General features: G+C 42.0%; 3 protein-coding genes across 3 annotated transcripts in view; 2 read left to right on the top strand and 1 right to left on the bottom strand.

The window, feature by feature from the left end:
• The window catches only part of ggctb (gamma-glutamylcyclotransferase b), a 5,305-nt gene extending 4,669 nt beyond the window's left edge, over window positions 1-636 (top strand). Inside the window, exon 5 of the mRNA XM_070834922.1 lies at window positions 472-636. Coding sequence (XP_070691023.1) covers window positions 472-636 — 165 coding nt within the window. The remainder of the gene's footprint in view (window positions 1-471) is intronic.
• Window positions 637-22,567: 21,931 nt separating this feature from the next.
• On the top strand, window positions 22,568-48,482 carry LOC139205069 (sodium- and chloride-dependent transporter XTRP3-like). Its single transcript, XM_070835159.1, has 11 exons — window positions 22,568-22,697; window positions 27,060-27,200; window positions 27,483-27,574; window positions 27,685-27,912; window positions 28,568-28,678; window positions 29,867-30,108; window positions 36,017-36,173; window positions 37,154-37,355; window positions 38,092-38,251; window positions 38,353-38,518; window positions 46,866-48,482. The coding sequence occupies exons 1-11, from the start codon at window positions 22,574-22,576 to the stop codon at window positions 47,034-47,036; spliced, it is 1,794 nt and encodes a 597-aa protein (XP_070691260.1). The 5' UTR covers window positions 22,568-22,573; the 3' UTR covers window positions 47,037-48,482.
• Window positions 48,483-54,556: 6,074 nt separating this feature from the next.
• On the bottom strand, window positions 54,557-70,160 carry sacm1lb (SAC1 like phosphatidylinositide phosphatase b). Its single transcript, XM_070835890.1, has 20 exons — window positions 70,129-70,160; window positions 69,146-69,243; window positions 68,378-68,452; window positions 68,139-68,266; window positions 66,797-66,946; window positions 66,567-66,626; window positions 65,097-65,130; window positions 64,562-64,663; window positions 64,056-64,141; window positions 62,770-62,856; window positions 62,255-62,323; window positions 61,960-62,039; window positions 61,729-61,827; window positions 60,779-60,917; window positions 59,219-59,288; window positions 58,998-59,070; window positions 57,614-57,707; window positions 56,867-56,959; window positions 56,726-56,783; window positions 54,557-56,367 (listed from the first exon to the last, which is right to left on the bottom strand). Exons 1-20 carry the CDS (start codon window positions 70,155-70,157, stop codon window positions 56,231-56,233), a joined length of 1,761 nt encoding a protein of 586 aa, XP_070691991.1. The 5' UTR covers window positions 70,158-70,160; the 3' UTR covers window positions 54,557-56,230.
• Window positions 70,161-72,089: the final 1,929 nt, after the last annotated feature.

The following is a 72,089-nucleotide window of genomic DNA, read 5'->3' as shown; positions in this document are numbered from 1 at the left end:
GTTAGGGTAAAGTTAAGGGTAGGATAGGGGTTAGGTTTATGGCGGTGGAAGTGGAATATTAGTCAGTGTGTATACATTTTTCTATTAATTTTTCTGTCCTTATTGGGACCATTTCCAGTATAAACACCAACCTTGTCCGGACCATTAGTACTAATGGGGACCAACAGCCAGTCCTAATAAGGCAAATTGTCATTTCTGAGGTCCTGGTTAAGGTGAGTGGTAAGGTGTGATTTGAGGTTAGGTTTAGGTTAGGGTTGGGTTAGGGTTAAGGTTAGGCATGAATTGGGTTAGACTGTCTGAATTTAGGCAATAAATCAAATTCTATGCAAGGACCTTACAAGGACAGCTCTACAAATCATCAACAGTGAGCGAGGGAGAGATTTTTGGAATTTGTGACTGCTACTGTTTATTAGGAAATCAGGACCTTAGTTTAACGACAGTCAATACATTTAGCTTTATCAACCACTGCAGGTGATTGTGATGGGAGCAGAGCAGAACGGCTTGCCAAAGGGGTACCAGGAAAAGCTGAAAGCAATCAAGACCAACATGTATGAGGGCCCTCTACCCATGATGGCTGAACTCGAGCAAGCCAGAAGAAGAGCCAAAGAGAGGGACAACATCCATTCTGATGCCTGATAACCCAGCAGAGTCCAGGTCCACTTTGTCTACAGGAGAGTCTTTGTAACAGTGTCTTCCACCCAATACAAGTCCAGCTTAACCAGCTGCTTCATGCCTAACTTGGCTAATTGTAATTCCAGCAGCCTGGTCTATGAGTCTGAGTGACTTACAGAACCGAAAGAACACAGCTTTGATGGGTCTTCAGTCTAAATTCCATACCTTATGGAAATAAACGAAATGAAGGTGACTATAATTTGTCATGAAGGAAACATGCAAGACACAAATATGTTTCACTATTGCTCTATGAAATGTAATATTTACGATGCTACTTGTTATTCCCACATAGCCAACTGTAACATGATTTGAAATATACATTAATTAAACTCAGTCAACTCAGACACAACTTCTACTTTGTCATTTCACCTAACTTAACAAAACCCTAAACAGAAATTGAAATGTCTGCATATTAGCAGCAAACTTATAGTGAACATCTTTAACAGATGATCTTTGGGCAGTTTCTGCCCTTATTAGATAGTGATAGTGGAGAGAATTAATATTTCTTTAAATATTTCATTTTGACAGGAGAGGTGGATGGAAGCTATTTTTTGACCTTATCAGTGAAATTGTTTTCTCTCTGGTGAAAAAAATCCAACAAACCACCTTAAACTCTTAAACTTTTTTTATTCGATGCAACCAAGTATAACGTATTGTGTTAAGTGTGAGAGTTGTAGGAAGTGTTAAGTGTTCAGATTCTGCCAATTTGGTGTATTTTCACTCATCTCCTCACTGTACCCTGTACCCATTCAGGCAATTACCACTTTTCTGTGTGCAAAAAAAAAGGTGGACAAACAAAGGTACAATATATAAATATAAAAAAATAAAGTGAGTAGTGAGAAGTCAGCATCCATTATGATCAGTCTACAACCTTGCCCCTGAGTGGGTGGACGTCCTAGGTCCAAAGGTCCAGCTCATACCAGGGAAGATGCTGATCATTCTCCTCCTCTTGAGGTCAGCAGGCACATGTTACAGACCAACTGTCAGTCACAGGCAGTTTGATGTAAGATCTTTTAAGTCTTCTGTAAAGCCCATGCTAATTTGATCCATGAAGACTCAATCTGTTCCATATACAGTAACAAGTCTTTGATCCCCCCCCCGTTTCCCTTTTTATGATTCTATTAGACCATTGTTGGAGGGAGCCTAACATTCCAAATTTCCATTGCCAATGACTGCTTCAGTTTAATTATTGGGACTTGAAAACTTGGAAACATGAACAGTACCAGTCAAAAGTTGGGACACCCTTTTTCTTTATTTTTATTATTTCCTATGTTTGTTATGACTCAGGTCATAATGTGCATTTGGATGTGACTGTGTTTCTGCTGCGTTTCCTCCCTACCTGAGGATGGTGCTGCTCACCCTATTCCATGGTTTTTCCAGTGTGCTGAGTTTCAGGTGTACTGATGGTGCCTTCTTTAACTCTAACTTTATTAACCTCTGTTGTGAACATTGTGTATGTAGACTAAAAGACTGGTTAATGTAGGGGTGAGAAGGCTTTTCTTTAGGTTCCCTTTTCCCCTGTGTTTTGTTAGGGAGACAGGTAAGAGCCCTGCATTTTCTTTTCTGAAGTTCAGATAGTGATGTTTTCACAGATTGTTTTGTTGTTTGTTTATTGTTTTGGCAATTTCTTTGCTGACTTTTGTCTCTTGAATGGAGAAGCAGCTTAAGGAATATTAATGAGGCTCTATTCACAATGAATGGAATTGAAAAGTTGAGTAATAACCAGAAAATATGACACATGGGATATTTCAATGTTTGAATGGATTACAAAAAAATAGGAGTTGAAAAATTATTGTGACACTTGAAGAAAGTTGAATAGTTTGAATAGTCTTAAAATCATCCAAAAGTTGTAAAACTGCTGTAAACTGCTTGAAGAAAGTTTGCATGAAGAAATAGCTGAAGGCCTATGAAGAGTTGGAAACATGATAAAGTAATATGAATCGTATTTAACAGTGTGTGTGTGTGTGTGTGTGTGTGTGTGTGTGTGTGTGTGTGTGTGTGTGTGTGTGTGTGTGAATTTGTACATACGTGTGTGCTTGTGTCAAACTACGAGTCTTCGTAGTTCATGGTTTAAGGGTCTATGATTTGAATAGAAAAATAAATAGATAGATAGAAAAATAAATAGAATATTGAAATAGATAAATCAAAGCCTGAAACAGAATATGGATGTATATACAAGCATGACAGAGTATTGCAGGTTGTGTCCATAAAGTCTATTGTTTCAGGTTTAGCAGGCGGACGGCCTGAGGAAAGAAGCTCCTCCTCATCCTCTCTGTGTGAGCCTTCAGGCAGCGGTAACGCCGACCTGACGGCAGCAGAGAGAACAGTCTGTGGCTGGGGAGGGTGGGCTCCCTTGCAATCTGACCTGCAGCGCTGCTGGTAATTGTCCTGCAGGTTGGGGAGGGTGGTTCTGCTCAGCCGAGCGGACCACCCTCCTCAGGGCCAAGAAGTTCTGCTTGGTGCTGCTGCCCATCCAGGCGGTGATGCTCCCAGCCAGAACACTCTCAATGGTGCAGGTGTAAAAGTTCCTGAGCACATTGAGAAGTCCCTCAGGTGTCTGAGGTGGTGGAGACGCTGTCGAGCCTTCTTCACCAAGGTGTCGATGTGACAGGACCACGTCAGATCCTGCGTGATGTTGACACCCAGGTACTTGAAGCTGTCCACTCTCTCCACCTCAGTCCCACGGATCCTAAGTGGTTGGTAGCTCCTCTGCTGCTTCCTGCTGTAGTCCACAATCAGCTCCTTGGTCTTGCTGACGTTCAGTAGGAGGCTGTTGTCTCTGCACCAGTCCTCCAGGTGGCTGATCTCCGTCAAATAGTCCTCCTCATTATTGTTGGAGATCAGACCCACCACAGCTGTGTCGTCAGCAAACTTCAAAAAAGAAAAAAGAAGAGATGGGATAGCAGATGGTCCATTGCTACCTCTCCTCGTGCCTCCCCCACCGGGATCTCTGGGTGTGCAGCTAATGGTTGGCTGAGTGGTAAGCCAGTCACTTGCCTCTCCAGTGCCCTGGTCTGGTTCCAGTCCTCATCCCTGTAATTATCATTTAATATAATCATCATATTCATATTACATCATGTGGTATTGGATATGGCAGTGATAGTGAAAACATTTTTAGATTTATCATCATCGTTATTTATTAGGGCCCGAGCACCACACAGTTTTGAGGAGCCTCTTGAAACTCAAGGAATTATTATTCTTTTCACAATTTAGGGCCTAAGCATGCTCAAAAACCCATAAAACTTGGGCGTGGGCGTGGGCGTGGGCGTGGGCGTGGGCGTGGGCATGGGCATGGGCGTGGCAAAAAGGCTCCATAGCACCCCCTACATTCATTCATTCATTATCTTATCCACTTATCCGGGGTCGGATCGCGGTGGCAATAGGTCAAGCAGGGCACTCCAGACACCCTCTCCAGCAACACTTTCCAGCTCCTCCTGGATCACTGTATATTTCATGTCCTCCTCTTTATCATAATACCCTCAGTTATTTCAGCTAAAACCATGTGTTTGCTGATTTGAGGTATGTGTAAAGTCATTCACATTCTTCTTTTCTAAATACCAATTAATGTTTAAACCTGTGTCCACTGCTGAGGACAGGATCAGACGCCTGCGACATTTATTAACTGCTGTTGTTCATTCATTGTGAAGAAAAATTGTTAATTTTTGAATTTTTGATTGACAACTTTCCAATTAGTAAACATTTTATCCAGTTTGGATCAATATTAGTTCTATCTGGTCATGTCATTCAGTATGTGGATCAAAAATGATATTTTCCGTCCTTACTGGCGCCATTTTCTCATATAAACTCCGGACAATTCCCAGAGAATCAGGAGTCTGGAGTTGCTCTTACACACATTTAGTAAACAACCAGTCTATGTACACAACAGGAGACTGTCTGTCACACTGTTATCACCTACTGAAATACTCCTGTAGCGTTTCGGGGAATGCCACGGCAGAAACTTTCCTGCATGCCCTCCTGACTTCATGTTTAGGATTGTTTATGGAAGGGGAATGATTATTAGATGTGTGTCATGTAGTTAAATGTTGCCTGTTGTTCCTCTTATTGTTCGTTGTTCATGTTTATGGTGTTTATAATGTTTATAGTAATTTATAGTGGTGGGACCATTTTGGCACCATGGGCTGCTTACGTCTGTCATCACTTTTCCTTTGAGTGTATTGGGACAGTTAAATGTTGCTGTTTGTAAAATTGAAGGAGAAGCAAATGTGGTCAAGAGGTTGCCTCTCCCTGCCTCTTCCTTAACTGAGAAATAACTTTAACTGAGGCCATGGTTCTCAGACGGAAAACGGTGGATTGTCCCAAGTGGGGTAGTTTAAGTATTTCAGGGTCTTGTGCATGAGTGAGGGTAAAATGGAGCACGAGATGGACTGATGCACTGGGCGCTGTACCGGTCCATTGTGGTGAAGAGGGTGAAGCTCTTGCTTTACCAGTCGATCTACATTCCAACCCTCACCTATGGTCATGAGCTCTGGTTGATGACCGAAAGAATGAGATTTCCGACACAAGCAAACGGAAAACATTGCTTAGCAGAACGGCATCTGGAGTGCCCTGCTTGATCTGTTGCCACCGCAACCCAACCCTGGATAAGCAGAAGATGGATGGATGAACGGATGGATGGATTACATCACTCTGGGACAACATTTAATGAGTCGCTCACTGCTGAAACTAGTACAGAACAATCAGTAAAATCAATTAATCTTAATCTATATAGCGTCAATTCATAACACGGTTATCTCAAGACATTTTCCATAAAGAGCAGGTCTAGACCAAACTCTTTAATTAAGAAGCTCAACGATTCAAGAATTAAAAAAATCACCATATGAGCAAGCATTTGCCGACAGTGGCGGGAAAACTTCCCTGGAACAGAACCAGGCTCAGAGGTGGGGGGGCTTTCTGTTGGGGTCCGTGTTGGGTGGAGGTTGGACAGAGAGAGAGAGAGAGGGAGGGGGGTGCACAATAATACTAACAGCAACTATAGTACTGACAATAGGAAGATGACTAATAATGATCAATATGGTAACAGTGACAATAGTTAATATCTGAATTATAATAACAGGACTAATATCAGTGAAAAGTGTCGGTGGCTGACGATCTGCAGCAGTGATTCATGAAGCCAGAGAACCACAGCAGGAGAACCAGGACCAGGATCCACAGGAACCAGAGAACCACAGCAGGAGAACCAGGACCAGGATCCACAGGAACCAGAGAGATGAGAAAAGCACAAAAAGGCTCCGGGGAAGATACCAAGTTAGTAACAGATGATGATTATGATGAGGTAACTATACTGTATTGCTCTTGCCTCATGTTGAAGCTGCAGTTGGTGGTTTAATGTAACAGACAACATGGACTACATGGACACGGACTTCACACATAGCTGTTCAGCAGAGCTACAAGCTTTCTCTGAATAAATTTGTATTATATCATGTTTGTCTTGTACTAATAATCAAAAGTAAACTCTCTACTCATTTGAGCATGCACTACTTTTGCAGCTCATATAGAATAATCAAACGTATTTGGTGCATACAAGAAATCACAGGTAGCACACCTAACAGGACCCATCAGCATCCCTGTCACACTGAATTTGGTGATGAACCAGGTGGTTATGTGAGGATTATGTTCTTTGACTTTGAGTGCTTTCAACACCCTCCAACCTTCAAGGCTTAGAAACAAGCTGAAAAAGATGGGCTGGATCCTTCCTTCACTTCCTGGATCAATGATGACCTGACAGGATGCCTACAGTTCGTCAGGCTGGTCGGACTGCGTCTCTGGGACAGTGGTGAACAGCACAGGGGCTCCACAGGGGACTGTTCTTTCTCTTGTTCACCCTGTACACATCAGACTTTAAAGTCCTGCAACATCCAGAATTATTCTGATGACATGGCTATTTTGGCGTGCATGAGGAAGGGACAGGAAGGAGAGTGACCTTTAGTGACTGGAGGGAGAAGAATGGCCTCCTACTGAACACCCCGAAGACTAAGGAGGTGGTCATGGACTGGTCTATTGGTCTAAGCTCTCGCTTCACCCACTGAAAGGCACCTTCAAATACTTAGGTGTGCACCTGGACAACAAACTGGACTAATCCCAGATGCCCTCTACAAGAACAAGGCGACTGGAGAATGTCCAAGCCCCTACCTCACCCATTCAACATTAGGAGGCTCAGGTGCTTTGATGTCTGCAGTGAAATGTTGCACGTGTTCAACCAGTCAGCAGGGGCTAGTGTGCTGTTTTATGCTGCAGTCTGCTGGGGAGGTAACATGACAGCTGAGAACACCAGGTGGCTGCAGCCACAGTAGACAGCTCCTCTCACTCAAGCTGAGGACTGAGGATACAGAGGATCCTTTGTCCCCACAGCCATCAGACTCTCTCTCTCTCTCTCCCCCACTGACTTTTATTATTCATTATTTGTCCATTTTATTGTTTGCCAATTGACTGTGCGAGCTACTAGATACCTGATTTCCCCTTGGGAATGAATGAAGTGTCTATGTATATATGTAAAACCTGTGGAAAGAAAAAAAACTACATATGAAGGAACAGTTATAGAACAATGACATTGCTGAACAGCCAGTCAACATCACAGGATCAAAGAAAGATCATTAGGTCACTTCTAGAGTGTGCTGTGTTGTCTGTCTCATTTCCAGCCTCACTGACCTCATGTTCTTGCGTAGGGATGACCCAACAACCGTCCAGCTCTTACACTATCTGCTGGTCAGCCTCCACCAGTCTTTACTTACACAGAATCAAACAGAGCAAAGCACAATCAGTCACAAAAACATACACTATACATATGGAACCAAAGCAGCGTAGCAGGTTGGTTTTAGTTTGTGAGGCAAACAAATCGGCGTGGAAGTTGTTGAAGTCCTTTCATACAGGACAGTGAGTGCAGCATCTTCTCAGGTATGGTAAGGACACCTTGACTGAAGGAAGAAGAAACATTGATATAGAGATGGGTGACAATTGTAAGTAGAAACCAGCCTGAACTGTTTTGATATGGAGCCAGGTCACCATGAGCTTCCAGAACAGCTTCAGTGTTCCTTGCCAACTCTGCGGAACTGTTTTGGAGGGGTGTACACCATTCCTCCACAAGGTATTCCTTGATTTTATATATATATACAACATTTACTTAATCTCTTTTGCAAGAGAGGCCTGGGGACAGCAGATAGAAAGAAAAACAAACATAGCCAGACATATCAAAAGGACATGCAGCATCAAACGATAGGAGACATCATTTCATAGATAGAAGACAGATTCATAGATTTTCATAGATTTCATTTCATACTTCATAGATTTGAAGATATATTATATCATTTGGTTTTACAGCGGTGGTGGTGGAGAGAATGAAAATCTATCAGTATGCATGTGTCCTTCACAGGAACCTTCTTCCAGATGTAGTGATCGTAATCAAAACCTCAGTGATCAATCAACACAGAAACAACTCCGTTATATCATCATAGCCAGTATTAGACTCCAACACTGTAAATACAAAAGCAAGAAATGGTGCCATATACTACACATTTGGTGCAGGAAGACTGAACATATACCATTTATAGACAGTTTAAGTTTATGTCAAGTGTATAATACAGTTGGAAAAAGTTTCAATTGTTCATTTTCCTTCTCTTTATGGAAGAGGAGCATTTTCACACCAACTATAATCAATCAATACTTTTATTTTAACAATCACATTTTTTTTTTTAATACAAACTGAATCTGAATTAAAATCTTTTACAATTTTATTCACCGCATGTATACACAACCAGGAAATCCATGGTTAAAGTTCTATGTGATATTAAGTGATGTTAAATCAGGGTACGAATAGTGTTGTTTTAAGTTTAAGAGCAATTTCAGTCTTCTGCATTCAGAGTTTTCTGATTTTGAATAAAACAGACATTTACCTAGAGCTGACATTTGGGCTCCTCTGTCACATGTGGTGCCTTAGTCTGTGCTGCCAGGAGATGTGCATTGGAGCACATTGAATACCTGTTATACCGATTGATGATGTTTAACTTATGCCACTGTTTGCCAATATCCACATGTTTGCACAGCTCAAGAAACTTAAGACAGTATTAAATGAAAAGGAAAAAGTCAGCCAAATATTGCTGTAACTGCTGCAAAACTCTAGACATGATATCAGCTTTCTGGTTCACAATATTAGACACGTATCATAAGTTTCAAAGTTTAAACACGTGATCTCCCCTATGTCAGTCATTAACATTAACTAAGGTTAACTGTGTAGGTTTTTCATTAACAAGAAACAAAACCTGATGATAAAATTGCTTTGATAGTAAGCTATGTGGGCCATATGATTGAAACAACAACATTTGCATAGCTCTTTTGATTCTTGAAGTTCAAAGTGCTCTCCAATACAAGCTAACATCATGAATACATTTGAGAATACACAATCCAACAGGTGAATGAAATTAATTTAATCAACTAAGATTTAATAGAAAGGTATGTTCTAACCAATTTGGAAAAGGAAGATTTCCAAGATTCAAACCACCAAGACATTCCGTCTCTCAAAGTTATAGGAAACTTGATGTTCGTCTGTCCTACTGTCTGTTCATCAAAGAACAGGAGAATGGTACAGACAAGCTGAAATAATGGCTGTCACCAGCGCAGAGGCATAACATGTTTTCAATATTTAGCATGCAGAAATTCATTCAACATAGTTTCCATAGTTCTTTGCCCTCATGGGTTCATGCGACTGATTTATGACTTGCTGACTTCTCAACTTTGTTGTGAAACATGCACACTACATTGGTTACTAGAAATGTTGCAGTGAGGTGTAATCACTCATTTGGGTGGAGCTTAGAGAACAACTTGGAGTGAATGTAATATATATTTGGGAGAACAATATGGGTAGAGTTTTAATGACACTCATAAAGGCCGATAGTGGCTGGAAAGGGTTGGAATGATTTGCATAAAAGGTCAAAGTTTAAGGATAGGTTGACACCTGGATAAAGTTCTAATCAAAAAAAGATTGTATCTGAAGTTTATAACTTGTTGATGGATAGGTCACTTGAATTCACTTAATCACCATTCAAAGCATGGAAGGACAATGTATAAGAAGAAATAGTAACTGAAGAATGGAATAAGGCATGCAATGAAGCTCATATTCACACCACTAACATAAACAATATAACTGTTTAATAAGACTATACATTAGTCCAGAAAAGCTCAATGAATTTAGTACAAACATTCCACATTTATGTAACAGGTGTCAGGAGGACAAACGTAAAACACATGTCCAACAATCAGGGGATTTTGGAAGGAAGTATCTGCAGTAGTGCAGGGGATTTGATCAATTCGAATAGCCATAGAATCTTTTGGTCATGGCATTTATCCAGAGGGCAAAAGATTATTATTGAAAAGTATCAGACACATTCAAAGACATACAAGTGAGGTTTCATAGTATTTTGGGAACATTCAGAAAATATCTCAAGGACGTTTGTTGGGAGAGTGATTATAGAACCTGCAATAGAAGCCATTAAATAATTGTTGCTGCTGTTCATATAAATGCTTTGCTGTATAAGTGATGAATATTTGGATACTTTCGGTGTGCCCCCTTTATAGTTTATAGTATACTTTTTTTAAGAATAGTATTTCATCTATATGTTATTCTTTATTGTTTCATGTTGCTAGTTCATCAATATCTATGTATGTATCCATTGTATGTATGCATGTGTGTATCCAATTATATACAATATATATAAATAAGTTTATATTATTGCAACAATGGATATTTGTAAGTATCTTTAAATGCTATTTTTGTACTTTTTGTACAGTCAATTTTCATAGTGCTTCATAGAAAATGACATGTTTTAAATGTTTAATTTGGAGAAATGCACTGCTTATTACCCAGTCCTCCTCCTCTTCTTTTGCATTTTGTTTCCAAAATGCTATTCCTAAAGAAATTATATATATTTGGTTTCCAAGAGACTGATTAATTCAGTGATGTGACTATACAGAATCTCTGCTTGGTTTCTCTACCAGTACAACAATCTTGCTACATCTCTCAGTCCATCATTTCCCAAAATATATCACTGTTATGTGTTGATTCTTATTCTTATGATATTTTTCTCATAAAAAAATTTTGTTTTCAATTGTTAGATGAATGTCAGGGGCTGTCAGTCCAAGCCTGTTAACTTGAGTTTTTACCTTTACCCCAACTTATCCCTGCATCAGTGCTGAGATGATGTCTGCATATTTCCCAGATGAACTGAACACCTATGAAAATCCGGCTGAGGAGGTACAAGAGGCCCAGGAGACCTTTAAATGTCCTGGTAATATCAAGGGCAGTGTCTTTCAAAAGAACAAATCCAAGGAAGGCATCTGGATCTGATGGCATCCCTGGCAGAGCTCTCAAGTGCCTGTGTGCTGGGTGTGTACAGATCAACTGATCATTGACCATGGTGTCCTCCAAGTTTGTTATCAAGCTCAGGGATCTGGGGCTCAACCACGACCCCCTGTAACTGGATCCTGGACTTCCGGATGAGCAGACTCCAGGCTGTGCAGATAGGCACGACCACATTCTTCCCTGACTGGCAACACAAGCCCCGTCTGAACTAAGTTTCTCAGCACCAGTAGGTATGACCCAAAGTCTGCCAGCTGACCATCAGAGCAACAGGAGCACAGCAGTAAGTTAGCACCGAGCTGCTAACTAGCAAGGAACAAAGGAGTGACCGGATTCCTCCAACCTGCAACCAGGACAGCAAGGACAAAGAAGCACAACCTACTTCCAGCCTGGTTCATCAACAGGCTGAGAAAGCAGCACACTGAAGGACCTTCTTCTTCCCTTTTGAGGACTGGGAACAAACTCTAACTGGGCATATATAGCAGAGCATTACTGTATCCATGGCTAAACAATGGTTTAACCTTGTTGATGTATTGGTTCTGATTTGCTTTAATGTTCACAGAGTTTGATTATTGTGATGTGTTGTAGTTTACTGTGCTGCCATAAAGTTAAGTTGATGTTAGTTTGCTCACATAGACACAGAGTCCTGCATGAAACTAACCATCCTCTCCTAACCTGCACCTTTATCCTACACACTCACACATACAGTGTGTTATAATAGACCTCGACTGAGAGACAAAGCTAAGCTAACAACTGCAGAACTCAGCTTTCCTTCGTCTGCCTCTGACCCACACACCAGGTGGTCTGGTGGCCATTTTGTAGGGAGTCACCATGTGGGTCCCTCACCTTTTGTTCTCCACCGTCACCACACACACACACACACTCCCACAGCTAGTTTGTTAGTATGTATGACTTAGTTATGTTTTAATAAATGTTTTAATCCACATGCTGTCTTCTTTAATGTTGTACAAGAGTGAACACTGCCAACCTCTACTCTGTCAAGACCTCTGAAATCCTTCAACTAGCTGTCAGTGTGGTAATTTTGGTTTTAATTGTTAAGTTAATTGTTAATCATAATACCAAATTGATAGTTTATTATTTTATGAGACTGAATCAGTTAAATTGTAAATGATCTTTTTCCTCGTTTATTGAGGTGGTGCCCCATTCGAGGTGGACTTTACACTTAGTCCCACTAATCAATATAATTATTAATTATCTTTAATTATTCATTAATTCCGATTACTCCAGAAATGTTGCAAACCCTAACATTTACTGAGCACAACAGTAGTATTTCTGAGTTGAATTATTTAGTAAACTAAAGATTTAGTCCTTAGTGTAGACAAAGTAATTACTGCACTGAGGGGTTAGCTGAGGTATCCACCAATATCATCAATCGATCCCTATCATAGTGCACTGTTCCCACCTGCCTGAAGACATCCACCGTAATACCAGTTCCAAAACAGACAGCAATGACCTGCCTCAACGATTACAGGCCAGTGGCTCTCACACCAGTTATCATGAAGTGCCTGGAAAGACTGGTCCTCAAGCACATCAAAGCTGCTCTTCCACCTACTCTTGACCTTCACAAATATGCATACAGAACCAACAGGTCAACTGATGATGCCATTTTCACTGCCCTTCTTAAGCCACGTTTCCACCGGCTCGACTTGGCCCTACTCGACTCGACTCGGTACGCTTTAGGTAGCGTTTCCACCGGCCCTAGTACCTGGTACCTGGTACTATTTTAGTACCTCCTCGGCCGGGGTTCCAAGCGAGCTGAGTCGAGCTGACAATGCGACATCACCAGACTGCAGACCACTGATTGGCCAGGGAGCGGCATCACTTGATGAGTCATGAGAGCGACTATCAAACCCGCCGTTTTTAAAACCCCGGAAACAGAGACGGAGCGTTTTTATTATTTCTGTGAACGAGGTAAATGGACAGTCTTTGTAGACCCCTGCTGTACACATTCTGACCTGTACAAATCCTAAACTGCACAATATCTTTACTCCCCACATTTTTTCTAGCTCCTCTGGTAGGATTTCTTGGTATCAGCAACTTCTTCTGTCTCTCGTGGTACATGCCATTTAGGTTCATCCTCATCTTCTGCATCCATAGGTCGCTGAGGTATTCAATCACTCAATCCATCAATCAATCACTCAATCAATCAATCTTTATTTATACAGCTCCAATTCATAACAGCGTTATCTCAAGACGCTTTCCATAAAGAGCAGGTCTAGACCAAACTCTTTAATTAGAGAGAGACCCAACGATTCAGGAATTCAACATTAAGGATTCAAGAATCCCCACATGTGCAGCATCAGGTATTAGATTAGGACACAGTGGCAGGAAGAACTCACCTTTAACAGGAAGAAACCTCGAACAGAACCAAGCTCAGAGGAGGGTGGCTTTCTCTTGGGTGGAGGTTGGACAGGTGGTGGGGGGGCTGTTAGGGTTAAAATAATAACAGCAGCTATATTACTGACAATATAACACACAACAATATACACACCAAAAAATGATTTGATTTTGATTTTTCTTCTGTTCGCTCACTTTGTATTTTGTAAATCGATAAAAATAAACAATCAAATTGTGTATTTTTGCTTTACAGCATTTCTTAATATATATATATGTGTGTGTGTGTGTGTGTGTGTATGTATGTATGTATGTATGTATATGTGTGTGTGTATATACACTGTTGCCCATAAATAGTTGGAATCAAATGTTTTTTACCTCTTCTCATGAAATGATTGTGACAGTGTGATTTATTCTTGATAAATAAAGTTTATATCTTCTCAACTTTATTGATCAAACTCTTCCAAACATATCACAGTGAAACTTAAACCACAATGAACCTTTGCAAACTGTGTATTCAGGCTTTAACTAAATTGGGGGTATTGAACAATTATTCCAACTTTATGGGCAACACTGTATAAATGTGTATATGTCTGTGTGTGTGTGTGTGTGTGTGTGTGTGTGTGTGTGTGTGTGTGTGTGTGTGTAAGCAGGTGAGACATAGACTCCCAATAAGCAGCAGCTGAGCTGCGTTTGAGCCACACTAATAATATCTATCACTCACACACAGACTTTTGAATAGGGAGCCCCTGGGGACGACTTGGTGGCTCACCTGTTAAAGTGGATGCCTCACTACGACTCAGATCTTACCACAGTGGCTTGAGTTTTATTCTGGTTCTCACCTATTTCCTCTCTCAATCAAAGAAAGTCTAAATACCAAAACAATTCTCTTATATAAATGTTTCCACAAATTATGTACATGTTTATTTGCATACAGAGCAGGAAAGTGAGATGTGACAGTGGATGTCAGGTGTAAACAGATGTACTTGGAGCTGTCCACTTGTGATCAGATCACCAAGACACATGTTAATACCAGGTATGAACAGGGCCACTGTGGGTTTTGTCTATGCACCATACAGCAGTTCAGAGCATTGGGCCCTCTTTGATTGTCTGGGTGGTGTTCCTGTCTTATGACCCTGCTAGACAATCACAAATTTATTCAAATGGATGTTTCACTCTCAGTGAGATCTTTGTCAGCTCAGAAAGCCACAAGATAAGTTAAGAAAGTGAGACAGGGCCTTGACCTGCCTGACGTGCAACTATGGTTGGTATATTGTTGGGTTTTGGAAGAAACATTCAGGCAGACAGTAGAGAAGGTAGAACAGCATGTCAGAGCAGGTGGGTGGCAGAACCTGTCGCTATATGATGCCTATTCACTGGAAAAGTGAGGATGTTCCATAATGTTTTGGAATTTGACTGGCCCCAGTTATCTCTCTCTTTGGGGTTGAGTGTATTATGGGATCAGGGCACAGTATTGGCCTCCTTGAGAGTCAGGCCTTGTAAAATTCCATTTCTGTTGACAAAACATGTCCCCTCAGCCCCCCTCTGCCAGCCAGGCTGCTCTTCAGCATCCATCTCTAGAAATGCTCTCCTCACTTTTCACACATTTAGTTCTGCAGGCTTCTTAACCACCCAAGCAGAGCCGTGACAAAATCCCAAATAAACATAGCATCTGAAACAGAGGAATGTATCTAGGACAGAAAAGTGTCCTGTCTGTGGGGAACAAGGCAAACAGAATCTTCTCTGCTGTGCAGCTGCAGCTCGCGTTCATACCATCACATGGCCTCCAGCAGGGAAGAGCAGCAGGCTAAACACTGGAGACTTCCATGAAGTTTTTGCCACACAGATCAAGGCTTACAGTGCAGTCAAATAGTCATTTAAGGTTAGAAGTGCCCGACTTGTCATTTGATTCTAATTATTTCAAATGCAGGCATATGTCTACAAGATACCATTAATCAAATGAGGAGTGGGGGAAGTATGTCTGGATGAGAAATAAAGTCAGCAACTGATGTGATAGAAAGTAATGAGGAACAACTAATAGAGCCTGTCACCACTGCTGCTTTTTTGTGTATGTTAGCTTGAAAATATAGAAACCCACCAAGTATCCATGCGTACTCATGTTTATACTGTAAAAAAACAGAGCATAACTAAGCAAAACATTCTGATGTCAACCCTTATGTGTCATCTAGTAGATAATTAACTCTCAAAGTGCACAAACAGTCTCCGAGTGACCTAAGGGAAACTCAGTAGAGCTGGCTGTTGGAACCAACTATAGTCTTCAAATCACAAGGAGTAAGCACTTACCACAAACAATTCAACACACTAAGAACTCTGCACCCTAATATATTTAGTGCCTTGGAAACTTGTCTTGTATCTGTCTTCTGATTGGCTCTTTTCAATCACCCCGTCATAGATTTGTTTGCAATGTTCCTTTCTCCTCTTGGTAGTTTTTGCCAGGAAATTGATGACCCAGCTGTTGGACCTTCCTGGTCCAGGTGTGTCTAACTCTCTTTAGATGTAATAAAGGATATACTTATCTACTTATTTTCCCAGACCTCCTATCGGCAGGGCAACATAATATGTCTGTGCCTTCAGTAAATACAAATCCTTAACTCTATGGTTAAGGTTTATGCACAAAAGTGATATTTAGATATGCCCTCTGTTATACAGTGTAGAGAGAGACTCAAAAACCAACCAGTTTTCTGTGCTTGAAAATCTATCCTGCACCAGGTTTTCTGTGTGTTTCAGTGCAAAGTGGCCAACTGGGCAGAGTTTAGTATAGTATACTTAGTATTTAGTACTTCCTTAGCCCAGTTGGCAATACAGTCTTTTACACATGCGGTAGGTGATGCAATTTACACATCATATTTTTACACTAATTTTTGTTACATTATGAAACTCATTGGACAGGCAAAGCTAAAGTATCAAAAATGTAAATGTAAAAGTCTGAGGTAATACTTTATAATAAGGGTACAAATCTTAACTGATGGATGGCTCACAACAGTGTAGTGCATGAATTAATGCAGGATGTGTCATGACTTCCTTTTGCTCTCCATTAACTAATGAGCAAGTCACTATATCTTCATGTGATTAGTTCACATTTCAGTTACAGAAAGTTTATTTCAGGATCATGCCTTTACTCGGCCACTCCAAGAGCATCTACATGTTGTTCCACGACCAAATGGTATTTTTGATACATTTATGTTTTCGAAAGAAGTCGAGTATAGCATGGTAGGGGGTTAAAGCCAAAATCATTATTTGTCAATTACTAGATGATTGTGGTTTTAGTGCATCTTTCTGTACCGTGCTACACTTTGCTCTCCACACAAATATAATCTGTAAAGAGGCTGAGCAAACGTGTGGTCAGACGTAAACTTTTATGTGGGAGGAATCCATCTGATTTGGTCGCATATCCATTAATGAATGAGCTAACTGTAAATTAACATTCTTTAACTAATGTTTTATTAAGTGTGAACTTATCACCTAAAGTTGTGGAGACTTGATCGTTAGTTAATGGTGAGCCGCAGACATTCATAACACATTCTGGATTATCATGCATGGATGTGAGTCATGCATTGGTTAAACATTACTCGAGTATATGATTTTAAAGTGTTGCCGATGATAACAAAGGTTTTAAGCCTGTGATTTTATGATGTCAAATGAACACATAATCAAATGACTCTGTCTAATGTGAAACTGTTGCTAATAGAGAGAGAGATAACATCACCCAACTGCAGCTCTACATAGATTGTATGCTCCACAGCCCTGCTCGGGTCTTCCTGTAAAAGATTCTGTTGAATTTCTGCTTAGGGTTCTTATAACACCTCCTCCACCCAGTAACAATTTGACAGTATTTAACTGTCAAGATGTGTTTGTCCTAACTGGAATCAAACGGAGTCTTTATTCTGCATGAAGAGTCTGTCAAGAGAGATTAATGAATCCAGACTAATTGAATTCTTTTGAGGGCTCCCTCTGTGCTTATTCAATGGAAGAGACTCTGGGCTATAGTGCTGTCATTAACCTGCTGAACCCTGATGTTCCTCTCATATTTAAAGTTATGAAAAGTTGTGGTAAAGTTTGAGCAGTACTTTTGACACTGTTTATTAATATCCCATATTGGACATGTTAATTCAGTTTGGCCCATCATTTCATGAAACAAGAAACAGGTCCAGTCATACACCCCGCAGTCCTAAACGCTGAGCCTATTGGCCCCACACAGACCCTGAAAAACATGGTCTCTTAAGTAGGGTGGACTCAACAACAGTTAAGTGGGACACAGCAAGAAACCACACGTGGGCCATTACACAACCAGCTCCATCTGAGACTCATGGTGACCTGTACAGCAGTGAATCACAGTTTTCTTTGGGACAATTTATTCAGCAGAGATTAGTTTCAATGAAAACAGTTCAAAGCAGAGTAAATATATATGTGTATATATATATATATATATATATATGTGTGTATGTGTGTGTGTGTGTGTGTGTGTGTGTGTGTGTATAAATTGTAACAATTGTCAGTTTAAATGGGGCTGAAATAGGTTGCACACAGAAAATCCAGAGCATTAATACAAATAACATAATCACAAACAATGTGTGTGCACTAAAAGTGACCTACTAAATCTAATGTCCACAAGGAGCTAACATGCTGATGCTTACCATGTTCATCATCTTAATGTGGTGTGTTAGCATGCAACATTTGCTCGTTATAACTAAACACAAAGTCCAGCTCAGGCTGATGAGGAGGTCATCAGTTCTGCAGGTTATTTTGTCATAAACCAAAGTATTAAAAAACCAAGTATTAAACAAATGACATCACCATATTGCTATTATCACTGACTGACTGATTGATTGATATCAATTGTAAAATCTATTTAATTTCATTTTATTTTCTGCATTTTATTGTATTTAAATGACCCTTTAACACTTTGAAAGTTTTCATGTAAAGCACTTTCAATTGCGTTGTTGGTGAAATGTACTTTACAAATAAACTTGTCTTACCTTGATTTGCCTTGCTTTGTATACCTTCTTTTGTGCTGTTTCCTCCAACAGCCATGGTAGTGAGTCTGTTCTGTTTCCAGGTACGTGTGCCAGTCTGAAGTTACATGGCTGCTGTCTGAGGACACATCGCATGCACATGGTTTGCATCAGTTACTGATGCATATAACACCCAGTGGCTTATGGTGGTGTCTAGATCAAACTTCCTACCGTACACATATGGACATAAACTCTCACAAGCAGACACCAGAGCCAAGGCTTCACTGAGACTACCTCTGTTCACAGAGGTACTGTCTTATGCTACATATTTTGTTTTTAGTGAAAACAGAAACAGTAGAGCTCTTCTTGTTCATTTAGTCTAGTTAAAGACTGACAAAGAATCCCAAAACAAACATTTCATAGTAAGATACAAAAACCCAACCCACAGATAATCAGTTCACTGAAAACTGTGTGTGACATGACGTCACTGTAGAGGTGCGCTTGTTTTAAGCACCTCCATCAGTTGTTTTACAGTTGGACTTAAAATTATTCAACCCTCATTGCAAATTAGGTTTATTGGCAAAATGTACAAACTTTCAGCTGTGTTCAATGAACAACTCAAACAAGGTGGTGTCCAAATTCAGCACAATACGCCACATTTAATCACCACTGCAGTCTCAGATTATTCAACCCCTTCTTGACAAGCATCTTTAGTACTTAGTAGAGCACCCTTTTGCTGTTATGACCTGGGTTGAATAATTTGGAGTGCAAATGTATTGTTGTTGTCTCCCGGAGGTTGTTTGGTATGCGTTTGAGTAGCTGGGCTGCAGGTTTCAACTTTGGGTCAATGCATAGGCTAATCTGCTTAGTGTTCAACTTTCCCACTCCCTTGAACACATTTTAGTATCGTTGCTGGAGTGTGTATTTAATGTCTGTAACTGCTTAAACATTTTCAGCTACAGTCAGGTCCATAAATATTTGGACATTGACACAATTTTCAGCATTTCGGCTCTGTACACCACCACAATGGATTTGAAATGAAAACAAGGGTATTTACATCCAAATCAGGTGAACGGTGTAGGAATTACAACACACAAGGGACCAAAAGTAATTGGACAATTGGCTGCTCAGCTGTTCCATGGCCAGGTGTGTGTTATTCTCTGATGTCAACTCTCAATATTAAGTCCAAAGAGCTGTCACTATCAGTGAAGCAAGCCATCATTAGGATGAAAAACCAAAACAAACCCATCAGAGAGAGAGCAAAAACATTAGGTGTGGCCAAATCAACTGTTTGGTACATTCTTAAAAAGAAAGAATGCACTGGTGAGCTCAGCAACACCAAAAGACCCAGAAGACCACGGAAAACAAGTGTGGTGGTGAGGAAACAACATCTGGAACATCCTATGGACAGATGAGACAAAGATCAACTAGTATCAGAATGATGGGAAGAGAAGAGTATGGAGAAGGGAAGGAACTGCTCAAGATCCAAAGCATACCACCTCATCAGTGAAGCATGGTGGTGGTAGTGTGATGGCGTGGGCATGTATGGCTGCCAATGGAACTGGTTCTCATATATCTATTGATGATGTGACTGCTGACAAAAGCAGCAGGATGAATTCTGAAGTTTCGGGCAATATTATCTGCTCATATTCAGCCGAATGCTTCAGAAGTCATTGGACGGCGCTTCACGGTGCGGATGGACAATGACTGTCCCTTACAAAGGTGGAGGGCACATATAAAATGTGTTGTAATTCCTACACCGTTCACCTGATGTGGATGTGAATACCCTCAAATTAAAGCAGAAAGTGTGCACTTAAAGCACATCTTGATTGTTTCATTTCAAATCCATTGTGGTGTATAGAGCCGAAATGCTGAAAATTGTGTCGTATGTCCAAATATTTATGGACCTGACTGTATTTTCAGCACTCCTAGTTTCTTGGCCATTTTTTCCCAAGGAGCAGTTCACCTGTTACCAATTGTAATTTCACAGTTGAATGCCCCTTCGACTGACTGGATGACTATGGGTACAAATTCTTCTGTTCTTTTGGCACTCATAAATACCACCTTATCTTTACTGTTTTCAGTCTACCCTATACATTTTTGCTCTTCCACAATAATTGCAAACTCTTTCTGTTCTACCCATTTTCTTTCTGTGATCCTTATGTGTGGCACATTTTTGAGAATGTTCTCCATTTCCATTGTATTTATAACATGTCTGTCCTTGTCTGTCCTGTTTTTGTCTTGTACAAAAAGTACTTCTTTTGTGAACTAAATAAATGCAGAGGTCCCTCATGGCTCTCTCTCTTTCTCCTGGAAGTCTTCACATCTTCTCCTGGCATCTCCTCCTTGGATACAGCTGGGGGGGCCCTCGCCTGCTGTCTCTCTGCCTTACTGTGGTCTGTGCAAAGCAGATAACACAAAGTCTTGCCTGAAAGTTTATTTAATGCCAGCTGGTATGACACAAAGTCTGTCAGCTGACTTTACAAGGAAACAGGAGCCCAAGCTAGTTAGCACCGAGTTGCTAACTAGCAGGGAACAAAGGAGCGACCACTTTCCTCTGACCTGCATTCACACCACAGTAAATGGTGAATGGTCTGTATTTGTATAGCGCCTTTCTAGTCATTTCAACTACTCACCCATTCACACATCATTCCTTCAGCAGGAATCTAAGTTGGCTTTCACACACATTCACTCACTGAAGCTATGTTAGTTGGGGTTCAGTGTCTTGCCCAAGGACACTTCGACACCCTTCCAATTGATGGACGACCCACTCTAGCTCTGAGCCACAGCCGGCCCACAGTGAGGACAAGGACCGTGTTTTTCCCTCTCCATCGTGGTTCATCAACGGAATTGCCAGCTTACACCAAGCAATTTCAGTGATGCAGACAAATTTCCAATGCTGGAATAAAATCATGAGAGTTTTAATAGCGCTCCCATCATCTCAATTGTTTGGTGTGATGTGGTCATAAAACTCAGTCCAAGCTGTCTGAAGACAGTCCTTCTCTTGTCTCGTCAGAATGCAAACATGTTTAATATTGTACGTTTTTAGTCTTGGCTTTTGCAAATAGTGAATGTCGATGACGTGATCATTGTCAACAACCAAAAGGTGCGGAGTGGTGAAGAATAGTGCTTCTCTCACGTGTCCTCCCATTTGTACCACGACAGAGATGGAATAAAGTGGACAGAAATTGCTGCACACCTTGAAATCCCCAGTGAATTTGTCATAACATTATTGTATGTAGCAAGCTAACTAACTACTGTCCCTTGCTGGATGTTACTTGCAAGCAAACATTACCCACAAGTTGCCCCCCAGCACTCCCTCACCCCCCGCCCTCACACACACACACACTCCCTCTATTGTTCTTTAGTTAGGTACAGTTAGATTCTTTTGTATGTTTTGACTCTACACATGCTGTCCACTTTAATGTTGTACAAGAATGAATGAATGAACTGATGCTGTTAATTTTTATTCTTAATTACCTGTTCTTTGTGTAGCACGAAAGAGCTACAGCCGCAGTCTTATTGCACAGCCCTGCACAGTATACTGACACTCCTCAGGCTCCACAGTGAGGGTGTTACATAACCACTAGACTTATTCTGAACCAAATAAAAACAAACCATTAACTGTAGCCTGTGGATGGGGCTCACACAAAGGGTGTCTAGTCAGGAGGTAAAATCTAAAAGTCAGCACGGGTCAGTTAATGAAAATAGGATGTTTTGTCAGGTCAGGGTCAGCTGTATACAGGGGCAGGCATGGACTTTCCACAGAAGACAGAGTATTGTTGGGTGTTGAGTGTGTACAATTAAATATTCACCTGAGTTATCTTCCACGCCCCACCCACCTCACAATTAGTTTGAGTGACAGCAGCTTCCGTCTCACAGTGTGGCTGATGTTTGACTACTGCTGCAGACATGAATGTGAACTGTGATCAGTGAAAGTCTCCATCCAGGCTGAATCCTGCTACTACTCTCGCCCTACATACTAGGATGTGTCCCTACTATCATTTGAACAGATGTATCTGATGTCATCAAGGACTGCTAGTCTCATGTGAAAGGCTCGTGGGAGGAGCAGTCACCTAATAACACTAGAACAAGCCCGCTGCTATCAGAGGACCCTCCTCCTCGCACTGACCACGCTTCGGTCCCTGGCAGCATATAAGAGCCGCCCGGCCTCCTCCGCCGCGCTGCTGACGCTCCGACCCGAGACATGGACGCAGAGAAGAGACCCAGCTGGGAGAACCCCACGCAGTTTGTGCTGGCCTGTGTTTCTTACGCGGTGGGACTGGGGAACGTGTGGAGGTTTCCGTACCTCTGCCAGCAGCACGGTGGAGGTAAGAGACTTACATAATACTGAATAATGACAAGTGAACAAACACCTGCCTTCTTTAGAGCACATCATGATTCATTTATTTATTATTTATTTTAAAAAGTGAGGTCACAGCTGAGTAACCACAGTTTTCCATCCACTTCTGAAGTCCACACATTGACTGTTTCTCATCATGCATGTGGTGTCACTGTAGATAATGTACAGTACTGTCATTTAGCCTTTACAGGTCTTTAGAAATTAGATAAAGAAATAGGAAGAAGGAGTCATTCTGATAGTGTCACATACTGCCCACTGGTTTATTGGCTATATGTGATGTGACTAAGCAGGTGGGCTGTTTCTGGCGGTATACGTTTCCAAGGGAATCCTTATCAGACTGAAGGAGTTATTGTTGAAAGCAGCAATAAACCAACTGCAGGTCATAAACCAGGGTAGAACCAGGACGTAACACCGCAAATGAGTTAGCAGAGATTTGTACAGTATAGACTTTACACTGCGACTGCTGCACCATAGTGAGGTAATAAGGCACAATACACAGGAAATAACAGTAACATGATAAACACGACAAGGCAAACTGAGTAGAGCGTACATTTATTTTCAATATACAAGATTAGAATGTCATGGGTTTCTTCTTTTAAAGATGTTGGCAGTACATTTTATTTCATGTTGTCTGAGATCCCAGCTGTATATTACTAACAATAATAGTAGTAATACTATTACTGTACTCTAATAATAGTACTGTGGTACAGTAAGTATTGCAATGCAATAAAACCGTATACTCTTCACTAACAACAAACCAGTTTATTAGAGCTCATTGTATTAAATGCAGATTCCTCTGATATGGAATGGACATTTGAAACATAGGTGAGCTGTGAAGTGGCAGAAGGAGCAAAGAGAGGGAATGTAATAATCTAATATCTGATGCTGCTCATGTGGGGATTCTTGAATCCTTAATGTTGAATTCCTGAATCGTTGGGTCTCTCTCTAATGAAAGAGTTTGGTCTAGACCTGCTCTTTATGGAAAGAGTCTTGAGATAACGCTGTTGTGAATTGGCGCTCTATAAATAAAGATTGATTGATTGATTGATTACTTGAATAGATTTAAATACAGACATTACAGTACAGGACTGTATTATAAGTTCTTGTTTTTTATTGCAAGACAGCAATCAAAGTGTTACATACTTATATTCCTACTTGACATCCACCTATGAATGGTGTATTTGTGTTACATTTCAATCAATCAATCAATCAATCTTTATTTATAGAGCACTAATTCACAACAGCGTTATCTCAAGACTCTTTCCATAAAGAGCAGGTCTGGACCAAACTCTTTCATTAGAGAGAGACCCAACGATTCAGGAATTCAACATTAAGGATTCAAGAACCCCCACATGGGTCCACTCCTGTAGTTAAAAGTTAGTTTTGTCTTTGCAAGAAGGACTACATAAAACCTGCTGCACAACTGTCCACCACAAAGACATCCATTGCTGTTTACAGATGATGATATTATTGTCCCATGCTCTACCCAGTTCTTTTAAAATGTGGCATTGTGTCTTTAAAGCTATTTTGTTCCAAGTCACACTTCTAATACCTGTGTTTTATTTTCTACCCAACAAAAGTGCAAACTATGTCAAAGTAATAATTTGCTAGTTTTAGCTGTTACACCATGAAGGATAACACAAAGGATATGTGTAGCTAATAAAGGGTAACTGGTCACAAAGTACTTTGTTACCGTGTATAAAGATTTCTCTGTAAATGAGAATGAAGAGCTTATACTGCGTTTGTATTCCTCCTGTGTGGATCTGGAAGGACAAAACAGTAGTATTTTGTGAAAACAAACTGGGGCTCTACTAGATATTCCTGTGAAAATAGTCTTAAAAGTGGTTCAATGGGGGATTTGTTTTGTCTTCTTTTTGGTCCATTGCAAGGATCACTGAACAATGAGCACACATCTGCTGTAATTACTGTTATAGATGTGTAACTTCCAAGCAGGAAACCAGCAAAGACATGTGACAGCCTGCTCTCATGGTTGGATGGGGACAACTAAATTAACATTACCTTGGTTAACTAACTCCAAGAAATATAGTTAAATCATGTTCTTGCTCAAAAAATGTGTTTGCACCATTAAAGTTTGTGAATGAATCAGTGTGCCCCAGTCCCTTCAAGCATCAGGCTGTTATAGTTTGCCATTAGTTGACATTTATGGAGACAGTGAGCCCGTTTACATGACCATAAAAATCGTAATAATTGGATCTGACATGCACTTCAGGAATGTGATAATTGAAAGACGATTTCTTTCGGAGTACGTACACATGCATCCCCATATCACATCATGCTGTTTACACGATCACTTGAATAATCTGATAACTCCAGAAATCGGATAATGCTCGGATTTTTATGGTCATGTAAACGGGCTCACTGTATGATGGCACCAAAATAATTATTACTTTATAATGTTGAGGTTTTTACATTTTACTAACAAATGATAAAATGTGTCTACAATTCTGTAGGACTTCATATTAAAAGCTTTTTATTGTCAAGCATGCATGAACAACGTTTACCCCTCGAAGTTGAGGGGAAACGTTCAAAACTGAGGTTGGGTAGATGTTAAATAAAAAAAGGAAACTCAACCCTCTACAGTGGCCAAATGTCATAATTTTCCTATTAAAGATCTTTGTAATTTGGTACTACAGTTAAATAGGAAATAGTAAGTTGAATTGTATCCTGGCTATAGGCCAGACCTGCTGTGTACTGAATAAAACGGAAGCATTTAATTGGAAGAATTGGAACTGATTGAATTGACGTATACCAACGTAACATGATGTCTTTTTTCCATAGTGAGTGCCAAATTAGATTTTTCTTTTTTTCAGGAACTATTTTGATTTTTTTGGTTTTTGCTGAAACTCAGAAATGATATCAGGAGAGGTGCTACAAGCACTGGTCATAGCACATGCCAAGTACCAAAACTGCTCTGCAATGCCTGATCAGCATAAACACTATCTCAGCAGCATGCCTCCATTCACCAGGAGCAAAGAAATCACCTAATAGCTCCAAATGCAAAAAGCTTTGTACTACCCAATTAGCTAAAGCGGCCATTATGTTTTTGTCTACTGTTAATTATTTCTTCTAAAACAAGTCAACGATATTGATTAAATATTACATTTTATCGGTTTCAATTTTACAATTTCTACACACAAAGTTATCTTTGTACTGTGAACATACAGTACAGTATTTATAGGTCATACAGTCTGAGCGGTCCTTGTAAATCAATTCACTTGACCAGCAGTGTAGTATTTTGATTACATGTGTCACTTGCAAGTGATTCAATGTGCCACATGTATGTATCTGGTGTTTCACACACAAATGTATGCAGAGTTACTGGTTTATCAGGCATCTGTAACCAAAACAGCTGCCTTTCAGTCAGGTTACAAGGACGCATTCAACATAGTCAGAGCGAGACTGACAGCTAGCATCAGGGAAGTGCCTCTATAAGAGAATAATAAGAGAATCTATTTCAGTTGCTGTTTTATTGTATTTCCTCACAAACAGACTGGATTGATGGTCACATCTCCTCCACTCTGATGTTGGACAGCAGAATGGATGAGATGTGTGCTAAGCCCCTTCTCGTTCATCCTTCACATCCATTACTGCAACCCCAACATGGAGAGAACTCATGTCATGAAGTTTGTAGACAATACTTCTATCATCAGAAGGATCACAAACAGTAATAAGAATTTATATCAGGAGGAAACAAGCCTGCAGAGTCGTGCACAGAGAACAACCTACTGCTCAATGCTCAGTACAACCAGGGAGCTGATCATTGGTTTTAGAAAAAAGGAGGCGAAGACGCACACACCTGCCTACATCAGCTGAGAAGGTGCACAGTTTTTGGTTAGCAATAAAAAGCATCCTGACTGGAAGCAGACATGGGATGTCAAAGAGTCCAGGGCAGGAGGGCTTTGCAGCGGGTGATTAAAACCTCCCATCACTGTCATCAGTGAGGAAAGTTGACTGTGCGAAGCCTAAAAGATATTAAAAGACCACTCAACCCAGCAACAGCCTGTTCACCTTCTTGTTGTCTGGCAAGAGATACAGAAGTGTCTGGTGTCATACACCTAGACTACAGAGCGGCTTCTCTCCTCAGGCTGCAAGACTTCTTACTTCATAGTCCACACTTTATGATGTTGGATTTAATTAGATAATACACTTTTGGTAGCTTGTTGTGTAAAATCTGTGCTATGCTCACCACTTGAGATAACGTGTAACATAAATTCTTTCCTCCCCGTCTCCTGTTCGAAAAATGAATGTGTAGACTAGAAGCAACAGTATTTTCTGAGCTGCCTAAGTACTATTATATTTCCACCTCCAGGGGGGTTCTTGATTCCATACTTCCTCATGCTGTTTTTGGAGGGTGTTCCTTTATTCTACTTGGAGCTTGCCATTGGTCAGAAGATGAGACTTGGCAGCATTGGGGCATGGACTGCCATCAGCCCTTATTTGGGAGGAGTGGGTAAGTTCTGAGTGAACTAAAGGACTGTACTTGTGGTACTGCACATCGATGTAGCTTTAGGACTCCTCACTACACACTTGATTCGCATGGATAAACTGACTTGAAAGTAATACATGCAATGTGCAATATGTAAAAAGTGAAATATATTCCACCCATCCATTGTCTACACCGCTTGTCTTTAAGTGTCGTGGGGGACCTGGAGCCAATGGGAAATATGTTCTCCTTTGTATGATTTTTGATGATTTTATTTTTAATTTTGTTTGTATAATTCTCTCGTTTTAGGTCTTGCTAGTGTTGTGACATCCCTGTACCTGTGTCTCTATTACAACATTATTAATGCATGGAGTTTCTGGTACCTCTTTCATTCATTTCAAGTGAGCTGCTCATTAACAAACTACTACTATACATATATATATATATATATGATTAAACACAAAATATTCACTAAACAATAATTCAATAAACACTCTCACTCTCATCCTAGTCAGTCCTGCCCTGGGCAGAATGCCCCATCAATTCCAACCGAACAGGACCTATAGAGGAGTGCGAAAAGGCTACACCTACCCAGTACTTCTTCTACAGGGAAACACTGGGCATCTCTTCTTCAATTGAAGAGAATGGAGGCATTCATACAGGCCAGGCACTGTGCCTCCTGCTTGCCTGGATGATTACCTACATGTTCATTGTCCAAGGAGTAAAATCAACTGGAAAGGTAAGAGAGCTACAAGTCCCCCAAATTGCAACTATTGGGAGGTTGCACTCTCACAGGTATTACTCATTCTACATGGTCAGATCTAGTCTGTCAATTGCAAGTGACAACCTACAAGACATACTTGAAAAATCAAGGATTGGGAATATACTGTGTATAATGTAAAAAATTATACATCAGAACAATGATATAAATTATGATCAATATTCTTTTTTTTGAGCCGGCCAAGATGGCGCCTCAGATGGCAGCCTCGGTACTGCGCTTTTGTCTGATTATGTGCAAGTACGCGAGAGCAGAGGAAAAAACAATGTCAAATTTGTTGTATGTGTTCACATACAAAAAGTTAATTCTCATTCTAATTTATTTTTTAATGAAAACAGTGTATAAGTTATATATATATATATGTGTGTGTGTATATATATAATATGTATATATGTATGTATGTATGTATGTACATGCATACATAGATACATATATAACTTATACATTTATATATATATTTATTTATATTCTGTTTAATCTATCAAATGGAAGATAAGGCATGGCTATGTTGTAGATGCACTGTCTAAAAATATCGTACGTGTACCTCAGCTAACCACTGTCAACACTCCCATATTTGTACTTTGACCCTACTTTTGCTGTTTGGCTCCATCTGTAGGTGGTGTACTTCACAGCCACATTTCCATATGTGGTCCTCTTTATTTACCTGATCCGGGGCTTCACTCTTCATGGTGCCATTAATGGTATCAAATACATGTTCACACCCAAGGTAAGGTGGTATTGGAGACATACACTACTCACAAAAAGTTAGGGATATTCGACTTTCAGGTGAAATTTATGGAAAATGTAAAAAGTGAATGCTACAGTGATATTATATCACGAAAGTAGGGCATTTAAGTAGAAGCATGCAATGGTAATTTCTTCATCTTAAACAATGTATTTGAAGAAAATCTAACAACAGTGGTGGGTATACCACAACAAAAAATTGGGTCTCAATAAATTGGGATGTGGCCAAAGGACGTCCACTCCTCTCCTTTCTGTGACTCTTCCAGTCTCTGTATCACTGTTCCAACCTCCTGATGACACTCTGTGACCCTCTAAGCTCAGTGAACACCTCCGTCTGAGGACTTCCTGTTTGAAGCCTCCAGTGTTGAGGTGCTGCTGATCAACTGTTAGGTGTCGTCTTGGTCTCATGATGTCAGAATGTGAACAGCATGATGAGGAGGACTGTTTAAATACCAATTCTAACTGAAGCAGGAAATGTATTGGTGGATTCATGGATCAAACCTGTTGTGAATGTTGCTGTTAAGATGAAACACTGAACAGTTGGACATGTGCATTCAAAAGTTTAGAGAAGGTCACATTAAGTTCACCTGGAAAGTTTAGAATGCATTTTAGGTTCATCCTGAAATTTCACCCGAAAGCCGAATATCCCTAACTTTTTGTGAGTAGTGTATATGGGTGTTAAGCACTGCAGTCTAGAGGTTACCTAACAAACTGCTAGCACATTGTATTGTGTATCAGTTGTAGAAGTGTAAGGTATGTGTGCATCATGTAGTTCTATACAAAGGCTGTTATACCAAGAACAGCACTCTGGCCATTTATTACTTTTTAAGTAACCCCTTAAGTTATATGGGGTTACAGTGGGGTTTGTTGACATTTTCCAGCATAAAGTTTGTATTTAAAGAGTTTATCGCCCCAATATATGAGGGGCCAGTAAATTCTATTTCAAAAAGTACCCATGGAGCAAGTTAGATAATCCACTGAGCCAGTGTGGTTTCTATCTTAAATAAAATACATTGGGACATGCGGGCAATAAGTTTACAAAGCTCATGAATTACTCCTGCCTGTCCCCTGCAGAACTGTAAAATAAAAAAATGTATCATAAATTCTTAAAACTAAATGTTTTGTGTGCCTTGTGTGTGTGTTTGTGTGTGTGTGTGTGTCTGCACTGTAGATGGAACAACTTGCCAACCCTACTACATGGATCAATGCGGCCACTCAGATCTTTTTCTCTCTGGGTTTGGGTTTTGGGTCGCTCATAGCTTTTGCCAGCTACAACCAGTACAACAACAACTTTGAGCGCCAGGCCATAATTGTTTCCCTCATCAACAGTGGAACTTCCATCTTTGCCTGCACTGTTACCTTTGCCATCTATGGGTTCAAGGCCACCTTCAACTACGAGACCTGTCTGGAGAGGTGCGTGTTTCGTGCTAATGTGTGTGTGATTGCACCTTACACCCGTGCGCATGTGTGCATGCCTGTGCTCCATCACTGAAGCCGATGGGATTCGCTTCTTGATGCATTACCAACAATTTTTTTGTTGGTGATGCAGTGCAATTCAACACAATTTGATTCAACATAATGTGTTTCATCACCATAGGATGCCATTCATTGTGATGGAACAGAATATGCTGCTATGAAACTCAATATTGTACAGAAAGTTTCTTTTTTTTCTTTGGATTTACTTATGTAAACAGCAAATCATAAACTAAAAAAAATAACATTTTTACTTCATATAAGTGCTTCTCTTGTACTACAACTCAGAATGCATCTCACTCGTGCTGTTGTTATTGAACTCTACAAAACAATTGACCCGTCCCAAACAGGCCTTTTCACAAGTTCTTTGTAGGGCAAAAACAGGAAGTAAATTCTGCCAAAAAATATTGACAGTTGCCTGATGGGACACAAATGCACAGCATGACTTAAATCACCTAATTTTAATATTATTATTATTATTATATTTGTTTATTGTTGAGACAAACAAATGTTCATGTATGTGTGTGTGTTTTGTGCTTGCTCTTGTGTTAAAACACTTGATTGGGCCAGAGATCTGAGAGCACCCACAGTATTTTGTGTTTTGTGGGGCATTTGGATGGACCCTGCAGGGAAATTACCATTTTTGTCAACTATGTTGTTGTTATTGACAAAATTGAAATTTGTTTGGTGATTTTAAAGGTCAGGGTCAGAGATAAGTTAGTGTTTTTAAGTTACAGTGTACACCGTGTGTGTGTGTGCGTGTGTGACTATGCAAAGGGAAGGCTCAGCTAGCCTTCCTTGCAGTGCCTGGTGAGAGGGAAAAGAGGGAGTATAGGATAAGAGAATATAAGACACATTCAGGAGTTTCACTAAGCTTTAGTATTAATTTAAAATTTCAGGACATTTAACTTTCCAAAATCCAAAAAAAAGATCGCAATTTCTGTTTTACCAAATGTTCATTCAAACTTCTCCAAAGTATTTCACATGACACCCAAAACCAGCAGAATGGTGTGTGACTTTTTTTTTTCAGAATTTAATCACCAACATTTTGATTGTTGTAAATGTTTTGGCTTTATATAGGCAAAAATACCCCAGTTTAGTACACGTGGTGTTATTGCCTCAACTTGTGAGTGAAAACCATATCTCCCCAGTGTCACCTTCTCTGGAGCCAAATCCTACTTACCAACAAGGCTGAGGGAGATTCACAGCAAGCATAGTAATAACAAGCATAATAATAATAATATGACTAATATTGAGCAATACTCAACAATGAATAACATCCATTCATCCATCCATCTTCCACTTATCCGGGGTCGGGTCATGGTGGCAACAAGTCAAGCAGGGCACTCCAGATGTCCATCTCCCGAGCAGCGCTTTCCAGCTCTTCCAGGGGGATCCCGAGGTGTTCCCAGACCAGATGAGATATGTAATCCCTCCAGCGAGCTCTGGGTCTGCCCCAGGGTCTCCTCCCGGAGGGACATGCCTGGACATAGCATCCTTTTCAGCACCTTGGAATATACTTTGCAGTGTGATACCCCATTAATTGGAGCACACCCTCCAGTCCCCTTTTTGCGAAAATGGGGACCACCACCCCAGTCTGACAATCCACATGTACAGTCCCAGACTTCCATGCGACACCAAAGAGGTGAGTCAACCACAACAGCCCGAGAATGTCCAGAGCCTTCAGCATCTCAGGGTAAATCTCATCCACCCCTGGCACCTTGCCACCAAGGAGCGTCTTTACTACCTCTGCCAGGGATATGGATGAGGTTTCCCCCAAGTCTTCAGCTTGCAGAACTTCCTTGAGCCCAACTATATCTAGCTGGTACCACTCAGCCTCCCACACCAGTTCCGACTCCTCCCCCGCCAGAGAGGTGATGTTCCATGTCCCTGGAGCCAGTCTACAATACTGGGGGTCTGCACGCCCAGGAACCCGCCCGCCCGTCGCCTGGCTTGCCATGCACCCAACCCCTGTAACAGCCCCTGCAGGTAGTGAGCCCACAGTGCGGCGGTTCCACATTATTCCTTTGGGCTTGGTCCGGCTGGACCCCCTGAATCCAGGCCTGGCCACCAGACGCCTGCCAGCGAGCTCCCCTCCCAGGTCTGGCTCCAGAAGGGGGCCCGGGTTTCCCTAACCCAGTCGAGGGAACACAGAATTTCTGGCTCAGTTTCATACAGGGTTTTTTTAATTGCTCTCCCCTGGAACCACTTAGCCTTGGGAGACCCTACCAGGGGCTATAGCCCCCAACAACACAGCTCCCAGGTTCACATGGGCGCACAAACTCCCCCACCACGATAAAGTGGCGATTCATTGGAGGAGCTGAGTAACATGACAATAATTAATATATAAATGATAATAACATGACTATTAATAGTAAAAAGTGCAGCAGACGATCAGCAGCAGTGATCGATGGAAAGCAGAAAACCACTGCCACAGGAACCTAATAGATAAGAAAAGTACAAAAAGGCTCCGGGAAAGATACCAAGTTTGTAGCAGACATTAAAGAACATGAAGCATAAGGATGGAGAGTAAAAAGAGGAGAGAGGAGCCCAGCCCCTGGCAGTCTAAGCCTATAGCAGCATAACTAAGAGCTGGTCCAAGCCCTGAGATAGTATGGAAGAAGTATGATCTCTTCTCCTTGTTCTCATCAGTACACGTGCAGCAGCGTTCTGGACCAGCTGGAGAGTCTTTACAGACATATTGGGGCAACCAGATAAGAAGAAATTGCAATAATCCAATCTGGAAGTGACAAATGTGTTAAATATTTTTTCTGCATCATTCATAGACAGGATGGGCCTGATTTTAGCAATGTTACATAGATGGAAAAAGGCAGTCCTGGAAATGTTTTAAAGTTAAAGTACAAATCCTGATCAAAGATAACTCCCAGATTCCTTACAGTGTTTCCTGATGATATTATCCCAAAGGAACCATATATAAATATATGCTAAATGTATGTAAATAATAACTGTCCAAGCACTGAACTTTGTGGAACTCCATGTCTAACTTCAGTGTGGATGGAGGACTGATTAACATGTACATACTCAAAAAATCGATCTGTTAAATAGGACATAAAACATTAATGTGGTTCCTTTTATGCCAATGAAGTGTTCCAGTCTCTGTAAGAAGATGTGATGGTCAATGGTGTCAAATGCAGCACTCAGGTCTAACAGGACAAGTACAGAGAGAAGTCCTCTGTCTGATGCCATAAGGAGGTCGTTTGTAACCTTCACCAGTGCTGTCTCTGTGCTATGGTTTGCTCTAAAACCTGACAGAAAATTTTCAAATAGACTATTGGAATTTAGAAAATGACACATTTCTTGAGGATCTTGGAGAGAAAGGGCAGATTGGATATAAGTCTATAGTTGGCTAATACACCTGAATCAAGAGTAGGCTTTTTCAGGAGAGGTTTAATTACCACTACTTTTAAAGGACTGAGGTACGTATTCAATTCAATTCAATTCAATTTTATTTGTATAGCCCAATATCACAACAGAGTGTCTCATAGTGCTTTACAAAGTTCACTGAAATAAACAAGTGTAAGCGAACAAACAATCTAATAAAGAGTCCAGCAGTCGAAGAGGCCAATGGATCAGTCCTAGGCATCACCTGCCCTTTATGACCCTCCTTCTTCGGGAAGGAAAAACTCAAAAAACCCAGTGGGAAAAGAGAAACCTCCGGGAGCACCACAGTGAAGGAGAGATCCAGCTCCCAAGGACGGACAGGCTGTAGCCTTGGACAGACGCACATCCATTGGCTGGTGGAGAACCACATCAGCGGGGCCAGGACCAGGATCCATAGGAACCAGGGAACCACATCAGCAGAACCAGGACCAGGATCCACAGGAACCAGAGAACCACATTAGCGGGACCGGGACCAGGACCCACAGGAACCAGAGAACCACATCAGCAGGGCCAGGACCAGGATCCACAGGATCCACAGGAACCAGAGAGATGAGAAAGCACAGAAACGCTCCGGGGAAGATAGCAAGTTAGAGGCAGACATTTGGCTGACATGAGACATAACGATGGAGAGGAAGAGGAGGATAGAGAATAGAGGAGCTCAGTGCACCATAGGAGTCCCCCGGCAGTCTGAGCCTATAGCAGCGTAACTAGGGGCTGGTCTAAGGCCTGATCCAGCCCTTAAATATATGCTTTGTCAAAAAGGAAGGTTTTTAGTCTACTCTTAAATGTAGAGAGGGTGTCTGCCCCCCGAACCCAAACTGGAAGGAGATTCCACAGGAGAGGAGCCTGATAGCTGAAAGCTCTGCCTCCTGAACTACTTTTGGAGACTTTAGGAACCACCAGTAGGCCTGCATTCTGGGAGCGCAGTGCTCTAGTGGGGTAGTACGGTACTATAAGCTCTTTAAGATATGATGGGGCCTGGCCCTTAAGAGCCTTGTAGGTGAGGAGAAGGATTTTAAACTCTATTCTAGATTTTACTGGAAGCCAATGAAGAGAAGCCAGTACAGGAGAAATGTGGTCTCTTCTCTTAGTTCTTGTCAGAACACGAGCAGCAGCATTCTGGACCAGCTGGAGAGTCTTTAACGACTTATTGGGGCAGCCTGATAATAATGAGTTACAATAGTCCAACCTAGAAGTGACAAATGCATGGACCAATTTTTCTGCATCATCTATGGATATGATTGGCCTGATTTTAGCAATATTACGTAGATGGAAAAAGGCAGTTCTAGAAATCTGTTTAATGTGGGAGTTAAAGGACAAATCCTGATCAAATAAGACTCCCAGATTCCTCACAGTGGAGCTGGAGGCCAGATTAATGTAGTGGAAAAGCTGTCTCTGAGGTGTCTGGGGCCAAGCAAAATAACTTCAGTTTTATCTGAATTTAGCAGCAGAAAGTTGCTGCTCATCCAGGACTTTATGTCCTTAAGGCAGATTTGAAGTTTAACCAACTGATTGGGTTCATCTGGCTTTATTGATAAATATAATTGTGTATCATCTGCATAACAGTGGAAATGAATGGAGTGCTTCCTGATAATATTACCAAGAGGAAGCATATATAAGATAAAGAGTATTGGTCCAAGCACTGAGCCTTGTGGAACTCCATGTCTAACCTTAGTGTGGACAGAGGATTCGTTATTAATATGTACAAACTGAAATCAATCTAATAAATAGGACTAACCAGCTTAATGCAGTTCCTTTTATACCAATGAACTGTTCCAGTCTCTGTAACAGGATGTGATGGTAGATGGTGTCGAAAGCAGCACTCAGGTCTAACAAGACCAGGACAGAGAGAAGTCCTCTGTCTGATGCCATAAGGAGGTCGTTTGTAACCTTCACCAGTGCTGTCTCTGTGCTATGGTTCGCTCTAAAACCTGACTGAAAATCCTCAAATAGACTATTCCAGTTTAAAAAATTACACAGCTGATTAGCTACAACTTTCTCCAGGATCTTGGAGAGAAAGGGCCTGTTAGTAAAGACTGGTTGATCATATCCAGTAACTGCATGTTAATTAAGGGCAGGGCTTCCTTAAGTAGCCCAGTAGGAATGAGGTCTTGGAGATAAGTTGGTGGTTTGGATGAGGAAATCATTGAAGCCAATCCAGGAAGATCAATTGGAGAAAAGCAGTCCAAATGCACATCAGGACGAATGAAGGACACTCTTAACATTAGCACATTTCTTGGCATATTGTTCACTTACTTGTACAGTACAGTTAAAGCTTGCATATAAGCAGAATTTTTGGACACAGGGTTGATATCACATAGTGGTGTGATGCCTAACTATACTCATTAAGTAGTGAAGGGCAGTGCAAGTGGTTGATATTCTGGGTGATGGTCTGAGTTAAGGTATTTTACTGTTTACGTAACAGTCATTTTTTCCTCTTTTTCAGGATACGCTTAGTGCTGCTGAATGCCTTTAATCTAGCAGAGGACAGTATCACCATGGACAATGTCAGTGAATGGATTGAGAAGCTGAACACATCACATCCAGAGCAGTTTGCTGAGCTCAACTTGGAAAAATGTAACCTGACGGCTGAACTAGACACTGTACGTTCCTCATCATTATGCTCATCTTACAGTTGTACTCTCTTAACACATTAATATGTACAGTTATTAACAAGAATGAGAATACGTTTGCTTCAGTGAAAAAGAGATAATGCCTGCACACTCACTCCAAGCCACAAAAAAGCTTTTATTAATGATTCTCAATCATGGATCTTCATCTGGTCAATGTGTTTAAAAAATGGTGACCACACCCATATTTATACATCACGCCCTGCAATGGACTGGCACGCTACATGATCACAGGTGTGTTTAACCATTGTAAACACCCAGATCTTCCCATCTTCCAAATCATCACTAACTATTCATTCATTCATAAAATCAAATACATGAATGGAAACAACAACTTGTTTAGGATTTATCTAGTTAATTCAAAATGTTAGTTCATTGTCTAATTGATAGTATGTTTTATTTTACCAATAACATATTGCATGGGCTGAGTTTAGGGATTTTAATCCAGTTGAGTGGACTTAATACAAATGATTGAGAAAAGATAGTTTGTTTATTTTGTGTAGACTTAAAATTCTATACACTTCTCCTTTTCTTCTACTCTGCCAGTTATAATAACAGGTAAATTCATCAAGCAGTTCAGGTCATCTCAGTTTTATGGAACAAAGTTTAGATTATATAGCTATAGCTATAGAGGAATATGAGAACACCAATTAGTCTACTTGGGGGCAGTGGAAAGAAGTTGTGTACATATCATTGGCATATCACCATCACCTTTTAAGCTGATGTGTTGAACTTGTTAGCAAACAGTTGCTTATTTACACATCCAGCGGTTGTGGAGCAGTATTTGCTTCCGTTTGGAGAGATGATCAAAGATACCACCAACTTTCCAAGCCGTGTGAATGCACCACATTCATGCCGGTTTTATAAGGATTTTTAAGAGGGTGAATCAAAATCTGTTTAGCCCAATTCAATTCCAATCTAAACTGTTTTTCTCCCCTTTTTATCTGTTTCAGGCAGTAGAGGGGACTGGTCTGGCCTTTATAGTGTACAGTGAGGCCATTAAAAATATGCCATTGCCTCAGCTGTGGTCAGTGTTGTACTTCTTCATGCTCCTGCTGTTGGGAATGGGCAGCATGCTGGGCAATGTCACTGCCATCATCACCCCGCTTCGAGATTTCAAGCTTGTGTCCCACATGAGCAACGAGTTATTAAATGGTAAAATTCAGGCTGATGTTGATTGAAAATGTTTCCATAATTATCCTTGTGGCCAATATCTGTATTAGTGGCTTCTATAGCCCCAGTAAACGATGACCATATGGATGATATTCATACTGGTTATTGTTACAAACAAAATCAGTTAAGGTAAGGTAAGAGCAGCACCATCAGATTTCATCTGAGCTGTACTATAATGCCAGTTTCATCAAAATGTAACAATCATAGAGTGGAAATATGGATATAATGGAATATTCACATTACAGACCTTTACAACCTTTAAACTTTCAGACTGAGAAGTAACAGACACTTTACTCTAATCTAGCTCATGTTCAGATAGTTTGCATACTGCATTCAAAGTTAGAACTTGGGATTCCCTACTTCCAACAGTGGAGATTTAATGAAACTGTCCTTTTAGCAGTAATATCATAATGGCATATTGCTTTGCCCTCTTGAGTTATGACTCGAGACAGACCCAACCAACTAAACTCTAAACAAACAAAACAGGACAGTTAGACTGTACAGTACAACTACAAAATAAGCAAAACAAATGAACCAAGCATAGTCCATAGTCCAAAGAAATACACAAAATCTGTACAATGGACCAGTCTGAAACAATCTGATCACCTGATATATGTTGGCTGCTACACAGACTTATAGTATTGTTGCCATGGAGTGTTTGTTAAGCATACCAATTATGAATGACTATTTGCAAATGAGTCCTCTGTTTTGCTTACAGGTTTAGTGTGTTTGTTGTGTATGCTGGTCGGCCTGGGCTTCACCACCACATCAGGGAATTACTGGTTTACCATGTTCAATGACTATGGAGCCACTTTCTCCCTGCTGTTCATCGTCCTCATTGAGGTCATAACTGTCAGTTACATCTATGGGATTAAAAGGTTTGTGTATTAGTATGTGGTGCCACATGTGATGTGTATAAAATAACAAACAAGGTCCTTGCAAATTATCAAGAATACTGGATTGTATGTACTCATTTTAGATTTGAAAAAGACATAGAAGACATGCTCGGTCATCGTCCTAACTGGTACTGGAAGATCATGTGGGGATTTGTCAGTCCCCTTCTCCTTATGGCCCTCTTCATCTTCTACATCGTCAACTATATCCAAGGAGGGACACCCACCTACCAAGCATGGAACAAAGAGACGGTGAGCATTGGCTTTTTTCTTCTCCACTACAGATGTCCTGTACTTGATGCTTTCCAAGCTGGTGAAAATGTGTGCATGCATAGGTGCTTAATTGGACCTTAGCCAGCCAGATGTCCAAATCACAATTGCACAGCTTCATCTCCCTCAGTATCATATTGTTTCCAGAGTTACCAACTCTTTTAGCAACCTTTAGCAATGCTCTCAGACGTCTTTGCCTACCCACCTCATTGCCAATTTGCACCCTGTAATTTAATATTTATTCCCATTTGCACTATGGTCTTACTTTGTCAACATTTTAGCATTTAGAGCGATAGCCACAATTTCGTACGTTAACCTTTATTTTATTTAAGTTTTGATTTCGCCTTATTTCAATTTTATATATTTTTTCACTTTACCTTTATTTTATTCATTACCTTTATTTTTCATTTATATTCTTTTGTGCTACAGACGCACTGTCTGTTGTCTTGTCTGCTGCTATAGTTTTTTGTCATTGTTGCACTGCCTGCTCCATGTGCCTTTTAATTGCCCCCTGGGGACAAATAAAGTTTTTTGAATTGAATTAAAAAAAAACAAATGTTATACCAAAATAAGAAGAGGCCACCAAACCCCACTTGAAAAAAGATATTTTAATGGTTATAAAAGCAAGCAACTATGTAAAATATTTTGTGATAGTGTCTGGCTGGACTATAATTAAAAACAGAGTGGATGAAGAAGAACTCTGTTGTGCCTTCACCACGTGGGGGAACAAAGAAAGGCCTACATGTAAATTCCAAAGCCTGAAACAAAGGAACAGGCCCTGAAACAAAGAAACTGGCACCAAAACCCCCTTGGACGTTACAAACTTAAACGAAATCATGGTGTCTCATTGGAAGAGCTCCCAGAAGAGCCCCACGATGCAGCCATGACATCAGCAAAGTTACTAAACCAGCGCACACCTGAGCCACACCACCTTTCAACTGCGACGCAAGTTGCTACAGGAGGTGTTTGCTGCTCAGGTGTTAACCCCTTTAAACCTAGGTAACAGCCTCCCCCACACTCGCTGCATGAGCAACTGGCTGTTCTTGTTCGTATTTTTGTTTTCCTACTTTTTGTTTCATGTTTGTGTCCCTCACCGGACATGTTGGGATCCCGAGGAGAACGCCAAGCAAACCATGGCTTTTCCCCTCATTTTTACCTGCAGAAGGGAGAGACGGTTCGCTCTTCTCTCCAGAAAGAGAAGGATAACTTCTGCGTCCCGTTCTCTTTCACTTCAAGCCGACTTAGTACTTACTTAGTACGTTAGTACTAACTGTCTGATAGTAGTCTAATAACAAATCATTAAAATCTCCAACCTAATTGTTTGTTTCTTTTGACTAAAACCAAAACAAAGAAAATTAAAGCTGCAAGCAGCGTTGGAGGGCCCTCGCACCTCCGTGCACGTCGTGGCGTTCGGCGGCTCCGTCCTGTTGCTGGACTCCGACCCTTCCACGCGATAAAACAGGGATTTTACCGAACAGAACATCAGTGCTTCTCTTCTACAGCTGACTCAGTCAGTGAGTTTGTTTGTCATTGTGTTACTTCGATGCTTTTGTTATGTTTAGTTTGGATCCAAAGAAATATTTATATAGCACACAACAACACAAACATACTAACCGAATGAGGCAGCAGCAGAGCAGCAGCTTCCTGTGTTCTGTGTGGTAAAATCCCTGTTTTAGTGAATGTAGTCTGGTGTGTGTGCAGAGAGCGATATAACGGCTGTTTGTGGTTAAACCAAAAGGATCCTCCAGGTCTCTCTCTGTAGGGATCCTTTCCATGATGCTGTCACACACTTAGAGTAACACTCTGAGCCTGTCAGTGGATCAAACAAGCACTTTTAGTGGACGTACTGTGATCAGGTGCAGTTGGCAGTCGACTGAGGCAAACTGGACCAATTTTTTTTTTTTTTTTAAAGTTCCACTTTAATGTCTGACTGAGCTGCAGTGAAACGAGGAAAGCTTCAGTGTGACTGCAGGATTAGTTGGTTCTGTCATGAGGAAACCAGCTGGAGGTTCCTGCAGGGAGACTCTGACCCATGTGACGACGTGACACCTCATCGCCTGAACACAACACAAGCTGATTTGTAACGCTGCAGTAGGAAATATTACATTATAATTCTGGTTGAAATAACCCATTTTGTCACAACAATATTTATTTGAAGGTTTCCTTTAAAAACAAATGTGTCTGAGTGCTGTTCCCTTTGTGTTTAGATTTTTTTTGGCCTGTAAATGCACCAGTGATAATATCTAATTATATGAAAACACACTTTGTCCATGACTCCTCAATTTAAAAGAACAGCTGGAGCTGGAGGCAGGACGTGGTTAGCCTAGCTTAGCATAAAGAGTGGAAGCAGGGGGAAACAGCCAGCCTGGATCTGTCCAGAGTTCAAAAACACACCTGTGAACACCTCTAAAACTCATAGACGAAAACACGTTGTGTCTGGGTTGAGTGTGAACACAAACAGAAATGTAAAAATAACACAGTGGTTTCAGTGGTTTTTTTAATAACACTTCATTAATATCCTGACAGAGTAACTTGCATTTTTCCTCGTAAGCCACGGGTTGAAGCCTCTTACCTGTGCATCCACAGCAGCAAGTTAACCCTCATCACACCAGTAGTCAGAGCCACTGGGCGTTTACCTAATTTAGTAATCTTCATTCAATGAACAACCCCAGTGAGCCAAAAGCTGATGCTTCACGTGAGTCAGATGGCCCAGCCCTGCAGGATACGGTCGCTGTTCTCCTTAATCTCTCTTTAGCATACAGAGCAGGGGTGCCCACACTTTTTCGGTTCTATTAGCTTTTAAAATGACCAGGTCAAAATGATCACGGACATATATTCATTTCTATATATACTGACTATACTTTATGTATACAATATATGTTGGCGTACACTGCATAACTGAGACTAATGTAACCCTTGGTATTACACATACAAACTGACAGCAGTAATGCACACAGGTGACAAACAGTGATTGAACCATCAATATTGCACACAAGTGACAAGAGTAATTGGAACATTCAATACATTTATGATCACTACCTTACTCTGATGACTTGCACTGAATGGAGTCAAATATCCCTTCTTATCATGTTCCCTGTCCCAGAGTATCCCTTCTTTAGTAGATATAAATTGGAAGGCTAACTAGGTCACTTCGCTCACTGGAGTTTTGCAGTAGCTAGCGCGTTTGACCGCGTGCATGTCCCTGCCTGCGACCCATAGCAGAGAAGAGATCTGAGACTGGCCGCCCTGTACGTCAATCAAGTCGCAAACGCAACTTTTTTTTTTTTAATGTCACCCGATCTACTGGTCAATGGCGGAGGTAGTGCGATCGACGTATTGGGCACCCCTAATATAGAGAGTATCTTAATATCTACAACATTAGCACCGTGTGACGAGAAGCTGAAAGAATTAGTGACATATATTAACCACCCAACCGGGAAGCCTCAGCGCACCATCCCAGATATGATTGGCCAAATAGCCCTCTTTCACCAGCACAATGCCCAGCTATTAACTGAGCAATATCAAGAGCAGATAGCTCAGCTGCAGAACAGCTACCAAGCTTTGTAGCAAACAAATGACAGCAAGAAATCCTGGCTGCCAAGTCTGAGGTCTGTCAAACACAATAAGATTGGGCCAAGTTGCAGTTAGATGCAAGAAATCTGTGCTCACAACTCCAAACTGCTCAGTCCTGGGGATCCAGGCCTCTGAGAACGAACGAACGAGTGCTTGAAGTGCCTACCAACAGGGTAGATGACAAAGCCAAAGGGGTGATAACATGACACACCCCCAGAATCAGATTTGACTAAAACAACAAAAAACTTTCCAGCCAAAAAGGAAAGTTCAGTTTGAACGGAACTCCAGGCAAGAAGGTAAGTATGCGGGGAGAGGTTCAAACTACCCCAAATCGAGTTTTATTAGGAGATGCGTGACAGAGGCGGTGAAACAGCAGATGCCTCATAGTGAGTCGGCGCTGCCAGACCCTGCAAAAGGGCCCGACGCCAAGCCTCTGTCCACATGACAAGGCCAAGTCCCTTCCTTCCACCGCCAAAGTCTACGTAGTAGGATGGGATAGGGAACCCAGAGCTCTTGAAACTGCCACTCCACATCTCCCAGACTCCCTCTTCTTGACCTTCTTGAAATTAGCCTAATGGGTTCCAACACTGCAGAGCTTGCTAAGACAATGCTCTCCCTCGGCAAACCATTGCAAACAGCAACATGCAATGTGAGCATCATCAGCTACTCTCAGGATCAGTCAACCATTACCAAATGTGTGTGGGTTGACATTCCATTCCAGGGAATGGCTCTCGTGCATCCCATCTACCTTCGTCTCCTTGATACAGAACCACAGGCCCCACTGATTGACTGTCACCACCACATTGTCCTGCAGGCAGCCTACCAGCTCCAGACAGCCTGGTAGCAGCCATACAAGAGTCCAGAGGAACCTTACCAATGCTCATGCTTCTTGCAGAACCTGAACCTGGCTCTTACCTTCCTAGGCCGCTTGTGAGCCCATAGGCTGGCGTCCGCTTGTGAGTCACAGGCTGGCGACTCGGACTCCTTCCATAACCACAGGCCTTTTCTTTGCCCGCTGAAAAACACAAATTCAGCACGTTACAGCCCCTGTGTGGTTGGAGACATTCGCCTCAATGGCTGCATTACCCCAGATGTGCTTCTAGCACTGGTCTGAGAAGTCTGCTATCAGTCAATGTCTGTACAATGACCTGTGTCAGCATATTCACCACAGACTCTTCTTAAAGTAAGTGGGGTATGTGCCCTTTCTATACAGATTGGGAGAAAACAGGTCATGCAGGTGGTCAGTTGGTGGCCAGGTTCACAAGTGTTCTTCCAGCCCTTACCCCATTTCTGGGAACTCAACTTGACAGTCTGTGGCATGCCCCTGCTTGACTTGAATAACTGCTCAACCTACTTGCTTGTCCAAAATGCTCATCCTCTGACCATGGAAGTTTCAGCATCTGCCCTCCAATGATGAAGCCCTTTCTAATTACTCCATCAATCAATAACTGTATTACTGAGCAATGCAATATTTTTGTGGCTGCTAATAAGGAACCCCATGTCAGCGAATCTCTGCAATGGGAAACAGATCAATCTTATGTACATTCTAGAACTAAAAAAACTGGAGGCAGTCTGGTTGACTGGCTCACTCTTAGTGAGGCTAGCAAGAGGTAGAATGGAGCATATGATGCTGGTATTGCTGGACAACAATCAAGTCAGGCACCACAAAGCCAAGGCCATCAACAAGACTCAATCAATTAATGCTTGCCGGCAGCCTGTTGCAGCTCATGGACAACCCTGACCACTCTCTCTACCACCAGCTGGACAAACAGCAGAGCACCTTCTACAAATGAACTGGTGCAGCTCCACTGTCACAAGTACAGATACAGGAAATCATTCCTGCCCCAAGCAATAACCCTTTACAACAGCTCACCTCTGTCGAGCAGAGACCTCTCTTCACGATGTCTCTGTCTATTTCAAATTGTACTGCACCCTGCTAATTATTCTCCCTCACAAATGTGAGAAACATGATATTACACTTAAGTCAAACAAATTACAGGGCAATTGCTGTATCTATAGATGCAGAAAAGGTGTTGGACAGGGTACAATGAGAACTGTTATTTGAGTTGTTAAATGGGTTAGGACAATTTACAATTCCCCAGAGGCTTGTGTCCAAACTAGTAGCACACAGTCAGTATCTTTCCTATTGTATAGGGAAGTCAAGGTTGCCTGGTATCCCCGCAAAGGAATGGGCACAATGGTCTCTGATAACCTGTTGCAGAACTAGCCTGAGTTTTATTTCAGCCATTTTATTTTCCCATGACTGGACATTAGCAATGAGTAGGCTGGGTAGTACAGCTTGTTAAAGCTGGGTTAGCTGAGCATTTATGGCTGGTTACATTGCTTGTAGTGGTATTAATCCAGCTGGTCTGGTCACAACCGCTGCATGTCAGCAGCAGTTGTCCCAGGGACCAGTCGTGGCTTTTCATGTGTGGTTTTCTGTCATAGACGAGACACGATTCAGTAATAAAGGGTAACAAATAACATACATCTAGAGAAGTTAGAGGAAGCTACTGGCCATCATCCTAACTGATCATGTGACCATGACTTGAGATTTAAATGATTAATCATTAAAAATATTGCTGCTGTGTCATCTCTATACATGATGCACAGCTCGTCTCATATTGGAGACGAATCATTCCTGCAGTGTGATGGGAAACTAACTCTACAAACTGAACATCAGTAATGATGTATCTCTAGGTCACAGGCTCATCATGGATCATGCCATCATATCATCCCCGACAGCACTCTATCATTCCAGTCCCATATAAATAATGTCACTCGCTCAGCCTACTTCCATCCACGTAACATCTCATGTCTGCACCTGTCTCTCCCAATCAATCAATCAATCAATCTTTATTTATATAGCGCCTATTCATAACAGCGTTATCTCAAGACTCTTTCCATAAAGAATCAGGTCTGGACCAAACTCTTTAATTAGAGAGAGACCCAACGATTCAGGAATTCAAAATAAAGGATTCAAGAATCCCCACATGAGCAGCATCAGATATTATATTGAGCAACAGTGGCAGGAAGAACTCCCCTTTAACAGGAAGAAACCTTGAACAGACCCAGGCTCAATGTGGGCAGCTTCTGTCAGGATCCGTGTTGGGTGGCAGTTGGACAGAGAGAGAGAGAGAGAGAGAGAGAGAGACAGAGAGAGAGAGAGAGACAACACAAACAGCAACCAACGTACTAACAGCGACTATAGCACTAACAATAGGAGTGTGACTAAAAAATTTGCATTAGCAATATGGTAATGTTGAAAAACATGACTAGTCGCCGACGATCCGCAGCAGTGATTCATGAAGCCAGAGAACCACAGCAGGAGAACCAGGACCAGGATCCACAGGAACCAGAGAGATGAGAAAAGCACAGAAAGGCTCTGGGGAAGATACCAAGTTAGTGGCAGACGTTAAGCAGACATGGGACATAATGATGGAGAGGAAGAGAAGGATAGAGAATAGAGGAGCCCAGTGCATCATGGGAGTCCCCCGGCAGTCTAAGCCTATAGCAGCATAACTAGGGGCTGGTCCAAGGCCTGAGCCAGCCCTAAACTATAGGCTTTATCACAAAGGAAGGTTTTTAGTCTACTCTTAAATGTAGAGAGGGTGTCTGACCCCCGAACCCAAACTGGAAGGAGGTTCCACAGGAGAGGAGCCTGATAGCTGAAAGCTCTGGCTCCTGCACTACTTTTGGAGACTTTGGGAACCACCAGTAGGCCTGCATTCTGGGAGCACAGTGCTCTAGTGGGGTAGTACGGTACTATGAGTTCTTTAAGATATGATGGAGCCTGACCATTAAGAGCCTTGTAGGTGAGGAGAAGGATTTTAAACTCTATTCTAGATTTTACTGGAAGCCAGTGAAGAGAAGCCAGTACAGGAGAAATATGGTCTCTTCTCTTAGTTCTCATCAGAACACGAGCAGCAGTGTAAACTATAAACATAAACTGCAACTGGTTCAAAACTCTGCTGCCCGAATTATTTCTAGAACCCCTTCCTTCAGTCATATAACTCCTGTCCTACAGCAACTCCATTCGCTTCCTATCAAATTTCATATCACTTATAAAATCCTGCTTCTCACCTTCAAGGCCATCAATAACCTTGCCCCTCTGTATCGTACTGAGCTCCTTCACACTAACACACCCAGCCGTACTCTCAGGTCCTCCTCCCCCATCCAACTCACCCTCCCACCTGCTCGCTTGTCCACCATGGGGTCGAGAGCCTTCAGCCACTCGGGCCCCCGCCACACGACATAAAACACTCAGAATCTCTCATCTCCTTCAAAACACACTGCTGCACTTTACTGCTGTTTTATTATGCTTTGTATTATTTATTTGTACATGTTTTACACTTTATTGATTACTTTGTCTTATGCACGGTGACCTTGAGTGTCCTGAAAGGCGCCTACAAATAAAATGTATTATTATCATTATTATTATTTGCTATTGATGTCTTCCTCTGTGACATTACATTTTGTATGTTGATGCCCCTATCAATCAAAAGTAAATTAAAGAATGTGTAGCAGACTAAAAGGCAAAACTTAATGTCAATGTGAGGTGAGCTGAAATTGTCCTGCATCTGTGTTTGTGATAAGAGCAACTTTAACACAAAAACAATTTTATGTCAGAATGAGCAACAAAATTGCACTACAGCAGCTACACAGATGATTGTCTCATGTTCCTCTCAAATGTCTGAGCAATTTACTATCACGTGAAGACAAGTGTTAACTATACCTTGTTCATTTGTTTCCTCAGGGAAAGTCAGAGGTGACGGAGTATCCTGTTTTTGGTCAACTCTTTATTGGACTGCTACTGGTGTCATCAGTCAGCTGTGTTCCCCTCACAGCTCTGTATGTGTACTGTAGGAGAAGGACACATGGAAGCCATCATAACAGGCAGCGCACTGTCAGCACAGTATCTGCTTAGTGACCAGACAATAAAACGGACTAACTTCCCACCATCACCAGCCTACTTCCACCCGTCCACATCTCTGTGCTCCATCATACACAGCAGCAGTACATCATTTATCATCTATTACATGGAGAGACATATAATCAGTGGTCATTTGTTTTTTATTCTATTTTTCTTTTCAGTCTTTCCAAATTTCACATTGAAAGCATTTTTGAGTTGAGTTTCTCTCAATACTAAGGCCAGACTTCACCCAGATTTCAATCAATACTCTGTTCACTAAAAGAGAATTAAGTTCAGCATATTCCACATAGATCCCAAAGAATTCCACTGTGGTACATTATCAGTGTAGGTATAGTTTAATTACATTTACAACAAATATAGTTGTTATTCAGTTGTTCATATGATGCTAGTTTACTAAATGGTCTCTATATGATGAATGTATGTAGATATGTATGAAATTTAGTGTTGAAATGTTGTTGTTGAATTGTTTTCATATTCTGTTCACTGCAGAAATGTCTTAAGTCATGTTGTTTGATATTCAGCCTTGAATATTCATTTATCTAATCCGTAGAGTGACCTAATTCAGGGTTGAGTCTTGTTTATTTGTAGAGATCCAAAGTCCCACAATGGGATTATAGCCCACCAAAAGGATTATAAAAGGTGCAGCACTATGTTACTTGTAGCAGTTCCCCTTGTTTCAGGAATTTTATAGAAGTGTCAGTTTTGAAATATTAGAAAAGTGACAGTTTACCAAAACATGACACTTGACTCAAGAAAACAAAACAAAAAAAGTTGCAACTGTTTTAATGTAGCTAATGTAACTGCTGGCAAAAATATCACACAACATTGGCTGACTGTTCACTGGATTTAAGACAGTAAGATGTTGGACTCAATAACAGAATAATTACGGTGTAGATCTTGTAATAGTATAGTCATCTAGTAATAGCTTGCATTGCGCTTTCTGGTAGTGTGTGCTCTTTGTAAGACAATTGTACAAATTATCTGTTTTTCTTACATGAACCATTTTTTACTAAACAAAATTCAAACTACTTTTATATCTGTTTCAACAGGGCTGGAATCTACTGTCATACCCTCTCTATGAGATGTATGTTCAACAGACAGCACAGAAGGTCCTAGTATGAATCAGTTACAGATCAACTGTGCCAAATATAATTTTTATACTGAAATATTTGCTTTGTACACCCTCACATATGTAAAATGTGTACATACTGTAGATATCTATGTCTTCTAGTGATCCATTGATTGGCGTAATTCAGTTTTTGCGCCATTGGCTAAATGAGATGTTAGTAACCATCATCTGTGTTTGTACCATAGATAATGAGCTAGTATTAAGAACTAGTTTGATAATCATAGTTTGATAATCATATCATATCATACTCATATCTTATTATCTTTGTATTTCCATGGTAAATAATGGATGGTAATACATTTTTTTTATTAAAGAATGTTGGGTCCATCAAATTGGTGACAAATTTCCTTGTCTTTTGAACAAAGGGCTCCTTCTCTCTTCTTTCCCAGAGTCCTTTATTTTCACACATACAGTGCATCCGGAAAGTATTCACACCCCTTCACTTTTTCCACAATTTGTTATGTTACAGCTTTATTATTAAGTGAAAAAAGTTTTTTAGAAATTTTTGCAAATGTATTAAAAATAAAAAACTGAAATATCACATGTACATAAGCATTCACACCCCTTGCTATGACACTCAAAACTGAGCTCAGGTCGAGTGAAGGGGTGTGAATACTTTCCGGATGCACTGTATGTGCTAAAATGCACCCCTGGAGCCACCATTGGTCAATGTGTAACACATGACCCTACAACCTCAGGTCGACAAAACCAGAGCTCCCCCACTGCCCTCTCTCTCACATTTCTCCTTTGGATCTCTGTGCTCATCTCACCAATTGTTTCACCTTGGGCTCTGCTGGAGACCAGTTCAGTGCTGCAACTCATCTCACTGGAACCCCTGAGGGTCCAGTTCCAGGCCTGCAGCTGTCTCCTCCAGCTCCAGCCTCAGTGTGGCCTGTACCAGAGCAGACCATCTTTTGCATGGCAGCGACACAAAGTCCTGCCTGAACTAAGTTTCTCAGCACCAGCAGGTATGACCCAAAGTCTACCAGCTGATCTTCAGATCAACAGGAGTACACCAGCGAGTTAACACTGAGCTGGTAACTATCAAGGAACAAAGGAGCGACCAGATTCCTCCAACCTGCAACCAGGACAGCAAGGACAAAGAACCATAACCTTCTTCCAGCCTGGTTCATCAACAGGCTGAGAAAGCAGCACACTGAAGGACCTTCTTCTTCCCTTCTGAGGACTGGGAACAAACTGTGACTGGGCACATACAGCATAGCATTACTGTATCCATGGCTAAACAATGGTTCAACCTTGTTGATGTGTTGGTTCTGATTTGCTTTAATGTTCACAGAGTTTGATTATTGTGATGTGTTGTAGTTTACTGTGCAGCCATACAGTTAAGTTGATGTTAGTTTGTCTTCATCAGTTTTACATGCAACTAACCATCCTCTCCTAACCTGCACCTTTATCCTACACACTCACACATACAGTTTTACAACAGGCCTCGACTGAGAGACAAAGCTAAGCTAACAGCTACAGCACTTAGCTTTGCCTCTGACCCACACACCAGGGGGTCTGGTGGTCACCATTTGTTCTCCCATGTCTTCCATCTTACATTCCTTTGCATATTCACATGTACACACCTCCACACACACACACACACACACACACACACACATTATTGATCATATTACCAAACTGATAGCTTAGTATTTCATGAGACTGAATCAATTAAATTGGCTCTTTTTCCTTGTTTATCGAGGTGGTGCCCCAGTCGAGGTGGACTTTACACTCAGTCGAACTAATCAAAATAATTATTAATGATCTTTAATAATTATTAATTATTTCTGATAGCCAAATTGATTTCATCTCTACATCACTTTTTGTAAGGAAAGTGTAGCTTCTGCTACTACTTGAAGCTTTAGACCTCTCAACTTGCTGGGTAGATTCATTCTTTAAGAATGCAATTACACTGTACATATCATATTTACATGTGGCCCAACCACATCAGAATGTGGCTGGCTGACCTAAAGACATCCGGATCCGGAAGTGCGCTCTGCATGTATTAAAACCTGACGTGAACACGTTTCCTTACCCAGATAGCCTATCTAGATACAGATGGCATTTCAATGTCAGGTTTTACACCTGTAAACCTACAACTGTAAGTGAACAGACCAAAACTGTTCAGGGCATCCAGTTTGAAAAAGGTCATGGACCAGGAGTCAGTGGGCGGCTGGAAGGACTGGAGGACTTCCATACCTGACACCAGAGACCAGAGACCGAGCGGGGGGGGTTACAATCCCCCCAAAGTTTCATATGTAGGTCAAGTGATGACAACTGAGACAATTCTATTCCAATCCATGATATGCAGTTGAAAGCTATTTGTAACTAAACCTTAAGTTATGATTATTTTGTTAAACTAAAACCTAGGCTGATTCATCTTATCTGATTTCAGACATGACTGAATCCATATTTTATATATACACTTTCTTACTTAAATTGTATACATATTGTATGAGCATGAGGGGCCCGAGAATTAAGAATTTCATTGCCAATGACTGCTTCACTGTAATTGTTGAGTATGACAAATAAAGCAATTGTGCACTGGCCCCCAACCCTCCATGTCACAAACTATGTTTGTGAGACGCAGAGAATTGTTGGAAGGTGTATTTTTCCAGAACCTCGGCCAGCAGGTTCCCTGCACAACAAGATTATCAGTCCTCACAACTCAGCTGGGTGGTTGAAATGAGCATGTACTAATAGGCTTGTGACAAACATTGTATTTAAAGCACTCATAAACGCATAAAACAATATACATCAAACACAGATAGAGAGAAAACACTCAATTAAAGAAACAATGAAACTATAAATGGGAGAAACCTTTAGTACATCATTTACTGTAGATAACGTCATTAATACAGCCTCCTAATCTGAGAAACCACATAATGAGTAACAGTAGATATCTAAGAGACCCTGATAAAAAGACTCCAACAGTAAACATGGCTCACTGTTTCAGGGAGCTGGAGCAGAAACTTTGAGGTGGACATGGTGGAGAAAGAGCATTACTTAACAGGCTCACAGTCTTAGTAAGCAAGAGAGACACACAGAGGAATCATTCATAGTGAGACTGCTTTGTTTACAACAGTAAAGTCATGTGGATTGAAACGTAGGGCTCCAAGAGCCTTCATGTCCCTCACATCAGGTAATGCGTGTGTGGCACTGCAATAAATACCAAAGTTGCTTTGATTGACTCTGCATCACAAATTTTGAGTTCAGTTGTGAGAAAACGTTTGAGTCACTATTTGAGTAGCGAAGCTGAATGTGTGTTCTGTCTGAGGGCTTCCACTTTTTCAGTTTATATAATGGACAAAAGAAATCGGAGCACTTTTTAAAGCACCATACAGGTGGATTTATTTGTTTGCACTCTTTTACTACATTTCATGTTAACATTACAACCAAACACATTCCACACAGCAAATTCCAATCCTCTTAAATCCTAACCTTCATGAAAGCAGTATTTGTTTTAGCAGCGTGTTGGATTTCAGGACATTGAAAAGGCATTTCTAGTTTTCTGCTTGTTGAGTGAACAGCTCACTGAGGAGATCTACTGTAGCTGTGAACAAGCAGGTATTTTGCTGGATTTGTAAATAAGCTTGTGTTTGCTACCGTATTCACCAGACCTCACAAGGCGATAATATGTCATGTGTTGTGTTGTCAGCTTGTTCAGCTGTGGCTGTGCCCAAGTTGCCAAAAACAACAAAATAATGAAAGCAGCTCTAAATAAAGAACAATTACATGTAATATGTGACTCCGACACTTCTCATAGTAGTCATCTGCCTGTTTCCTATTGCACCACAACAGCTGATGTCAGTGAAGGCATATAACTGTCACCCTGAAGTTTTTAGTGACAGAAACATCATGATAAGCACTCCTAGAATTATGTAACAACTTCTTACATTCTCAGCTCAGCAGAGGTCAGCTGACAATAAAGAGGAGCTTAAAAGGGTGTCTGTAAATGATTAGGTACAGTCAGACACATACAACCTCAATAAACAGTATCCTAAGGCTGATGGTTAAAGGACAAGCAAAAGCAAAGCATTGCAAGTGAGTACATTTATGAAAGAACAGAATTAGAGAGTTGGACTGAAAGAATATAAATGGATACACTCTAAACACTAAACATTCAAACTCCTGCTCACAGACACAAACTGAATATGATGGTGTTTATGATAGTGTAGCATCCCAGAAGGCTATGAGATGTTAGCTGGTTTCACCAGTGAAAGCACTAGCTGCCTGGTGGCTCCTCCACTGCTGCAGACACTGCCTTGCCTGCTGCTGCCCACGTCCGGAGTCCAGGGAGTCCAGGGAGTCCAGCCACCAAGCAGTCTAGCTGCTCCTCATGGACTACAACTCACATGCTGCCATCTATTTTCTGAGTCCTACTGAGGATTTGGCCTCACCTCACCAGCTCCCCAGGAGATCAGCAGCGCTGACTCGGCGCCACTCCCAGCCCCACCCCATTACTCATATTCATACTCACATTTTCAACCAAACCTTTCTAGCAGGCTGAATTCCAGCTTTGTGGAAAAGCGCCTCAGTAGTGGTTTTACTTAAAAGTGGTGACATCACATACCTTAACAACTACTAATTTTCAAACTTCCTGTTTTAACAAAAATCCCAGAATCTTTAGTCAGTTTACAACTACATTCCTTCATCGACTCGCTGAACATATTATAGCCACAACTGTCAGGTTTTCGCCTGGGTCACAGCACAGTAACAGTCGCAGCTTTAGTCATTGATAACATTGTCTCCTCCTGGATAAAAACAATCTTGTGCTGCCCTCTTCATTGACCTCTCAAAAACATCCAACACTGTTGATCATAAAATCCTGCTCCAAAAACTTCTGTCTATTGGTCTTGATGAAGCTTCATTTAACTGGTTCCACTCATACCTGACAGAAAGGACTCAGGCTGTTGTTGCTGACGGTTCTCGCTCTAGTCTTCTTACCATTAGACATTGGGTGCCACAGGGGTCTATCCTTGGACCTTTGCTGTTCACACTGTACATCAATAAGAATTCATCCTAGCCAATACTTCAATGTCTATTTTTATGCAGATGATACCATTTTATGTGCCCAAGGCTCCACCCCAGCCCAGGCCCTGTCTTCAGCCTGCAATTAAACCTTAAAAGGCACTCATATTGAGCCATATAAATACTTAAGACTTTTGCTTGACAGCAAGTCAACATTTGACTAAAAAATTCAAAATCAAACTGGGATTAAAGGTTGTCTGTCTCCAACCAACAGTAAAACTATTGTACAGCCAACCCTTATGTCTGTTCTAGACTATGGAGATATTCTGTATTATCATACGGCCCCATCAACTCTTCAGCAGTGAAACCCTCTCAGCAGGTTGGATGGACTTCCTCACAGTCAAGAAGAAACAGGCACCTCATGTTATTCATTTACAAAGATCTGCTATTGAAGCTTCCAGGCTATCAATCAGGAGGATGGTGGTTCGATCCCTGGCTGCTCCATGTCGAAGTGGTGCTTGGGCAAGACACTGAACCCCAATTTGGAACTTGCAATGCTCCACTGTGTGAATGTATGTATGTGTGTGTGAAAGAATAGGGTGTAAAGTAAAAGTTGTGAGTAGTTGAAATGACTCGGAAGGTGCTATACAGATACAGTCCGTTTACGATCCAGTGTCTACCTAAGTTTAGAGATCCCTCTCACCCGGACGGACGTTGTTCAGGTATTATGCACCTTTGAAATGGAATGAGCAACAATCTGCATAATCTGAGTCACTCATCACCAGTAGAGAATTTCAAACCTTATTACCTGATGTCTTTGTTGATTCTTGTAAACTGCTTCAGGTGAACGCTCTTTATTTCTTGTTAGTGTTTAGTTTAGTGCATTTCTGTTCTGTGGTTTTGTTTTGGGTTTTGTTCTGTGTGTTTCTGTGAATGTTGCTTGTTCTCGGGTCCCTCTTGTAAAAGAGATTTTATTCTCAATGAGACTGCCTGACTCAATAAAGATTAGATAGATCAGTGGCAGTACACATGCTGCTGTAGGTCACAGCCAGCTGGAAGCTGTGTGCTCGCTGCACTGGCATCCTGCTTGGCTCCCAAACATAATCAGGAAACAACACAACAATCTCTCAACTCCCTAAACTAGCAGGAATACAATAAAACATCCCACGTGACTCTGGCCTGTAACTGGTAGCTGAAACTGACTGACAGCATGTTAACCAACACCTTGAAAAACTGAAAGTAACTGCAATAAGCAATCCCTTCGCCAGCAGCTCTTTTACAGCACAGCAGTCCATGACTAATATGGGGGGGGGGGGGGGGGGGGGCTTTGGTACCACAAAGCTTTAAAGAAAGCTGCAGTTTGATGATGATCAGCTGAACAGAATATTCATTTTGCAGTAAGTTTGTCTTCATTTTCCATTTTATTAGTTTCAGTATCATATTTAAACTCCAAACTCATTCAGATTAATGAATTATTCCTCTTAAATCAGACATGTTTAGCTTCATTTGTACATCTAATACAAGAAAACTGGTCAGTGCCACAAATTGTCTATCTAGCATGTGGTTCTGTATGAGGCTCACTGATAAAGAAGCATGAATCTACCTCTACAGACATTAAAGTTAATGATGCATTTGGGCGACCCTCATCGAGTTAAACATCCTTGTGCACATGGATAGCTGACAATAACACAACACTGAACAATATTGTTAACATCAAATATAGTACATATGTAAGGAATGTCAGAGATAACATTGTTTAACGGGCAAAACTTTTCAGCATCCACTGCAGCAAACAACTGTATTTTTTGTGTGGAGGGTACATCGATGTAACAACCAGTGATATCACTGTGAAAGAGTGATATCAGTACACCTCAGTACCAAAACACAACTGCCTGGGAGCTCCTCTATAACTAAAAGAACAACCTGGATTCTCAGTTCCTCCTGCTGCAGTTACTTGTCAGTACGTCAGATTTAGCATGTTAGACAACATAATGTCTTTGACATCCCTTTAAATTGTTCATGTTGAAATGTTAACAAGACTATTACTAGTGTGAGAGCAGGAATTAAGTAATTAGAGACCATGAAATACCAATTTCTGTGCACAAATGGCTTTTTGTAGTAAACAAATAGGTGCAGAATCCAAGGGGCAGGTTCTATAACAGAGAAATGTACAATCAGTTGTAATGACACACTTCAACGCATTTTTGATTGATTGGCAAGCCATGTAACTAGTTTAGCGGTGAACATATCCAAATCCATCAGCCTACATGAAGTGCTGAACTGCCTTCTACACTATTGTTTCCATTCTGCAGTGGCTTATTCATTGATCATCTCCATATGACATTTTTACTGTGCACTATAACTATAACCACCTAATTGCAAACACATCACTACCTGATATATAAACTATCTGAAGTGATAAAGACTGCTCAAATGCATCATTCTCTAAGTTGCCCATGAATATTTGGCTTGACTAAATTAAATTGTGGAAAAAGAAAGCCAGATTTCTTGGACCCGTTGGAGCAGGACCCCTTACTGGTCTTGAACACGGACTTTGAAACAAGCAGCATTTAACCTAAGACAGAGCATCTGTACATGGGTAAACACATATTGCAATGGCAAAAAGAAAAGGACAGAAGGCAAATTAACAGTACATATAGTAATTCATTTACAGCTGTGCTGTGACATCACAGCAGATGATCCCGATACATCCATTAAGGGAATGCAGTGGGACAAACTGCAATTTTCGAGCAGGTCCCACTGCGTTCCTCTGAAATTGGGAACAATGGCATCCAGTAAGAACAAACTCCAGAGGTTCAGTATCCAGTAAAACCTATAGACAGACAGTCCTGTCCACATGATAGTCACTGCAGTGTGGACAGCAGCAGGCCCATGCACTCCCAGTCTCTGTCTTCCCACCGTTGTAGTGCATGAGGCCAGCCCTGGTGCCCACCACCTTCCTCCACTCCACCCTTTGTTAGTAAAGGCTCCAGGCATGCTGATGCTGATGGTAAAGCGATGATGAGCTGGAGGATGAGGCAGTGGTTTCACCAGGGCCCAGCTGCTTTCCACACACACACATTCAGTCCAGCTTCTCCTTTTGGACCAGCTGGGGAGCATCTACAAAGTCCACTCCGTTAAAGAGGATGAGGCCACCCGTCACCACACTGGCTGTTCCCCAGAACAGAACATACGCCAGCGTCTCAGTCCATGTGTCACCTGACAGGGGACAGCAGGGCATCCAGAGTCAGTGGAGCAAAGTTAAAGCATTTAACACATTTTGCATCCTCTGTACTAATAATTAATCAATCTTTATTTATACAGCTCCAATTCATAACAGAGTTATCTCAAGACGCTTTCCATAAAGAGCAGGTCTAGACCAAACTCGACTAATTCATTATTAATGGGGCAACGTTCTAAAAAAGTATCAGAGGCCAAGTTTGTGAACACAGAAGTAACTGGTGCGTATATGTTTTGAGCCTGATATGAATTCATCAACCATAAACAAACCCTAATGTTGTTAAGTTTGTGGGAATGAAAATTCTTGTTAAGTGGAGTTCACTGCAGTTCGTCTTACCAGCCATCAGTAGGCAGATGATACACATGGAGAATGCTACCACCATGATGATAGGTAACTAGAAAAGAAAAAGAAAACACTGGGTCAAACTAAAGACTTTGGAAAAAGTAAAACTTGGCAATTTTCCCGAACCCCTCTCACCGTCAGAAACTTCCAGTCTTTGGGCTCGTGCAGTGGGGTGTTCCAATCAGATTCATCCACAGCGTAGTTCCCCAGGAATATGTCGATAGAGTCCTGTATTAAAACAGGACAAAAGCTTGAGAACCCCCGTACAACACGCTGCATTCCCACAAACTGTCAAACTATCTTGGAGTGCCCACCAGGGCACGATAGCGAACGATAGCGATGGTTTCCTACCAAGTGAGCCACCGCTCACTTGGTAGGAAACCATCGCTATCGTTCTCATCAGGGATCATGGTCATTACCGCTCATGGACAGCTGCACTAAACAGCATACTGTAAGTGAATAGAACTGTCAGGGTTACATTTCAACTTAGTACATCACTGTGCCCAAAATGAATCCTCATCATTTACCAGTTGGGTGTGCATGGCTGGCTTTAGAAAGTCAAAAGGGTTCTCTTTTCATACAGAATGCCTTGGGCCATTATTGTCTTATGTTAAGTTACAGTAACACTTTACTAATGTTACTGTTGAGACCTGGGATGCAGCAATGATGCTAGGCCACACTATATTATTTGGGGCTAAACTTGAAATGTTCAGTGTAATTGTGCAGCGCATTGAAAACCTGCAAGTTTGTGCAGATTGGAAGTTTCATCTGTTGATGCCTCTAATGCTTCTACATACTCACTGTATTCATATGACCGTAGAGCACAGATCACTAATCCACACAGGTACCGTAGCACTCAAATCTGTGAAGCTTTGGACTCACCTGTCTAAAACCATCGGAGAAGTTGTTTTTGTAATATCGGATCATGGAGTTCCAGCCGTCCATCAGTAGCCCCCACTGAGTCCTCTTCCCCGTCCTGAAAGATGTTGTTCAAGATCATATCGACTAGCAGTAATTTCCCCACCGGGTGAGTCTTTTTGCTGACCATGACTCTTCCTCCTGCATCACCATTTATTCTTCTACATACATACAAAAATATCTCAATGTAATTCTAACTAAGTATGTTCATGCTCCCGACTTCACTGTTCTCTGGAAACCGGCTTACATTTCCTTTACATCACTGATGTCAAGGAAAAAAGTCCAAAGGCCAAGTATTTATGTGGTCTATTAGTAAGTATGAGATCAAATAAAGTGTAATTAAAAGGATTCTTGAGGTTTGGTCTGGTGGGCTTGTCTATGAGCTGAAAAAGATGAAGTTCCAGGCACTGTTCTTTGAATTTGTTAGAGCTGTCAGAGAGCCAGTCCTGGTAAGATCCCCCATTATTAATAACTCAGAGGAGGCACACAGAGATGAAAGCTGTGCAATATCCTCAAAAGCATGTAGTTGGGTGTTGGTTTTTAATGTTGTTTGTTCTGGCCTGGATGGATGGATGCACGCCCAGTCTGCACTCCTGGTCTCCTGAGGAGACGGGTGTGAGCTGCAGCAGGGCCAGCGAGCTCAGGGGGTGCCTGAATGTACACACCTGACCTCCTTGGACTCCGTACTCAGGTGGCAGCAGGCACAGCGCGGTTTACAAGAGGGGGGAGCTGATTTCAGCTCAGTATTCAATACAATCTCCCCAATGAAACCGAGGGCAAACTGAGCACTCTGGGCTTGAGTGCTACTCTCTGGATATTGGATGGCCTCACAAACAGACCGTAGACAGGTCTGGATTGGCAGAACCTCCTACACTCTGGTTGACTGCCTGCTCAGCCCCGATATGGAGAGAACTTTGTTGTGAATTTAATAGAAAACATCCTGACTAGAAACTCTGGCAAAAACTGGCATGGAATGTGCACAGCCCAGGACAGGAGGGCTCTGGAACGGGTGATTAAAAAACAGCCCAGAACATCACTGGTACCCATTTACCAAGCATCAGTGGTATTTGCGGTGGAGTTGAGGTGTATGCGCAGAGCCCAAAGGATATTAAAATACCAGATCCATCCATGGGACAGCCTGTTCACCCTACTGCTATCTGGATACAGAATGATCCGCTCTCGTACCCCTACACTACAGAGCAGCTTCTGTCCTCAGGGTGTGAGACTCTTGTCTCCTTGTGTCACGGAATTACTTTAAATTCACTTTGTACCTTGTGCCTTTTTTGAGAGTGTTGATGTTTTTGGCCACGACTACAGTTACCATGTGTTGAGCTGGATGAAAACTGACCTGGTGAAGTCAGTCTTCAAGGCACCAGTACCAGCGTACTGCTTGGCACAGGCATCAGCATTGTCTGCCCAGGCTGCATGTGAACAGACAGGGAAGGGGACGGAATACAAAACAGAAAGAGAAACAGATCTTAATAGCATCTGTGATGTCAAACGTATGCATGCCAGGTGATTCGTTCACAGAAAACTACTGAGGCCACTGTTGTGTCAGAGAGAGCCCACCATTCTTGTACATCTTTTCAAAGTCAGCCTGCTCTTCAATCTGCTGGCCAATGTGCAGGACTCCCATTCTCTGCAGGGACACACAATTGAATTAAGAGGTAAGTCCAAAATTTACTTTTAAACTAGTTTGCCAAAGGCTACGGAGCTAGAAGGTACAAGTATATTTTATGATAAGAGGCCATTAATGCAAACTGAAGACTTGCCCCATGTTTACCTGTTGTCTTGGTAAATTCAGTAGAATGGACATTTGCATAACAAGAACAACTCATCAGTTTGCTGCTTGGACTTCCTTTCTAACACAAATACTGGTTTCCCTCACTCAACACTTCCTGAAAAGATCAGGGGTAATGCCACATTCCACCACACGGTGTCACACATGATTCAGCCACTGGAGTGGAAAATAATGACAGATGTTGAACTCTAGAAGGAACTAAGCATCAAGTCCACAGGCGGCAATCAGCAGGAAGTTAATCAACAGGGCTAGCGTTAGTGTTTGTCAGGTTTTCACAGCGTCCACCAACGAAGGATTCTGCAGGATAACACCTCGCATGGTAAATGGTTTGTACTTGTATCGCGACTTTCTAGTCATTTTGACCACTCACAGCACTTTTACATTCACCCATCATTCACACAGAAGGAATCTAAGTAGGCGGAGCGAGTTGGTGTTCAGTGTCTTGTCCCAAGGACACTTCGATATGAGGAGCAGGGGATCGAACCACCGCTTTGTCTCATAGTTACTGGATCGAACATTAGAGCCTGTGTACACAGGACAGACATTAGCCCTGTTGCGTTATCCTGAAAGCCTGTGGTGTATAGAGAGCACTCTCTTCTGCAGCGACCTCATCATGCACAAGTTCACCACCTGCATACATGGATTGACAACTTTGATCTTGGATTGGATTTATTTCTCGTAAATTTGAGTTTTCTTGTAAATTCAGGACTTGAATTTCAGAGGACATCCAAGTTCCTTTCTTGTAAATTTGCAATTGTTTCGTCAGACTACTGCCCCTCTGTATTTCTTTTATTGTACCTACAATGGTCGCCATACGTATGCCTTTACTAATTACTCATCTAATACAAGTTAGATTTAATGCCATCAGCACAGATTGCTGATGTAGGCTACTTTTTAACTTGCCAGAGCGTCTCGTGGTTCTATCGGTCCGCATAAAATCAGACCCCGTTAAGCTTGGACGCCTGACTGGACAGGCAAAATCAGAAACGACCCAAAGCCTACATATGAGCCATTCTAATGCAGATATATAATAATATTATATATAGAATAATACTCAGCCTTTAATGTAAGAATACTATTTACTTGAGTACCAGGTTTTCTTCAGGAATTTACAGACTTGAGTTGTCTGTTAATGTTACCAAGACCATATTAAAAAATCTGATTAAATTTCAAATGATGCAGAATTTCAATATCAATATCAATACCGGGCACATACGGAGCATGGAGACGTGGATTGGGCTGGAGGAGTCGTTTGAGACATCTCTGTGTGACTATGACAACACTGAGCACTGTTAAGCTGTACGTGCAGTATGATTGTTGGGTCCTACCTGTAGCTGGGACTGCAGCGAGCGTCGGGCCAGCAGGCTCTGGATTACATTGGTGCGGTCGAGACAGTCCATGCAGTTGCTCCGAAACGTCCCCTCCTGGTTCAATAGTACCTTCCCATCTGCATCCACCAGGAAATATCTGTATCCAAGCACACACCATTATTTCTAATATAGAGTATATACACTACTCACTAAAAGTTAGGGATATTCAGCTTTCTGGTGAAATTTCAGGATGAACCTAAAATGCATTCTAACCTTTCCAGGTGAACTTAATGTGACCTTCTCTAAACCTTTGAATGCACATGTCCAACTGTTCAGTGTCTCAGTACTTTCTGCACAAGTTGCTGTTCTCTAACAAGAAGCTTAACAGCAACATTCACAACAGGTTTGATCCATGAATCCACCAATACATTTCCTGCTTCAGTTAGAATTGGTATTTAAACAGTCCTCCTCATCCTGCTGTTCACATTCTGACATCATGAGACCAAGACGACACCTAACAGTTGATCAGCAGCACCTCAACACTGGAGGCTTCAAACAGGAAGTCCTCAGACGGAGGTGTTCACTGAGCTTAGAGGGTCACAGAGTGTCATCAGGAGGTTGGAACAGTGATACAGAGACTGGAAGAGTCACAGAAAGGAGAGGAGTGGACGTCCTTTGGCCACATCCCAATTTATTGAGACACTGAAAATGTTTTGTTGTGGTGTACCTACTACTGTTGTTAGATTTTCTTCAAAGAAATTGTTTAAGATGAATAAATCACCAGTGCATGCTTCTACTTAAATGCCCTACTTTCATGATATAATATCACTGTAGCATTCACTTTTTACATTTTCCATATATTTCACCTGAAAGTCGAATATCCCTAACTTTTTGTGAGTAGTGTAGATAAAGCATTTACCCAGTGTACTTGTGTATCGGTTCACACACAACATGAAAAAACCACTAACCCAAATTCATTCTGCATTTCAGCGACCATGTCCAGTAAGATCTGCAGGCGATGCCATCTCATCCGACTGCACTCCTTATGGAAGTCAAAGGCTACGTACCTGTAGAAAAGCAAGCATTTACCAAATATATGATACGATATGACAAACAAATTCAAGGTTGCCTAAATATGAGCTATCAAAAGAACACAACTGTATGTGAGGGATAAAGGATGGAGCTGGTGGCAGTCTTACTTGATCATGCCACTACCCAGGCTGGTCACCATCTTGTCAAATGCCAGCTCCAATGGCTTTTCAGAACCCTTTTGGTTGATCTGTGAAAAGATGATAGCAAGGACTCTAGAAGTCTGTCTACAACCATCAAAATGGATTTATCATTGCCATCTATTATCTGATTTAACTGCTACTTTCCAGTCAGGGTCTTATCAGAGGTTGGTGTGAAATAAATATCCGGCACATTGAGCTCATAAAACAGAAGTGATACAAGTGAAGAATCCAGTTGACATAAATACACGTTGTGTCATCTTACCAAGTTTAAAATGACTTGTCTCCCATAGAGAATAGTCTGCGAGTCAAAGTGTCTCTGGAATCCGTCCAACTGAAGACGTGCACAGAGACAGAAGATAAATAAGATTACAAATACACAGAGGGTCCACATGGTTCCTCAGGCGGGGCGCCGGAGACTGTTCAGAACAGTGTGCAGTGCTAGCATCACCCCTTTGCTTTTTATTAACCATTTGTATCTATTGTTTATCACCGTTTTTTCATTATGAGCACCAACAGGAGGATTCTTGTCATCATGCTTTGTAGAGATGAGCTTCATGTCCTCGCTGTCACCGCTCATGGAGTGATGTGGGTGCACGACAACAATGTGGTGAATATCACATACGTATATAAGCGCTCGGAGCTGCCACCGCTGGGTGCAGAGCTCTTTATCTGGGGGGCCACAGGTGCCCACAGATGCTCTCTCCTCCTTGGGATCAGTTAAAAAGAGAAAAAGAAAGCACTCTGTGGACAAAGGCCCTGCGTGTAAAGACAGCTTACATGATTGACTGTTTTGCTGATCTGTGGCTTTGGCTTGTACTTGAGATTGGGCCTTTGGGACCAGTAGAAGGGGATGGAGCCTCTTGTCTATGAAGCAAAAGAGCATAATGCAAAAACACATCATCATCCTGCTTTCAGAAACACATTCCACAACAACAAATGCATGCATTACATACACAAAACCCATTAAAGCCCCCGTTTGCTGTGGCTTTACAATACCATTTTCAACCACTCGTCAGAATCGTGTAGCTTAGTCCACATGTGGGCAGTGGAAGAGTGGGTCATCCACTAATCTGAGGATTGGCGGTTTGGTTCCAAGCTCCTCGAGTCCACATGTCAAAGTATCTGACTAATTAGCCCCTCCCTTCAGTGTATGAATGATGTGTGAATAGGAACGTGGTGTAAAAGCGCTTCGAGTGAGTCTACATTTCAGTGTGGATCTGACCACTGGTACTGGACTACAACAGAAAAGTGGACAACTGGACGACTTATAGTGGAATATAGACGTACTGCTGTCAGAGATAGGTGGTCTGTATTTGTAGACCACCTTTCTAGTCATTTCAACCACTCAAAGTGCTTTTACGTCACATCGTCCTTCCAGGTTGGAGGAGACTATTCTTTCACACATATTCACACACTGAAGAACAGCTTAAGTTGGTTCAGGAGCAAGCTGGGCTTCAGTGTCTTGCTCAAGGACACGTGGGATCGAAGCACCAATCTGGTCTCTGAGCCACGGCCACCCCCATTTACACACAGGTCGCTCTTCATTGTTGGAACGAGGAACGAGCTAATTCAATACTAATTAAATAACTAATTAAATAAGTGGAGGCGAAAATCCTCCTCCTGTGTGGTCCCGCAAAACTCTTCAGTGCTGAAGAACGAGTTCATCACGAACACACCCCCCCCCGAGCTGAAGGATGAGTCTGAAGTGAGCAGGACCTGATTTGTTGTTTACCACTGAGGGCGTTTTGGATGGTCAATCACACCGACCATCCTAGAGCTTATTAGCTCTACTGTACTGGCGTTTCATCAAACATGACCAGACAAAGATGTTGTCAGTATTAAACTGGTGTGGCATGGAGCTGTATGTAGGTGTTACTATTCCTTCACTGTTTACTGCTCCTTCATGATGTGCATATATTTCCTCTCCTTCGACATGACGACAACACGTGAGCATGACATCAGCACTGAAGACGTGTTGAGGCTGAGAATTTGAGAACCATTTGTTCCTCAACAGAATTCTGATTTGCCTTTTCCTTACCTTGGGCATTACTGCTTTGGCTCACCTGGACAAAGGAAGACTTGGCACTGTGGTACTGCACTATCTGCTCTGTCTCCACATAGTTAGCAGCATGGCCTTCCGAATCAATGCCTAGGGACAAAAAAAAGAAGAACTGTTTGACAAGTTAGACATCTAATGGCTTCAGAGTCCCAGTAATGCAGAGATAATTAGCTCTTCGTTGACTTAATGTCCACTGGATATGTCTGCATAGCATATTGTTGCTGGAGCAGGTAAGTGGATGTTATGTGTGCTGACAAAAGATGATGCTATAACTAGTTATTCCTGTCAGTGATGAGCTGCAAACATGTTTTCAAATGTGTTTGTAAAACACATCAAATCATTAAACTATATCAGAAACGTGTCTGCTGAGGAACACACTGGAAACTCTTCACTTCAGAGATACTTCCTCCCAGTGCTACGTCACTACAACTGTGACGCAGACGTAAAGTAGTCCGAATGGGACGCAGGCTCATCCAGTGGAAATGAGGGCTCAGTGCACAGCAGCGTTACCTCGGACATAGTAGCGGACACCAGCTCTGAAACAGCTCCTCCTGGAGATAATACTCCACTCAAACACCTTTCCATTGATGCAGCTGGACTTCATGGTGATGACTGGTCGACAGATGTGTTAAGAAACCAACAGTACTGACACAAAACAGTAAGGCGTAAAAAATACCAAACTAATCTAAAGAAGCATACCTGAAGCCTTCTAATTTAGAGGATTGCTTTTGTTGTCAGTACTGTAACTTGTTTAATACTGTGGTGCTGTACCTGTTGTTGTTCTTAGATGTTAATAGTAATCCCGGTCAAGGGCAAATACTCACTCTCCTATCAACACATGTGGCAGTATAAAGTTTGTTTGGAAGCCATAAACCTAAAAATAAAGCTATAAAGGCTCCAATAAACTGGAAACACAGTTTCAAGGTTTCATCCAGATAACATGGTGAGATGTGCCCATCATGAAAGGTCTCACACTCATTCACTAAAATGGTACCGTCGAGTTTTATGAGGGGAGGAACAGTTGTCAGACAACAGGAGAGGATACAGCCATGGATGACGGGATACACGAACTTGTGTAACTGTAAGATAAGAACAGTGTTAGATAATGAAATGCTTTACTGTGCTGCTGGTGATTATCATTCTATGTACAAGCCGTGTCAAATAAACCTTAAGGTGACACATGTAACCTTGCTTATCTGAGCAGAATGGTGTGGCTCAAAATGACGTCGAACCACCCTGTTTCCTCAACTCTGCACACAAGGAACCTAGCTAGTCACTGCAGAGGGCAGAGCTGCCCATTAGGACAGGCTTTTATGTGCACCAGCTTTTGGACAAGACCATGATCGTGTCTTAACGTTGGTCTGAATACTTCCAACAGTACTGATAAAGAACATGACGCTGCTGGAAGAGTTAGGAGCTGGGCATTTTGAGGAGGAGGAAGATGATGAACAGGCTGAAAGAGGGGAAGACAAATGAGACTTAAGCACATCTATAAACATGTTTCTTCAGCATCAGCTCACAACCACAGACACCACAGACACCACAGACGGTGCCCTGTCACCAGGTTATTCGCTGTACGATGACACTGTGACTGAGCCTGACCCTGCCCCCACCAGCAGGGCTACAGGCACATTTCTACCTAATGTCAAAAATACAGTTATGAAGACAACATTCTGAGTTTGTATACTTCATCTGGACAACAAAGAGACGTCTGCAGTTTATCTTTACAAAGACTGTTCAGCGACAATGTGTAGTAACTGTTTACTGTGAAACATGTGGATGGTCTGTGGGCTCAATCTTTGACAACTAAAAAAAGCTGGCTGGATGGTTTGAGGAGGACAGTCTCAACCAAGTTTGATGTCAATTCAGCAAAAAAGAGAGAGAGGGGAAAGATTTAGTTTTACAGTAATAAGCCTCATAATTCCTACCAGCTCAAAGCATCCGAGCATTTCTCCTCAAGTGGGACGAAACTTTAGTGACAGTCGTTGCAAATATGTACGAGTGAGTTGTTTTTTCACTTAGACGGTTACTACAGTGCCTCCAACACGGCTGTTAGCCCACAGAGCCATGTGAGGAAGTCCGCCATTAGGCTGGACCTGTGTGCACAGGTTGGGTTATTTTCACACATGGGGCGGCAGGTTTCTTTGAAATAATAATAATGATAACAACAACATTGGCAAAAACAAGAGGGGCCGGCATCACAGCTGCCCCACCCTGAAGGACCACAGCAGAGAAAGACCATCAAAAAGAGCCAGATTCTCATGTTATAGCAGCAATACAATGTCCAGGGTTCACAACCAGTGGCCCATACATGTGCTGCAGGCTCCAGGTGTTTGTGGCCACACTGCTACTATTACTGCAGGCACACACGATACAAGAGTTCTTCCAATGGTGAAGGCAGCTGATTCTGAAGACAGATCCACAGAGCCTGATTCCATTATTGTCACAAGTGTTACGGAGAACACCATGGAGAAGATATCCCATAGTGAGAGAGAGAACAGTAATGCTGTCTTACCTCTGGCTGTGCAATGAATTCCCGCAAAAGGTGGCCATTCCAGACAAAGCGCTGATCTGCCTGGAGCAACAAACAAATGTACTTTTGGAATGATTCACTGAGACAGAAGATGTTTTTACTTTCAACTGTTTATGTGAGTGATCATTTCATTACCAACATTTCTGACTGGTCATTTAGTACTGGCCACGGGCAGCAGACTGGACTATGTGTGGTCTACAGGCATATCTCACCCTCTCCAGAAGGCTCATCTCCTGAAACTCAGGGCTGGTGTTGGCCAGGCGCTGCAGAGTGTGGGTCAGGTCGTAATCTGTTGCAAAGTAGAAGCCGTCCGTATGAAGCACGTTGTTGATCATGGACAGGAAAGCCTTGTTGTCTTGCATCTGAATCAAGAGACAATTCCAGCAACAGAGGTGAGGGATAAAAGCAGTAACTGGAGAAGGCTGCTAATGTGCAGCCAGCACAGAAGACCACCAGTGGATCACACACCTGGGTGACACAATACTTATCCATCCAATGAACTGTTAAGAAAGAGTTTTAATAAGGATCACAATAACTGGTGTCTACGGTGTGGACTCTGGGACTTTCTGGGAGGATATAAAGGACTGGCTTTCACCCAAAATCCAACTACTGGCTTCTCTCACAAGAGAAAATGTCACAATTGGTTTTAATATGAAGGACAGTACGTGTTGCTTAACAGTGAACAACCTGATACACCGAGCTACACTTTTCATCCACACGTCCAAATGGAGGACAGCAAGTCATTTTCTGTCTTCTAAAGAGATTCGATGGTCAGTCGTCTCAGTGCCTTGACGATAATGAAGAGGACACATGCAAAGTCTCTCCTCAGTGCCTGTGAAGAACTGAAAATATCTGATGACCTCTAGTGTCACAATAGAAGATTCACTTTTCTATTTAATCATTTCCCTTTATCATTTTATTATCTAATTTTGTATATTTATTTATCTTTGTTGTTTTATATTATTTTATATGATTTAACTCTCCAATGTGCCTTGTATATTCAAGGGTAGTTACCAATAAGTGGCTTATTGTTTGTATATAATTCAGTCTGAAGCCTGGTTGCCCTTTAGGTGCGACTCGTGTCATGGATGAGGAGGATCTCATTTGTCCATTAACATGCACCTCAGCTCACAGGAAGAGTCCATGCATGTTCTTTCCCATAAGGCAGTTTTTTTTTTTTTTTTTATTACGTCAGTCCAGAAACTAACTTCGGAGCCTTCGGAAGAGCTCACTAAATGTTCCAGGGACGTTATTTTACCCCCAAAAAAGTCCCTGCTCAGGGGGTAGAACTTTTGAAAGTGCATATTTTTTAAAGGCTGAATGAGGAGAACTTGGTCAAATACAACAAAAATAATCATAAGAACCCAGTTTCAGTGGCTAGCAGTGCGATCGGTACACTATATAAATGTAATGACTAGGTTCCAGGTTCCTTGAAAAAAAGATTCCTGGCACTGAACGTTCCTGGTAGTTTGGGTGGAAACACGGCTTGAGACTAGAACATTCCAGCGGTCTGTGTGACAAAATAATCTCAATTCAACTGTATGAAGATCCTACCTGGTTATCAGTCAAGTGTAATACTGTCTTCTTATAGGAGATGATGTCAAAGTCCAGAGCCTTCCACACAGCGTGCCCCAGCAAATCTCCCACCTTCTTCTTCTTTGTGATGACGACCAGGTACATGCCTTACACAAACAGGTGGTTGGAGCCCAGAATGCACAGAAGAGCACAGAATGCTGCTGCAGTCTCCCACTTATCTAATAAGGGATGGTTGGACCATCACAGACTGAACTTACCTGCCACCAAGCGTATAGTCCCCATGAGTCCACACACTGGCCTGGAGTCAGCAGATGCAGGGATGTCCCTCCTTACTGAGGACCATTACACAGATCAAACAATGGTGAGTGACAAACAGCACAATCAGTCTGAACAAGGGCTGCAACTGATGAGGAGTTTTCTTATTGATCAGCTGATTATCTATTCTCCTGACAAACTCTAGTCACAAATTATCAGAGGAAGAGGACCATTTAAAACAGTCCTTTTAATGTGAGCTACAAATAATATGAGACAGAGAGAAGATCGCAAAGTCCTCATAATTGTATAAGTTCAACTGGTCCGTGTTTGGCATTCTTACTGGCTAAAGGACTAACACAACTAATTGATGGAAACTATGGCACTTTCTATGCCTCTGCCTTTCCTCCCTCCCTGAGCTACAGAGCAGGGGTCAGTGTGTGTGTGCGTGGTTGTGTGAATGTGTGTGAGACTACGATAATGCTGAATTACCAAGCAGACAACCCAGACCTTTACTGTGCTTTCCTGACATGCTGCATGTTCCTTACTGAGCTCGGGTTGAATCACCACAGGAGCTACACCCCCTGTGTGCAGTGTGCGGAGGCCAAACAGCTCATTTTTGCCCCGGTTCCAGCCAAGCTACTCTACATATGAACATAGTGCTGCTCTAGGCAGAGTGGAGGAACATAAACATCTCCACATGTCTCTGTACCTGAGTATGTTCTCATCCAGCTCTGTATGTGCAGGAGCTCAGTCACCTAACTGCTGCTTACCTGTCAGAGTCATCTCAGTCGACACTCTGTCAATAGCCAGGACGTCCACAGAGCCATCGTCACAAGCCTCGATGTAAAACTTCTCTGGTGTGGTCCGCCTGGTGAGACAACAGCTGTTAGAAAACCACGACCACTTATGTCACGCCACTGTCACCAGCACCAGCACCACCACTGTCACCAGCACCACCACCATCACCACCACCAGTCAGCAGCACCAGCACCACCACTGTCACCAGCACCATCATCTGCACCACCACCACCAGTCACCAGCACCATCACCAGCATCTGCACCACCACCACCACCACCAGTCACCAGCACCACCACCAGCACCAGCATCTGCACCACCACCACCCGCACCAGTCATCAGCACCACTGTCACCAGCACCATCATCTGCACCACCACCACCACTGTCACCAGCACCACCAACACCACTGTCACCAGCAGCACCAGCAGCACCGGTTAGCAGCACTGCTGGTGCTGGTTCTCCACTCTGCATATCAAAGAGTCTGGTGTGAGCTACTTGGATTCCTGCCGTATGAATGTGAATGTGGACTCAGAGCTGACTGAGTGGTTAAATGACTGGGACGGTGGTGGGGGGGGGACGGTCCCTGTAAACCTCCCCAGCAGCACCATGACAGACAGCAGCCGTCTGAGAGCTGCCCACAGCCGCGGGAGCCCGCGGTGAAGAGCCTGCTGCTCACATCCAGGGCGTCTGGAGGAGTCGAGCTCCATCAGTGAGAACCACTGATTCTTTACGGACTCCGTCCCCTCTGACCCAGCCCGCTCACAGCTGCTCGTCTGGGAGGAAAACTTTACGTGGAGCTGCTTAACACGACGCCTGCGCTGACCGGATACAGCCGACGTGTCCGGCGGCTCCTCCGGCAGCCTGGATGTGAGCGGAGCTCTTCCGGACACCGCGCGCCCCCCCAGCAGCGAGCCGGGCTCCGGGACGGTGTGGGCTCAGCGATCAGCACCACTTACAAGTTGAAACTCTCATAGGTGCTCGCCATCTTTCTTCCCGTTTGACCTCAGTGACGTGTCAACGACAAACCGACTACTTCCGTCATCAGCTGTGGTGTTGAGGGGGGGGCAAAGATACGGCAGGTGGCGCTCCAAAGCTGAGTAGGTCCGTGTGTGCAGAGGTGGGCGGGGAAAAGATGAATGAATAGGTGAGGTGTAGCCTGCAGACCTACATGCAGACATGGGAGGGGGGGTTGTGCACATATGAATGCGTATAGATAGAAATTGGAATCATGGTGATTACACTGAATGGCCACAAAACAGTCCCAGTCTCACCAGAGGCCATTAACTCTGTCAGTGTCCCATATCCCACTTTGTACTGTCATTCCAAGCAGAGGTCAGCAACAGGAGGACGGCCAGTGAAACCCACACCACAGACAGACAGACAGACAGACAGACTGACAGGTATCATGAACTGCAATGGAAGCAAGAACGGCCTGTGTTCACTTACCAAACCAAAGTTAAAGTAGCCTTAATGTAAAATACTCCTTTGCATAACCAACAAAAGAGCATTATTTTGCTATAGAAGTGGTGCATATAAATGGTTTTACAGAAATCAAACGGCATGATTTATTTGTACAGATAAAGACAATACACAGAGTCTCCATAAATACAGCCACCCCTGCACACAGTGCTGTCACAGGGGCCGTTTGTTCAAAAGTCCTGCTGAAGCCAGTTCTGTGTCCAGTCTTCCTGTCCAGTGTCTCTGAGCAGACGGCAGTAATCAGTGTTCTACACTACTGTGCATGCTAGGTGTGAGAAGGCAGATGATTCTAGAGGCAGCATGTGTGATGCTGGTCATTTAGTTGTTATTGGAGATGGAGACTGTGCTCTGCGTTTACAGGTAACATGGAGTCTTTTCTGGGATCGTTCATGGATTTTTGTCCACATACACTCATACACTTACAGTTGCACTCAAAATGATTAAATCCCCCCTGCAAATTAGGCGCACTGGCAAAATGTACAAACCTTCAGCTGTGTTCAATGAACAACTCAAACAGAACAATTTAAATAGCTCAACACAACTAACATTACAGGTGGCTTCTCCAAATTCAACACAATATGTCACTTGTAATGACTGCTACAGTCTTAAAATTATTCAACCCCCTGAATAGAATCCCTCATAGAGCACTCATTTGCATGTTACAAATATGGATATGGGTAAATGAAAAGAACTGTCCAAAAGTTAAGAGAGGAGATCATTGCTTTGCACAAACAAGGAAAATGATAGAAAAAGACAGCAAAGGCACTGAATGTTCCAAGAGATGCTGTAAGAAGCAAAGTTCACACGGTCAAAGCTAAAGGATCACTGGCTGCACTACCTGCATTGGCAGAAAGAGGAAGATATCAACAGCTGCCACCAGATTTCTGAGGAGGCAGGAGGCCAAAAACCCTGGAGTGACTGTAAAAGACCTGCAGTAAGACTTGGTGGCAGCAGTGACTGAGGTTTCAGTTTCTACAGTGAGGAGCACACTAAACACTGAAGGCCTCCATGCCTGAACTCCAAGACCTACACCACTACTGACCCAAAAGCACAAGACAAGTCTGCTCCAATAATGAGACAGATGCTGAAAAGAACACCCTGCCTACAGTGAAGCATGGAGGTGGCTCAGTGATGCTCTGGGGCTGCTTTGCTTCTTCTGGCACTCTCCAGCTGATCTGTGACTTCGACGTGTATTTGGAGTCATCAGGGTTGATTCTCAGAATAAATTGAATGAATTTATGATGTACAAATCTCTGAGTGAACTCCAGCGTGGCCTCCTCCTCCTCATACTACACAGCTGATGTTGACGAAAAATGAGTCAGACCTTGTGGATGGATGATGGCTCTGCCCTCCAGAGTCAGCATCCATGTTTTCACTGGGAGAAACGTCAACACAACATCAACCAGCACAGCAGCCGTTTGGTGATATTATAGCCTAC

The sequence above is a fragment of the Pempheris klunzingeri genome, chromosome 8, assembly GCF_042242105.1.
Source record: "Pempheris klunzingeri isolate RE-2024b chromosome 8, fPemKlu1.hap1, whole genome shotgun sequence".
Taxonomy (NCBI): domain Eukaryota; kingdom Metazoa; phylum Chordata; class Actinopteri; order Acropomatiformes; family Pempheridae; genus Pempheris; species Pempheris klunzingeri.
Note: the sequence above shows the minus strand (reverse complement) of the source record. Positions and strands in the feature narration are given on the sequence as shown.

Bases quoted from the DNA above. Each gene is read 5' to 3' on its own strand.
- LOC139205069 (XM_070835159.1), top strand. From the start codon at position 22,574: ATGGACGCAGAGAAGAGACCCAGCTGGGAGAACCCCACGCAGTTTGTG. The intron at 28,679-29,866 runs GTAAGGTGGTAT...TCTGCACTGTAG, and splicing joins AATACATGTTCACACCCAAG to ATGGAACAACTTGCCAACCC. The intron at 37,356-38,091 runs GTAAAATTCAGG...TTTTGCTTACAG, and splicing joins GAGCAACGAGTTATTAAATG to GTTTAGTGTGTTTGTTGTGT.
- sacm1lb (XM_070835890.1), bottom strand. From the start codon at position 70,157: ATGGCGAGCACCTATGAGAGTTTCAACTT. The intron at 62,857-64,055 runs GTGAGCCAAAGC...TTTGCTTCATAG, and splicing joins CCAAGTCTTCCTTTGTCCAG to ACAAGAGGCTCCATCCCCTT. The intron at 61,828-61,959 runs GTAAGACTGCCA...GCTTTTCTACAG, and splicing joins CTGGGTAGTGGCATGATCAA to GTACGTAGCCTTTGACTTCC.